Source organism: Xenopus laevis, chromosome 9_10L, assembly GCF_017654675.1.
Source record: "Xenopus laevis strain J_2021 chromosome 9_10L, Xenopus_laevis_v10.1, whole genome shotgun sequence".
Classification (NCBI taxonomy): Eukaryota; Metazoa; Chordata; class Amphibia; order Anura; family Pipidae; genus Xenopus; species Xenopus laevis.
The window spans coordinates 509,961-575,212 of NC_054387.1; the positions used below are offsets into that span (position 1 = coordinate 509,961).

At 40.3% G+C, this 65,252-nt stretch overlaps 2 protein-coding genes across 4 annotated transcripts; both read left to right on the forward strand.

Moving 5' to 3' along the window:
- Nucleotides 1–20,193: 20,193 nt before the first annotated feature.
- Nucleotides 20,194–37,070, forward strand: stat5b.L (signal transducer and activator of transcription 5B L homeolog; the record flags this gene model as incomplete). The annotated part of the gene is given in 18 exon segments (NM_001090421.1): nt 20,194–20,335; nt 20,420–20,576; nt 21,172–21,261; nt 22,004–22,178; nt 24,648–24,778; nt 25,846–25,997; nt 26,294–26,449; nt 27,005–27,184; nt 28,347–28,434; nt 29,638–29,760; nt 30,688–30,780; nt 31,408–31,614; nt 32,261–32,355; nt 33,482–33,612; nt 33,745–33,909; nt 33,998–34,046; nt 36,003–36,101; nt 36,739–37,070. Coding segments are annotated over 18 exon segments (2,346 nt in total). The 3' UTR covers nt 36,866–37,070.
- Nucleotides 37,071–42,351: 5,281 nt separating this feature from the next.
- On the forward strand, nt 42,352–54,757 carry ghdc.L (GH3 domain containing L homeolog). 3 transcript variants are annotated; one of them, XR_005964087.1, is made up of 10 exons: nt 42,352–42,981; nt 44,763–45,040; nt 45,889–46,085; nt 46,173–46,776; nt 47,248–47,437; nt 47,611–47,682; nt 47,868–48,001; nt 49,066–49,154; nt 50,367–50,734; nt 53,131–53,261. XR_005964087.1 is itself a non-coding variant. In XM_018234677.2 (9 exons), the coding sequence occupies exons 2-9, from the start codon at nt 44,764–44,766 to the stop codon at nt 53,350–53,352; spliced, it is 1,785 nt and encodes a 594-aa protein (XP_018090166.1). In that variant the 5' UTR covers nt 42,365–42,981; nt 44,763; the 3' UTR covers nt 53,353–54,757. The 3 variants fall into 3 exon arrangements, 2 of the variants coding, with proteins under 2 accessions (XP_018090166.1, XP_018090167.1); XM_018234677.2 differs by lacking the exon at nt 50,367–50,734 and having other exon boundaries at nt 42,365–42,981; nt 53,131–54,757; XM_018234678.2 differs by lacking the exons at nt 42,352–42,981; nt 50,367–50,734 and adding an exon at nt 43,273–44,133 and having other exon boundaries at nt 53,131–54,757.
- The last annotated feature ends 10,495 nt before the right edge of the window (nt 54,758–65,252 follow it).

Sequence of the window (65,252 nt, forward strand, 5' to 3'; positions counted from 1 at the left end):
TCACCGAATGTAACAGCGAATAAATGTATCTATCAATGTATCAGTGAATGATGGATTCAACCGAACCCCCGAATACTTCACGAAGGATTCGTCCAAATACCGAACCGAATCCTAATTTGCATATGCAAATTAGGGGTGGGAAGGGGAAAACATTTCTTACTTCCTTGTTTTGTGACAAAAAGTCATGCAATTTCACTCTCTGCCCCTAATTTGCATATGCAGTGAAAAACAATTTCCAAGGTATACCTTCGGTTTTTTTTTTTTTTTAATTTTGCATAAATCCCTTTAGAATCAGAGAGTGACTTTTCTTTGAATGAAAGAAAGATATTAGAAGCAGCTTGTAGTTCTCCTGAAGCTTGTATAGACCCGTGGCAATCGTCTGTGGCTAGTGATATACTTCTATATATGAATGTGGGCTGTACATTATTTCATAGACTAGCAGCAAGTCAGTGGTGTAGTCTTTATCAATAAGGATCCATCTAGATGGTTTGGCTTTTACTTTGTCATGCTTCCTCTATCCCACCCCCTTCACAAACAGCTTCCTATGTGGCTTTATTTGTCTCACTTTCAATACAGCGTGTCTTGTATGACTCTCAGTATGTTGGGACATGTATCAGACACACATAGTACAGCTGGCCATACACACTCACATCTGCCCCTTCCACCTTCTCTAACAGCCTCTCTGATAGATATCTGGCCAGTCTATCTCATTGGATCAGCCTCATCTGGACCAGATTGTAGGTAACCTTCTAGTGTATGGCCACATTAAGTCTGTTCAAATTAATCCTTTCCATTGGTCCTTTTCATGAACCGTGTGATTTTGCCTTCCAAGACCATTTTGTACAGCTATGGGATCCGTTATTCGGAAACCCATTATCCACAAAGTTACAAATCACGGAAAGACCGTCTCCCGTAGACGCCATTATAATTAAATAATTCAGATTTTTAAAAATAATGTCATTTTTCTGTGTAATAATAAAACAGTCGCTTGTACTTGATCCCAACTAAGATATAATTAATCCTTATTGGAGGCAAAACCAGCCTATTGGCTTTATTTCATGTTTATATGATTTTCTAGTAGATATGAATGAGTATGAAGATCCAAATTAGGGAAAGATCTGTTATCTGGAAAACCCCAGGTCCCGAGCATTCTGGATAACAGGTCCCATACCTGTATATAAAATAAACACATCTCATTGTCTGAAGCATTGTATTGTGGAATTGGTGCCTTTTTGTGTTCAGTTGCCCGTCTCTGCGTGCTGCCCTCACTAAATTTAAACTACGGCTATGGGATCCGTTACCCAGAATCACGTTATACAGAAAGCTCCGAATTATGGAAAAGCTGACTCCAATTTATCTAAATAGCCCAAATTTTTCTGTGTAATAAAACAGTAGCTCGTACTTGCTCCATACTAAAGGTGGCCATACATGATAAGATATTATCAATCCTTACTGGAAACAAACCCAACCTATTGTGTTTATTTAGTGTTTAAATCATTTTCTAGTAGACTTAAGGTATGAAGAGCCAAATTACAGAAAGATCCATTATCCAGAAAACCCCATATCCCGAGTATTCTGGATAACAGGTCCCATACCTGTATATGCCACTAATCGAATCTTATTCCTGGTGCTGTCTGTTGTTGTATCCCCCATTTATATTTCCTCGCTCACACATGACTGTTCCTTGTATTCAAGTTAAAGGGAGCCCCACTTGTATCCTATCACTGAGCCCATTGAAACTCACCTGCTGTATAATAGTGCGTTTTATATTCTCAATTATTATTATTATCCTTTATATGTTGTCGGGATTTGCAGAGATGAAAACCTGTCACTACGGCGGCAGAGCTTACAGTCTGTTATCCTAGTCATCCCAGGACCAGCTTCATTAGGCACCAATTAACCTGTAGGTTTTTAGAATGTGCACTCCTTGTAAGTCAGCAGTGGGAAAGGTTAATAGGGTGAGAGCAGAAAGAGTTAAAATGAGTAAAGCGTTAACACACAGGCTCACCATCTTTTCTGAACTGTAACTTTAAAGACAAACACTTGCAACAATGTAGCAGAAGTCCATCCTCTTCCAGCTCTGTAAATCAACTGACCTCCGCTTTATTGTTTCGGGAATTAGAAAGGTAAACATACAATGACACTCTATGTGTGTATATATATATTTTATTTTCATTATGCAGAAAGTTAGTTTTTGGGTGGAGGTCCCCCCCCTGCTTTTATATTAAAAATATAACCAATTTGTCTCCACAAACCTATGTTAGCGCAGGCAAGCAATTTAAGTCTTTGGCCAGAGGCTGAAAGTGACACTGCAATAGTATATACATTATATACCATGAACTGCATCAAGTCGTAGGAAGTGCTATGTATCATGTGTGTGTGTATGATTTGCCATGTAGGTGATTCCTCCCAATCAATTGCACTGTCATCATTGTAACCAGCCGCTGTGTTTAAAGCAATAGCAGGAGTCTGCCAGGTATTCCCTGCACTTGTCACACTTGGCACATGCCCAGTACAGAACTATGAAACTTCTCTGAATAACTCAATTAAATTTCTGAAAAGAAAACAAGGCCTCTCCCATTTGTGGGTGATCACTGACTGCCGGGAACCCCAGGCAAATCTTCTATTTCCATGGCTATTTGGCCACCAGGGGCCCCTGTTTTCCCGTAGTCGGTGGAATACGGTCAGTTATTTACAACCTTCCATTATTTATATAACACCAACAACTTACGCATCACTTGATGGGAATTGTTCATCATTTGCTGCCCCAGTGGAGCTTTCAGTGTAATTTTCCTATCACATTAACCCAGCACGTAATCCCTAGGGCCGATTTCATCAGGAGCCAATTACTTCTATCCATTGCAATCAGTATGGAGGCCTCGAGCTGATAAGGCCGAGTCATTCTAAGCATGTCTACAAATTCAAAACTTAATATAAGCCACTTTAGGGTTCCTCTATCATGGGCACCAGTGTGCCACCTTGTTGAAAGGGGTGGTTCACCCTAAAGTGATTGTTTACCATGTTCTAGACACTGATCCCCAACCAGTAGCTTGTGAGCAACAAGTTGCTCCCCAACCCCTTGGATGTTGCTCTCAATTGCCCCAAAGCAGATGCTTATTTTTAAATTCCAGGCTTGGAAGAAAATTTTTATTGCAGAAAAACTAAGTATAGTGCCAAGTAGAGTCTCCTGTAGGCTGCCAGTCCAAATAGGGGCTGCCAAATAGCCAATCACAGCCCTTATTTGCACCCCTAGGGACTTTTTCATGTTTGTCTTGCTCCCCAACTCTTTTTTTATTTGAATGTGGCTCACGGGTAAACAATGTTGGGGACCCCTGTTCTAGAGAATATCCTGTTCTTAGCAACTTTGCAATTTGTCATTTTCTTGTGCATCTTTCCAACTGTTAGATGGGGGGGGGGCCTGTGGCACGGCACTGGTTTGAGCATTAATGTAGAATGTAATATATATAGTGAATAAAGTACCCTATATTGTAAAATATAAGGATATGACCATAAACAATTTTATACAAGTCATGGAACTCCAAGGTTACTTCTAATATCCTCATATTTTCCAACAAGGGGTACTTTATTTATTATAATACACAAGGTTTAGTGAGTCATGTGACAAAAATTACATCACTACTCACCGTTTTTAACTTATGACATAACTAGTCTCCGTTTATAGGATATAATTTACAAGATATTCATGGCTTTTGTGTATTATACCCATTTATACCCATTATACAATGGCTTATGCTTATTATAACAGTTTAATCATTGGGGAAGACGGTACTGTTTTGTGGGTTTTGGTAGGGTTTTTTTTATGTTAAACAATTTTTCCTGTAAACTGTTAGACGTGTTTTTTTTTATTAAAGACAAAATTATTTTCTCGTTTTCACTGTTTTGTGCGTATGAAGAGTGCAAATTCCACCTCATAACATAACTTGGCTTTCAGTTTGAAAGTAGACTTCTTACTCATCCCCAAACACAGGACGGGGCTCTGCCCTAAATTGAATTCAATTACAGTTGGAGTATCTGACAAACATGCAGCATATCATGAAATGTAGGTAAATTAAATGACATTTATATATATATATATATATATATATATATATATATATATAATATATATATATATATATATATATATATATATATACATTTCACACCACATGCTAGACATGGAACAGAGACCAGTGCAGTGTGTTGTTAGATCCGTACCTTAAATATTTCCTGAGCATGAAACCCAGACCGGCACTTATGATGGAAGATTATTGCTTCTGATCTCTTGGGGCAATGGATGGCCGATGGCATTTTTGGTAAGCAGCACTTGTGCCAAATCATTTCCAGTTGATAGTGGCGGGTTTAGGACAACTAACATTGATAACAGTTGTGTGTGTGTAGCCAGTAGAGGATACTTTGAGTGTTGCTACTAGTAGTATGGCCAATGGCCTACATGTTCTATACCCTAAGATGTGGCCGTGCAGATATTGATTATATTGGGCTGCTTGGCCATTTTTAACCTTGCTCCCTAGCTATCACTGCATGTGTAAACTTTTACAAAGTACCCTCTCACAATCCCATTGGGTCTGCCCAGTTGTAAAAAAAGAAAAGAATAACCCTTCCTAGTTGAACTAGTTATATAGTTATAGAGTACTCTCCCAAGCTCCTGCTGCCTCACTAGTATCACATGTTGCACAGGTGTTATCTCTAACCTTCACGTCTCTATGAACATCAATAGGACTATGTCCATATTACCAAACAGACTCAGCAATATGTTGCAAAAAGTGCTCCTAACCCAGGGTATTTATTGCAATTGGCAGTCTGACATTGTACAAGTTCCCTCACTTGTGTTCGTTACGCTGGGCTTTGGGTTGCCCAATCCTTCAACAGGCTGGGGCAAAGTTATTCCAGCCTATGGCACCACCCAGCTCAACTATCAGCTCAACTATCACTCTAACTGGAAGGTTCTTGCTGAGGCGTGGCACCTACCCCACACTAAAAGGTTGGCTGATACAAATCATAACTTAAAGACAATGATCAACTACTTCAAGAAAGGAAAACTGAAGGATTTGGAATGTTCTTCTTAGTCTTAAATGTTGTTGGGTATTTGAGGGTGGAGGCAAGAAGGCCGAATGGGTTCAGCAAGACAGAGTGGGGAAGAAATTCCTAAAGCAAGAATGTAGGCTGTTAGGTGGATAGGATTTCTACCAAACACTGTCTAGCAGATCCAAATCAAGCACATGCCACATTTTATGTCTTAAGCACTTGATGAAGGGGCTTGTCCCCGAAACGTTTGCTGAGATCTCACCATAAATAAAAGAAAAAGCCAAAATGTTTTTGCAGAAGCATTGAAGTGAGTGTGCCTTTGTTCCTATTTTTGTTTGCACATTTTATGTCTTACTATCCAGCGATGAAATAGTAGTTGTGTATTCATTTGTTCTTTGCCTAGTGGTGCCCATGCTTTGGATCATGACTGTATATGCTGTGTTGTTCAACAAGACGACGGCTTTATGAAGATGTTTCTCATATCCGTAGCTAAGGGGGCACAAGCGAGTATTTGAGATCAGATTGCACCTGAAAGTCTGTTGTGTTGAGGGTTGGGATGCAACAACGATGTCTTTCACACAAGATCTTGGACCTCCGTGGCCTGAATGCTGAAGATGGCTGCAGTGTACGAGCTGAAGTCCAAACAAACACATGTTCAACCTTTTTAAAAACCTGACTGAGCGCAGTTTGTGCCGGTTATTCTGCATAAAATACCATATATACCAATTAAATAAATCTTTTCCTACTTTGAGTCCATAACGTCCCAAGATGTGCCTAATGCAGCCCTTACTAATTAAGGCTGCAATGAATGTCCTTTTTGGAAGCAAAACAAAATAGATAGAGGCAGTTGGAGGTGCGTGTGTCAGCAAGAAGCTGTTGAGGGGAGCGTTTGTAGGAACGCAGATCAGCAGATGTCAGAAGAGCTTTTTGCTGATGTGATTTCAAAAATCAGATTAGTGATTGTGAAACCTGCCGTTTACTTCTGGTGTGAGAAAATAAGAACAAGAACAAGGGTATGTGCAGTGACCTGACAATTGCAGCGTTGCTCTATAATGACACATAATGACCTTCTCTATGTACATTTACACAGTATATAAAGGCAAGCAGTAGTTCAGGGATGGGTAACTCACTGTGTCCCAACGACTTGCACATTTGTATCCCTTTCACTGCCATATTGACTTAAAACAGTGGTTCTGAGACTTTTTTACTCAGGGCACATTTGGATGATAATAAGATGACACCAAAACTTTTACCCCAAATTCAAACGTAATGGACCTTTTTGTGAGACTCAGTAGTGAGTAGGAGGGCAAATAGGTCTTCTCCAGAACTCTCATCCTAATGAGCCTGAACCCTACAGTTTGGGAACAGCCTATTTTTTACAGTAGTGGTTACATAATCTCTATATAATTGTCTGTCAGTGCCAGTGCATAAAATAGCCTCATGCTTAGAAAATAGTTTGTTGAAGTTGATTATTATAAGGCAGCACTTCATTCATCTCTAGCAACTCACTTCTTTTATGTCGATTCCTTAAGTTCAGTAAACCGAACACACTGGAAAATGATGATCCTAATCAAGTTCTAAACTTATTACAAGCACCCAGCTATAAATTTCAGTTTTATTAAGCTCACATTGGGTATATTTTGTTGTGACTGGATCATCTAAGTGCTAATTCAGTGGTGTGGTGGCTTTTGAGAGCAGTAATTTGTGGTGTTCAATGTCTGGTTATCCCGGCCAGGAAGGTTTGCCTTGTAACCCTTTCTCATTACGGTTGCAATTTGTCTGTGTTTGGCTTGGATACCCCCTGCTGAACTGTACAAAAGTGCTATACTGTACTTCTTATGCACCACTGGTACAAGGAGATTCATGGGTAATTGGATCCATTATGGCAGTGCTCTTCAAGAAAGTACCCTGGGCATTGTGGTGTTTATGGAAGAAGTGCACTGGTCTGGACCACAATGTAAGTCATTTGACTCACTTTGGAGTAGGGATGCACTGAACCCACTTTGTGAAATATTTGGCCGAATACTGAACCAAATCTGAACCCTAATTAGCATATGCAAACTAGGTTGTTTTGTGACAAAAAGTCACATGATTTTCAGGATTCTGCTGAAAATCCTGCTGAAATAGGCCGAATCCTGGCCAAATACCAAACCGAATCCTGGATTCTGTGTATCCCTACTTTGGAGTGTCCAAAAAATTAGCGTCTCCCCCCCCCCAAACAGGGAAACTGAAGCTACTCTATGTACGGTCCTTAAAAAGTAGATATTTCAATGCAACCCCTTCCTTCTCTCTTTGTTGTGACTGTTTTGTTGAAGAAGTTCATTGTGCAGGGGATTATTTGTGCACTGGTAGTCATCCAACCTCTCTAATGGCCAAGAGAAAACTGTCTAAAAGTATGTGTTTTCAGGTAATAATCACCCTTTAAGCTCCTGAACAAGCTTTTACAGGCAATTTTTATATATGTGGCAGTTGACACTGAAGATTTTGAAACTGCCTGACATGACCCTGTGAGCCTTTGCCCTTATTGGCCATAGTTCATGCGTGCCCAGCAAATGGCACGTCCAGTTGATATATATATATGTTATGCTCTTGTATCTAAGGAACATAAAAAGAGAAATGCTAGTGTTGTTACTCACTATATGGTTTGTGGCATATGAATGAAGCTTGACCCATTTGTGGAACAAGTTTTTGCCATTGATAAGACAGCAAGTAATGCTTAAACACTAAAGAGATAGGCAGCCGACATTTATATGTGACACTTTGCTGTTTGATCAATTCAACCACAGACGAGGGGCTGGCAGAGGAGAGTTGTTTGCATCCTACTGATATGTAAATGTTTAGCAGCAAATTCACCATGTTCTCTCATATATTCTGTTTTACGTTTTTTATGTCCGTTTCAGAGTGCATCAGAAAGTCTTTTAGTGTGTTGATTTATAAATACATGATTAATAATAATAATGCCTGTGATTTTACCATGGGATTTGTGTTTTTTCCCTTTTGTTCTGCACATTTTACCAAAAAAAATCTCGGAAAACATAAGATAAAAATGACGCCACCTAAAACCTGGTGTCATGGCTGACACACATGGCGACTACTAGAACGCCATCCTGCCCTTCGTATTTTCTGTGTTAAAAGCCTCTTAACAGTATGTTGACCCCAGGAAATCATTTTTTTAGAAAGTGAATATTCTGAAAAAGCCATGATGGATAAATATATCTTTCAACTCTAAAGTAACTACATTTGGTAATGAAATTTTAAAGTGTAACAGGTTCTTCTCTGTCATGCACTCTGTTGTACAAAGACATCATTAATATGGTAGAGCCATGGCTTACAAAATGCAAAGGGTTCCCTACCACACCGTCAAATGCAAATTTGCTGTTATTTTTCCAACTCTAAGCCATGGAATACAATATAAATGTTGAGCTGGACAATCCTACTTGGAGTTTATGTAAAAAAAAAACCAGGTGCAATGTTTGCTGAACTTCTAGTATCCCATACTAACCATGCGTCAGTAACTGGTTTGTTGGTTTGAAAGTTGACATTTAGGTGGTTGCTGTGGTTTACTTAGACCCGGACCAAACCTTGCATCTTGTATTCCATTCCCACTTTATTGGTGTGAATGAATGAGTCACAGAAACTGTTGGGTTTAAGGTCCCAACAGCAGACCAGTATATTCTAGAAGCTGTCGGCTTTTAGAACTTGGGACATTATTGCCCAAGCCCTTTCATTGTGAATTCTGTCCACGAGTTAGGGATATTGGTTGCTTCTTTATGTTGCATTCTGTAGGGTTCAAAATAATATCCAAACATAGTTAGGACCTCTGGCATAAGTAGGGGACCACAGGCTTGGCTACAAAACTACAAGTGTCCACTTCACTCTAAGTGCAGTGACTCAAACTGGGGGTGCGGGTAGTTAGTAGTTATGCCACTGGTTAGGACTTTGGATTGTGTAGTAAGGGAAGGGGTTCCACTAATACTATATTGAGCTCTATCCACTATAAAAATGATGAGAATGGATTTATTCCATGGTCATGATCAGTTTCCATATAGATAATAAGGGAATAATAAGGGAATAATGGCACAGAAGGATAGAGGATAAAGGAAACAGTTGGAGAGAATTATGGTTAGAAGTATATCTAAATGAATGTAAATGACCCCTATTTTGTTTTTATGTAATGTACCTGAATTGAGGATTGTGCCATTTGGAGGGGTTGGGATTTCTACATTCGTACATTACATTTGTGAATAGAAGAAAGAAATCCCATAGGTTGGATAAGAAAGTGGTTGCTTTGCTGAGTGGACATAGAGATGATTTTCTCAATCAAATAATAGAGTGTAATGTGTGCGTGTTCTCCTCCTGATCTGTAAACTTGGGAAGTGTGCTTGGTGAACTCTTATCTCCTCTAATTAAATGTCCTCTCTCTCCCCACGCAGACTTGGTTCCTAATTAAGAACCAAATTGTTCCCTCCCCCTCCATTCATCGGAACATCGTCTCATAATAACCCTTAGCCCCTGGCTGGTTTTCTGGCTCACGAGTCTAATCCTTAAATCCATGGATTAATTTAGGGTTTATCATTCAGACACTGACTCTAATTTCTCCTATCAGTGTTTATCCCTGCGGCTGTTTACCAAGACACACCAAGCAGATTAGGCACATCATTAAATGTCCCAGCTGCACATGTATGACACTGTTTCCCGTGTTTTCCTGCCATGTGTCTATATGTGGATTCTTTTCTAAACAGTTGATTGTGCAACTTTGCCTGTTGGACATTGTTTCATTGAAATCTATTCTGTTTCATGTGACCCCTGCAAGGGCAGTTATGTGTTGGTTCACACTTTGTCAGTTATGAATATAGTTACAGGTAAGAGATCTGTTATCCAGAATACATGGGACCTGGGGTCTTCTTGATATGGGGTCTTTAGGCAATTTAGATTTCCATACTGTGGCCATAGACATTAACAATTTTTAACCAATTTTCATGGGATCCGACAAATCAGTCAAATTATCGTGAAGTTCGTGGGGCACAGAACGATCATGCATCTAAAGGTGGCCATACATGGATAGATCCGCTCGTTTGGCAATGTCGACAAACGAGCGGATCTCCCTCCGATATGCCCACCTTGAGGTGGGCAATATCGGGCAGATCCGATCGTGGGCCCTAGGGCCCAACGATCGGATCCTAGCATTCGCAAACGGGCGGTCGGATCGCGGGACCGCATCAACGAACAGATGCGCCCCGCGATCCGACGGGATTTTTAATCCCATCCGATCGAGATCTGGCCGAAATCTCGATCAGGGAAGCCCGTCGGGGGCCCCCATACAGGGGCCAATAAACTGCCGACTTGGTCTGTCGGCAGCTTTTATCGGCCCGTGTATGGCCACCTTAACAATTTTTGTCCGACATCGGTCAGCAAAACCGATTGGTCAGGTTAGAAAATTTAGATTAATCCATTGCCCAATTGTTTGCAGGGCCAAGCAGGTTCCGAGCTTTAAGAAATCATACATTTAAACCATCCTTTCTTATCCTACGATAACTAAGATCTTTTAAAAAACATCAACGTCCACCTTTAGTCTACTAAAATATCATTTAAACATTAAGATGGTTTTACCTCCATTAAGGATTAATTATATCTTAGGAAAGATCCAGTACACGGTACTGTTGTATTATGACAGAGAAAAAGAAAATAATTTTAAGAATTAGAATTATTTGTTTGAAATGAAGTCTATGAGAGATGGCCTTCCCCTGATTCGTAGCTTTCTGGGTAACAGACTTCCGGATGACAGATCCTATACGGGTGCATTCATCTTTAATGGATAAGGATGAGGAAGACTGTTTAGAGCTAGTGGATATTTGCACGGTTACTGTTTAGCTTGAAGGTTCTGCAGTGGAAAAGCCTCTTCTATTCAATAAAACATGAACTTGAACATGAGTGTTGGGTGTGTGGCCTTTGTTGCAGAGTAAATCCTGTCTTTTCCCGTGTCTGAGAGATACTTACAGTTGAGATGTTCCAGCACAAGCTGTCTATCATTTGTCATGGTATTGGGGGAACATTTCTTCTTCCCTCTGGGCATGTCATATAATCCTAACAGCTGTCTGCCTTGGGTGCAAAATGAGTGGTTTTATTAAAAAAAGAATAAAAAATGACAAGGATTATGGGCTGATTGGAATGGAGGCAAATCCAGAATTGTCGCTAATCTTTAATCTAGATATGTTGGTTATGCTAATAATACATACAAAGACGAATAATACATGTTATGTGCAACCTGACATGTGCTCTTATGTATTTGTTAATTCTCATATATAAATGAAACCACCCAACTCAGGAGTGCCCACACTTAACGAATGCAAGGTCTGCTTTTGGTGATGGTGTCCCATTATGCTCTTGTTAAGCATTCTGTTCCATGACAAATATTGCTTAAATATTGTATTGAATTATGAGAGTAGTTTTCTATATTCAAGAAACAACTATTTCTTATGTAACCTTAACAGAATAAATATCCGAATGAAAAGAATGAAACAGGAGGGTAATTTAGTCAAGCTCTTGAGATCTACTGATCACCAGCTAAAGGTCTACTAGTAGATTTGGACACCCCTGCCCTATATAGAGAATTCTTCTTCCTTAGGATGAGCACACTCTAAAATTCTATAACATTGACAGGGTGTGGAGCTTTTTCTTCGTACAACCTTGAATAATATATAATTCTACATGTTGTGCAGAAATGCATTCATAATTTAGCTGTTGGGGGCCTGGCAGTACCACTGACCATTACATCTTGAGCTAGTCCCCAAACGATTCCATCAGACCTCACTTCTGGCTATGTTTACATTCAGATTTGGACAGCGGAGGCTTTAGATACTGGTGCTTTTGTTCACTTAAAGGCAACCAATATATCCTTTCTTTCATTTCCGTTATGTTTTCTATCAGTGTAACTCTTGAGGATCCCAAAGTGATGAGTTCAAATTATAAAGACCCTGCCTTGTTTTGTGTAGGCAACCCTGATTTAATTTAATCAGTATATTCTCTGACCTTTTAAATTCAAGCTCTCCTTGCAAGCCATTACTTTGCTCTCAGCTTGGCTTATAATAATGTTACAGACCTAGGAAAACATTAATGTATCAACCATTCAGCCACAGTTCAGGAACATCTAGGACACCAAATCCAAAATTTACCATAAGTGGCCTTCTGGCTGGGCCCCCTGCTACTGCTCCATGGGTTTGGAACCACTATTGTACTTGCCCTGTGCTTTTTCTTATCAAAATAGTAACACTTTGGGGCAGATTTATCAAGGGTTGAATAGTTAATTCGAATTCTAATTTTTGAGTTTCAAAATTCACACATTCAAATCCCCCTATTCGAATGTAAATTTGAATGTGAAATTTATCACAACTCGACAATGGAAAGAGTCTTAATATTCCCCACCTAAAACCTTCGAGTTCATGTACAAGTCAATGGCAGAGATCCGTTGAGCCATTTGGAGATGTAAATAAAAAAATAAAAAATGAATTTTTATAGGGAGAAAAATTTGATTTGTACGAATCAAATACGATTCGAATTTTCAGGGTTGTAACTATTCGATCGAATATTAGCCATCCTAATTTTTTCTTAAATAACCTCCCACTCGAATTGTGAGTATATTCAGGTTTAAAAAAAAAATCACAGAAATTGGAAATTTGTCCTTTGATAAATGGGCCTCTTTGCGTTCCATTGAAAGATATATTTGCTTTCTGATATTAAGTATTAAGTCTTGTCCTGTCTCTTTTCCAGTGCTCCTACTTAAGCACCTTCCTTTCAGGACAATAAAAGTAACAGAGTGTGCCTCTCGTTAGGCTTTTCTGGATAGGAGAGATTGTTTGTAAGCCGTGAAAGTGCCACAGATGGCATGTCTTCTGATACTGGAGGTTTATCCCACTTTTATCCTTGCTAATGATCCACTGGCAGACAAAGCACTAACCTTCTCTCCATGGGGTCCCGTTTCTCTCTTTCAGTAAGATTACAGAGTAATTGTTTGTGCCCCCATCTGTCAGAGGGCCAACAAAATTGTTTCTCTGTATAGAAGGGCGATAGATTGACGAGAAGCTCTACCAATCCCAGAGATAATGCTGCAAAAGGCACTTCCAAAAAGCTCTTAGGTTAGGCTTATGGTAAAATTGTGATCATTTGATCTTTGGCCTCCTTTTATGAAGTCTTGATATCGTACAGCAGGTGGGTAAAGGGCTGATTCTGCAACCCTACATCTCTTATCTCTGTTTCATTCTAGGCTTGTGTTCACTCACTCATAGATTTCTTGATTACTGGGAAGTTGTGTTGCCCACACTTTTGTTTGAACCAAAACTGCTCTTGGCCTCCATTATACCAATAGTTTTGAAATATTTCTCTACCTTTTTTGAATCAAATTAAGCTATGTAATACAAATATTTTTGAATTATTTCAGTACCCTTTTTGAACTGAATTAAGCTTTGTAATACAAATATTTTTGAATTATTTCTGTACCTTTTTTGAATTAAATTAAGCTCTGTAATACAAACATGTTTGAATTATTTCTGTACCCTTTTTGATCTGAATTAGATTCTGTAATACAAATATTTTTGAATTATTTCTGTACCTTTTTTTAATTGAATTAAGCTCTGTAGTACAAATATATTTGTACTCTTTTTAAACTAAATTAGGCTCTGTAATACAAATATTTTTTAATTATTCTGTACCTTTTTTGAATGAAATTGAGCTCTGTAATACAAATATTTTTTAATTATTTCTGTACCCTTTTTGAACTGAATTAAGCTCTCTAATCCAAATATTTTTAAATTATTTCTGTAACTTTTTTAAATTGAATTAAACTCTGTATTCAAATATTTTTTAATTATTTCTGTACCCATTTTGAATTCAATCAGGCTCTGTAAAACAAATATTTTTGAAGTATTTCTGTACTTTTTTTTAAATTAAATTAAGCTCTAATAAAATTGTTTTTAATTATTTCTGTACCCTTTTTAAATGAATTAAGCTCTGTATACAAATGTTTTTTAATTTTTTATGTACATTTTTTTTTATTGAACTTGAAGCTGGGACAGTATACCATATTTAAGAATAGGTTTGCATTACTTTCTAAGTTTTGAACTGGACAGCCCCTGAAGAAATGGTTCAAAACCAGACAGGTGGCAACCTTAAATATGATTGTCAGGGATAGGAACCTATTGGAGGTAATTTCAGGGCGGTCCTTGTTTCTGCAACACCTTGACCATGTTCTTGGCTATACCTGCAAAGTAATTCTCCTACCGCACACCTGTAGTTCACCAATCCTGCAGTTGGTGGTGCGTTCCTTCCGTTGACCCGGCCCGGTCCCTTAGCAACCAATGTTGGCTATACCTGCACAGTATAGAAATCTGAACTGAAACCTCTGTAACTATGCTCATATTTATCTCACCTTTATTAATGTTAATTTAGGATCTCGCTGTTAAAGATTGACTTGTCAAATTGGCTTGTTTTGGACAAGAGATGCACGAGGCATGAGGGACTACAGAGTGAAAGTTGCAAGCAAAAGGGAAAACTTTTGGGGTGACAGAAGCCTGTATGGTCTCAAGTGATTTCCTGAAAGATTGATTGTGAGCTTATTGGATCACATCATTGAATATTGGTTTAGAGTTTTTGTTCAGAAATTGTCCCGTTTCCCTATTCTTGCATGATTGAGCAGGTTTGGTTGGGTGGCAGGTCAACATTCAAGTAGGATCCTTTGCAAAGTAATCATGTCCATTTATGACATCACAGGACCAGAATTGGGCCAGGTGTGGGTCATAGAAGGAGACTTCAGGTTAGGAAGCTGCAAGTTAGAGTTAGCCCTAGTGTTACACCTAGTTGGTGTATATTCCCATGCAACGGTCCTTATCTTTATATTGACCCCTTTTATTCATCCCAGTTTCACTTAGCTATGTGAGCACAGCACTTATATGTCTATAGACTGCAGACCAGCCACGAAGAAGTGATTCCAAAGAGCTAAAGAAATACTTTACTACTGATGATGAGCTGGTGTGTTTTAAAAACATTTTTCTCTAAGATGTGGGGATCATTTAGGACCCTCAGCAAATTTTCTAACGAAACCTTTCTCATACTAAATAAGTCAGATGCAGCCAAGGAATATATTGTTTTAGGTGCTGGACAAAGAGATAAATTGTCACTTGATGCTATTGCCGGCCCTTTAAATGTGCAGCTTTGGCAGCTTTTGTTTGTTTTTGCCCCCGGGGTGGGTGGAGAGCCATGCAGAGAAGGTAAGAGAGTTGTGGTGAGGATGTGCTGGGAGGTAGAATTGAGGGGGGCTGACGGTCTATGGGAGGAAATCTCCTTCCATTTACTGTAAGTCTCAGCTTTCTCACCTACACATGGATTGGGTTTCCTCTAAATGAGGCCTGTGGTTTACCGATAAAACAAAACAGTTTCTTCTTACTTTTGTTTCTTTGCCAGTTCTCATCCTCCTCCTTTCTGTTATTGTTGTTGTTTTCTTTTTTCCTTCCTCTGTCTCCCCCTTTATTAAGTTCTTCTGCTCTATTGCCCTGTCTCTGTCTCCTCTTGTCCTCTTGCTCCACTTCACACAAGCCTTCATGTTTTTCTTTAACATAATCCTCCTCCTCCTCCTCCTCACAGCCATTCTCACATGCTTTAAATACACAAACATACTTTTCATGATAATGAACCTGCAGGGGTCCAATTAAGGTCAATGCAAAAGTGTCTATTCTGGGAGCTTCGTCTCCATCTCGGCAGGTGATGACAAAAAGCTTACGTTTGCTCCCCATTAACATCAATAACAATTGCCTGGACTCACCCGGAAACTCTGACTGCTCAGTTGCGACAGTTGCAGAGACAGTTAGTGGCTTTTGGTGTCATTTATGGGAAGAAGTAGCCTACAAGCCATGGTTATTGCCTTAAAACATGCAGATTATGTACAAGGCAACATGTCGCATGTTCTGTTTATGGCAATAGGAAGGTTCCCACACCAGGGACAGAGTGATTTGTATGTGTAATAGCAATCAACACCTTTATTTCTCATGCCAGTGCAATTAGCTGTGCAATTAGCTGTGCAACAGGGGCATCATTGGCACCTACCCTAGATGGGACCATAAAACAAGTAGTCTGCTCTTCTGCCCTGCTGCCTTCCTCTCAGTATTTCCTTTCCCTACCCAAATCTAATTTGTCCTGCCTCAATCACATTGTCTAAATGACCAATCACACCTGCTGACATGCAGTCAGGTTTTTCCCTACTTCCACTTAAGCCGCTGTCTAATTTGGGATATCAGTCTGCAGAATGATGGTCCTCCTGACATCCAGGTGAATGCACACACCTCTTTAGAACTGGATACTTCATGCACTCTTGTACGGTTATTAGCTTTAGTATAATGTTATGTACTGTTCTGCTTTGTACAGATGCCCCCAGGATTGACATGGTTAATTGGTTGAGTATTGCTGTTTTGTGTAAAGGAGACATACTGGTTTGTCTAGCCCTAATGCAACCTCAGGGAAGGGCATTGGCAATGCAACTGTAGTCTACTCTTTGCCAACTCACTATGAAGGCTCACTACCATGCTGCCATTCAGATCACATGTTTTTTTTACAATTTGCCTTTACAGTTAAAGCTGTTGAAAATAAAAATGTAACCTGTCACCTCACGGTAATTAGGAACATTCTATATATTGTCGGTTAAAAATGTGATGCGGTTTCTAAAATCATCAAGTATTTCTTCACTGTTCCCCTCTGAGTAATCCAATAGAGTCAGACTTTCTGATGGACAGTTAGCTCTTATGGGATAAGACAACCTTTAAAAAAAAAAAACAAACGTAAAATTGACTGTCAATGAGATATACCTTTAGAAGGGAAGTGTTCTGATGTTGCTTTGCTTGGGACAGAGATAGAAGCCTCAGAAGACCTTTTTCATCTCTTTCCTGAGCAGAGCAACATTAGAACACTTCTCTCTTTTTTTTTTTTTCTTTCTCTTGTCCTCTGTTTTCTCTTAGGTTGCCCAGTGTTGGAGCAGCTACTTGGTATTCATGTGACCTACTCTACCCAAGTACTGATGTACAGTATATACCAAAGACCTGTTAGCTTGGGTATAATAAAACCCACAGTAGAAGGAATGTTGTGTTTGGCTGCTACCAAGCTACACTTAGCTTTCTCATTAGTATCCACAGGGTTTAGCTATTTGTACAGCAATAGGCAGCGTGACAATGAGGAGGTTAAGAGTTTAGAACAGCTGGAGGACAAAATGTATTTTTGGGTGTGAGACATGATGGCAAGTAAAGAGGGATAGGAGAGAAAGGCATTCTTGGAAGGAAGAGGGATCTGAGGGACAAATCATGGAGGGTAGAAGGAAGGCTGGGGAAAGTTTATAGGGGACGGACACTTAACATGTCTGTAGCAATAAAGTCCCAGAATTGATCTTCTGCTAGCATAACATGGAAGAGCAGCACAGGTCATTTTATGGCTCGCTCTTGCTCATTGGTATTTTTAGAATTGGACTCCTCACTTAAATGACTGAAGTGTTAAGTGTGCCTTATAATGCCAACATCTCTGCTGTGCCACCAGTCCTGTACTATCACTGCTTCTTCACTTGGGACCTGCTTACATTGAAGGGAACTGGAAATTAATATTTCTGACTTAAAAGTGAGCCGGCAATGCAGTAAAGCTTCAGAGAAAGCAAATGTAGATTATATAGGAGGAGTAGATGAAAGAGGCACCTTATTCTTCTACTTAATAGGCCTCTTCTGGAATTTGTACAGAAAGATATTCCCATCACACAAAGTGTCCACAGAAGGGCAACACAGATAACTTGTGGTCTGCCAGGCAAAGTGGATCATGGAAGCCTGTGTGTCCTTGAAGGGATACTGTCATGGGAAAACATGTTTGTTTCAAAACGCATACGTTAATAGTGCTGCTCCAGCAGAATTCTCAAAAGAGCAAACAGATTTTTTTTATATTTAATTTTGAAATCTGACATTGGGCTAGACATCAGTTTCCCTGGTGCCCCCAGTCATGTGATAAACTTCAGTCACTCTTTACTGCTGTACTGCAAGTTGGACTGATATCACCCCCATCCGTGCCCTCCAGCAACAACAGAACAATGGTAGGTAACCAGATAGCAGCAACCTAACACAAGATAACAGCTGCCTGGTAGATCAGTAGTAAAATCCAGGTCCCACTGAGACACATTCAGTTACATTGAGTAGGAGAAACAACAACCTGCCAGAAAGCAGTTCCATCCTAAAGTGCTGGCTCTTTCTGAAATCACATGACCAGGCAAAATGAGCTGAGATGCACCTACACACCAATATTACAACTAAATACACTTGCTGCTTCAGGAATGACATTTTATATTGTACAGTGAATAGAAACGACATGATAAAAATCATGACAGAATCCCTTTAATCTGTACAGTGTAGAAGTACAGGGAAGGGATAGGGTTGAAATCATATATCAAGGGAATTGAATGAGTTTAGCAGGGAGACAAACACAGAAATACTAAGTGCCTTCCAGTTCATGCGCTGGGGTCATAGTATAGGAATTCCGATATATATGGGATAAATATAAAGCCATTTAAAGGACTTCAGATCTATTTTCTGCTATTAATGTGCCCTCTAGATGGATCTACGGGTTCTGCTCTGCCATTATATGTGATGCCGCTATGCTGTAATGTCAAATTCTGCTTATAAATAAATCATGTGATTTGTACTCCTTATCATTGGATTCATATAGGCCCAGCAGAGAGAGACCTTTATCTTTTGTGTGTCTTTGTATTCATAGAGCGCTTGTAATGAGGTATAAATACATTTCTACTCACATCAGCCCTTTATTGTAATACTCCAAACACTGCAAACACTCTTGCAACATTCCCTCTAGCAATAACAACTAACTCCCATTGCATTTTCTCAAAATCAGAGCGTGTATAAAGGTTGTGTGCTCTGACTTATCAGGGGGCAATGACCTGACTTACTGTAGCCTGGCTGCAAACCGGACGGAGGATGGAAATTCCCTTTTTTAAGAAAAGAAAATGTAAAGTAAACCAATAAGTGGGTTGTTACAGTCATTTCACATAATTGCCTTGCTGGACCCTGCGTGCATGTGTAATGTAGTAGAAACAGGGGGAAAGCTCCCAATGCAAAAGTGAGAGTGGGAATTGTGCTATTCCAACTATGTCACACCATTAAAGTATTGCTTTACATATATATACAGGTATGGCACCTGTTATCCAGAATGCTCAGGAATTTGGATCTTCATACCTTAAGTCTACTAGAAAATCATATAAACATGAAATAAACCCTAATAGGCTGGTTTTGCCTCCAATAAGGATTAATTATATCTTCGTTGGGATCAAGGACAAGAGACTGTTTTATTATTACACAGAAAAATAAATCAATTTAAAAATTGGGATTATTTGGTTAAAAGGCCTGTCTGTAATTCTGTAATCCGGAGCTTTCTGGATAACCGTTTTCCGGATAACAGATCCCATGCCGATATTAAGCAATGCACTGGCACTTGGGAAATATTTGATGAAGCAGTTGTATAATTTCTTGATGTTGGACAACACATGACATTTGAATAACCCATGGTTGAGCAACATACATCCCTTTAAACGATGGGAGTTGCCTTCACCTGAACTGGAACATGAGCAGCCAGTTGGGCAAGTGTATTAAAGCAAAGCAGGAAAGACCCGGTGCTAACCAAGATACGTTTTTACTTCAGGGTGTAAGGAGGTACTTGATAAACCCAAATACTGTTTGGGCCGTGCATAGAGAGTAACTACTATTAGTTGCAATTATCAAAAACTTTAAAATCATGGAAAATTGAGAGTTGATGCAAATTGCTATGTTTGAGTTTACGGAACAAAATGGAAAGTTAAAACAATGTTGTTTGAGAATAAGGCCAAAGAGAATATTGAAAGAAAAAACTGGTTTATGGGCATAGAGCCATCTCCCCATGGAAGAAGTGTGGGGGGGGGTATATACTTCTTGTTGTCACATGTTGTGCAATGAACTTTCTAACAAAAATATTGTGTTTGTGGCAGCAGAAGATAGTAACAAGGAATATTACTAGTACATTTTTCTCTTCCTGGACTACATTATCCTCATTGGAATGCACCCGTCTCTTATCAGTCTCCTCTATTCATCTGTGCAGGTAGTGATACCATGGCTGTTTGGATCCAGGCCCAGCAGCTTCAGGGAGATGCCCTGCGCCAGATGCAGGCGCTCTATGGACAACACTTCCCCATAGAGGTGCGACATTACCTGTCTCAGTGGATAGAGGCACAAACATGGTATGTATATTGCACAAACAGGACAAGGATAACCCAAAGTAACCCCAAACACTGACTTTATCATTTGTTCAATGTCGTTGCTAGGGACTCGGTGGATCCTGAAAACCCTCAGGACAATCTGAAGGCCACACAGCTGCTAGAAGGTCTGGTGCAAGAGCTGCAGAAGAAAGCGGAGCACCAAGTGGGAGAAGACGGCTTCTTGTTGAAGATTAAACTTGGCCATTATGCTACACAGTTCAAGGTGGGCTTTTGCCTACACGAAAATGCAGGAGATATTCAAATATTCAGTGTATAAACAAATTCCACTAATGACATTTGTACACCGTAGTGCTGTAGTACCCCATACCCTATAGCAGTGATCCCCAACCAGTAGCTCATGAGCATCATGTTCCTCACCAACCCCTTGGATGTTGCTCCCAGTGGCCTCAAAGCAAGAGCTTATTTTTCAATTCCAGGCTTGGAGGCAAGTTTTGGTTGAATAAAAACCAGGTGTACTGCCAAACAGAGTCTCCTGTAGGCTGCCAGTCCACATAAGGGCTACCAATAGCCAATCACAGCCCTTATTTGACATCCCCATGGACTTTTTCATGCTTGTGTTGCTCCCCAACTCTTTTTTACACTTAAATGTGGCTCACGAGTAAAAAGGGTTGGGGACCCCTGCCCTATAGTAAGACCCTTTATTAGGAAACCTGGGCAAGAGCCTTGTGTGTCAAGCAGATATTTTTATAGAAAGGCATTTTCCCGAGCAGGTTTTGACTTTACAGAAGAAACAGGTTATGTAAGATTGTTTGAGGGTTACACCGAGGGATAACGTGTGCTCTCCTCCTCCTCCACAGAACACTTATGAACGGTGTCCCATGGAACTGGTCCGATGTATCAGACACATCTTGTATCATGAGCAGAGACTCGTCCGGGAAGCAAGCAATGTAAGGCACTGGGGATAGGTGTGATTTTATAGACTACTAGATTTCAGAGACTACATTGTTACTGCTGGTGTGACAATATTGTGTGTTCCAACAACAATGTTCACCTTCACACAAGTTTTTTACAATTTGTTCCCATCATTTTAATCATATTTGTAGTATTATTTTGGTATTGATACCACCAGATAACTTGCTGTGAAATGACAGCACAGGAACATTTTTTTAATATGTGATTTTACATTTCATTGATCTGATATGGTTGAGTGTCTGTATTATACTAAAAGTGATACTGTCGTGTTTTTGAAAATGTGTTTTTGTCAACATGCATTAGTTAATAGTGCTGCTCCAGCAGAATTCTGCACTCAAATCCATTTTTCAAAAGAGCAAACTGATTTTTTCATATTTAATTTTAAAATCTGACATGGGGCTAGACATATTGTCAGTTTCCCAGCTGCCCTCAGTCATGTGACTTGTGTTCTGATAAACTTCAGTCACTCTTTACTGCTGTACGGCAAGTTGGAGCGATATCAGGCTTATCTGCCTGTGTATGGGGCCCTCTGATGGGTCTCCCTACCAAAATCTGGCCATAAATCTGGCAGATATGGATCGGTTGATTGTTGATGCATGGCCAGCTTTGATCCTGTGTTCTAAAATTATCATTAATAGTGAAATTAAACAATAGTTTGTTGCACAGTTTCCTACAAGCATCATAGCATATGTGTGTATGTGTTTTTTTTTTCTACAGTCCAGTTCTCCAGTGGGTGGCCTTGTGGATACCATGTCCCAGAAGCACCTTCAGATCAACCAGACATTCGAAGAGCTCAGAGTTATTACTCAGGAGACAGAGAATGGACTAAAGAAACTACAACAGACACAGGAGTACTTCATTATCCAATACCAGGAGAGTTTAAGGATTCAAGGTTAGGCAACAAAATTGTTATCACACTTGGTCACTAGTTGAAATTTTAGGCATAAAGGTATTTGTATTCCATTCAGTTTCCTTATCATAGTAACATAGTAAGTTTGGTTGAAAAAAGACCCACCACAGATGTCAAACTTACAGGCCTATAATTGCCAGGCTGAGATTGTTATCCCTTTTTAAATATCTATAATCTTTAGGTATCATACCAGATGAAAGCGAATCTGAGAAAATCAGAAATCGGGGCCGGTCTAATATTGAACAAAGCTCTCTTAGAACCCGGGGGGTGTATGCCATCTGGCCCTAATGCCTTGTTTACATTAATTTGTATTAAAGCTTTATGAATCATATTCTGTGTCAGCCACTGACTAGATTGAGCTGAGCCATTAGTGCAGCTATAAAGTGAGCCTGGGAACTCCGACTCCTCTATTGTATACACTGAAGAAAAGAACTGATTTAACACATTTGCCTTTTCTGTATCTGTTACAACCAGACTGGTACCATTATTTAATGGAGCAACACTCTCAACCTGCATCCTTTTACTATTAATAGACTTGCTTTATCACTGAAATTCATACAGATGCCACTTCTCTGCACTGCCCCCAGCAGATGATAAAATGTAGGGACATGTTGACTGCCACCATTCTTTCCCTTGCACAAATGCATGGAAAATTAAAGTATTGTCATTTTACAGTTTTGTTTTGTGTAGTATAAACCAAAACAGTAGGACTTTTTACCTTCCACATACTGTAGAAAATACTGCTGTCAACTTTCTACCAGCCCCATAGATTTGACATTTCTGGGTTGATCTGTGCTAACGGCTCTGTATGAGAATCATTAATAGCAATTAGTTTGAAAGCTGTTGTTTGTTTTGACTCAGATCCTGTTCAGTCTGTTGCCATTAATGACCCTAGAAACACAGAGCAACTTATCACTGTCAATTGCAAAAAGCCTGTGGCTTCAAATTGATCCTATTCATCAATCCCATTTTCTGACTTTTACATGCACTCCTATGAGCTTAAGTAGTTGGTCAGGGATAATAGCTTTCATCTCAGTCACTTACACTCATCCCTGGTCTGGCCAGTCCTACACTCACACTCACCCCTGGTCTGGCCAGTCCTACACTCACACTCACCCTTGGTCTGGCCAGTCCTACACTCACCCCTGGTCTGGCCAGTCCTACACTCACACTCACCCCTGGTCTGGCCAGTCCTACACTCACACTCACCCTTGGTCTGGCCAGTCCTACACTCACCCCTGGTCTGGCCAGTCCTACACTCACACTCACCCCTGGTCTGGCCAGTCCTACACTCACTCACCCCTGGTCTGGCCAGTCCTACACTCACACTCACCCTTGGTCTGGCCAGTCCTACACTCACCCCTGGTCTGGCCAGTCCTACACTCACACTCACCCTTGGTCTGGCCAGTCCTACACTCACCCCTGGTCTGGCCAGTCCTACACTCACACTCACCCTTGGTCTGGCCAGTCCTACACTCACACTCATCCCTGGTCTGGCCAGACCAACACTCACACTCACCCCTGGTCAGGCCAGTCCTTCACTCACTTTCATCTGATTCATTCTACTGCTTTATTATGATTCTCTACAGGGGTTGTTTCGGAATGTTAAAGAGGAAATGATCACGTTTTAGCTATTAAGCTCATTTATTTACATGTATTATTTTAATCTGTTTTTCACTGTCTTTGTACTTTTTCAATACATTTCCAACCTTTGCTGCTGTAGTCATTAGCACCCTAAATTCATCACTTAGTAACAAGATGATTCTTCACCCTCTGTGGTTTGCTTTCTCTTTAGTGACTGAACCACAAGTCTTTACTTTTTTTTTCTCTGCGTATAATTACTGTCATTTTGGGCGCAATTATGAAGCGAATGGCGAGAAAGTAGTTATTATGTGACCTTAATTGCACATCTTAGTTTGGTCAACAAATCACTCAAAGTACACAAAGCCAGCATGAACTGCATCCGAAATTCCTTTCAATTGCATGTATTTTTTAACCTCTGCAACGTGTCTAAACCCTTTGCTCACATGTGCCTCTGTATATTACTCTTTAAAGGGATCCTGTCATCGGAAAACATGTTTTTTTCAAAACGCATCAGTTAATAGTTCTACCCCAGCAGAATTCTGCACTGAAATCCATTTCTCAAAAGAGCAAACAGATTTTTTTATATTCAATTTTGAAATCTAACATGGGGCTAGACATTTTGTCAATTTCCCAGCTGCCCCTGATCATGTGACTTGTGCCTGCACTTTAGGAGAGAAATTTTGGAATTTTTTTTTTTTCCCCATGACCCTTTCCCTTCAAGGTTTTGATATATCCCTACTGGAGAGTTTTAAGCAGTAGACAGAACAACTTTTTAATTTTAAATTATTATATTCATTGTACCTGCCATGTCCCAAGCAATGTTTTTCTTTGTTTACCCTTATTTATTGTATTTTTTTCAACCCATAGCTCAGTTCACCCAGCTGTCCCAGCTCACCCCTCAGGAGAGGATGCCCCGAGAGGCCACCTTGCAACAGAGGCAATCATCTTTGGAAGCCTGGCTACAGAGAGAAGCCCAGACACTGCAGCAATACAGACTGGTAAGTCCACTGTTTCCTTTTTTTAGATATATAGAAAATATATATTCCATTCGCTGTGAAATTCATCCATAAATCTTAGTGCTGAAAAGTATGAGGACACCTAGTTCCCAACAATACTGGGGGAAAAGATCAGTGAATTTTTGCATGCATGCCATGTGCACATTAGCTCCTGGTTCATATCCATGATTGTTAAAGGGATACTGTCATGGGAAAAAATGTTTTTTTCAAAATGAATCAGTTAATAGTGCTGGTCCAGCAGAATTCTGCACTGAAATCCATTTCTCAAAAGAGCAAACAGATTTTTTTATATTCAGTTTTGAAATCTGACATGGGGCTAGACATATTGTCAATTTCCCAGCTGCCCCAAGTCATGTGACTTGTGCTCTGATAAACTTCAATCACTCTTTACTGCTGTACTGCAAGTTGGACTGATAGCAACCCCCTCCCTTTTTCCCCCCAGCAGCCAAACAAAAGAACAATGGGAAGGTAACCAGATAGCAGCTCCCTAACACAAGATAACAGCTGCCTGGTAGATCTAAGAACAGCACTCAATAGTAAAAACCCATGTCCCACTGAGACACATTCAGTTACATTGAGAAGGAAAAACAGCAGCCTGCCAGAAAGCATTTCTCTCCTAAAGTGCAGGCACAAGTCACATGACTGGGGGCAGCTGGGAAATTGACAAAATGTCTAGCCCCATGTCAGATTTCAAAATTGAATATAAAAAAAAATCTGTTTGTTCTTTTGAGAAATGGATTTCAGTGCAGAATTCTGCTGGACCAGCGCTATTAACTGGTGCGTTTTGAAAAATTTTGTTTTTATTTGAGACTTGGGAATTGGATTTTAGTTGGTTCTGTATTTGATGTTTTTGTAAATTATTCTTTGCTTCAAACTAGTTAACGCGTCTGAAGGCCAGGTGTTCTGTTTATTCTTTCAACAAAAAAGAATTGTAATTGAGGAAGGAAAGAATGTGAAGTCAACATTTACAATAATGTCATTTTCCTGGTCTCTGATGTTTTAGATTTTTTTCTTGCTTGTGAACTTATATGTTGCTTTTTTTTAACCAGGATTTATCAGAAAAACACCAGAAAACTCTCCAACTCTTGCGGAAACAGCAGACAATCATCCTGGATGATGAGCTCATTCAGTGGAAAAGGAGACAGCAGCTTGCAGGGAATGGTGGACCTCCAGAGGGGAGCTTAGACTTGTTGCAGACATGGTATGTGCTGAGGATTCTGCCTTTGCCCACATGTATCTCCAGATCATCGGAGAGGATTAAATGGAATTATCTGATGGTTTTATAAACGGGCATGTGTAATGTTATTAAATATAAGCAAGGGTCCTTCGTGTCCATCTGTAGGCTTCTACAGTGACCTACCTCCATGGAACAAGCTGCTAAGAGTAAATGTAAAGAGTTATTACTGTTTAAAGTTTGGATGCCCCTTATTTGTCATGACATTTTGAGTCAGGGTGAGTGAAGTAACCCTTTCACACCATATCTTTATTCTTATGCAGGTGTGAAAAGCTTGCGGAGATCATCTGGCAGAATCGGCAGCAAATCAGACGAGCTGAGCACCTTTGTCAGCAGTTGCCCATCCCTGGGCCAGTGGAGGAGCTCCTCTCTGAACTTAACGCCACAATTACTGATATCATTTCTGCTCTAGTTACCAGGTAATTGAGCACTCCTTGGAAAAAAATTGTTAATTCATGACGCTTTGTGTGTGTATATATTTGCTAGTGTTTCAAGTAGTTGCGACAATTCAATTGCTTGGTTTCCCTGACATTCACTGCAAGTATAGAACAACCTATAAAGTCATATCTAATGAGCTTTGATTCCAGCTAGAGTCATGCTGACATCATGATCTGACATCATGTTTGGTTTCAGGGCTGAAGGAACTCTATGGCAGATGCCGCCAATACATTTCCATGTTCATGATTCACAGTGACAGTGTCTTATTTGTGAGACAGGATTGCCTAGGTTTATACTGCTGGATGTTTTTGTTGTCAAGCAGAAATATCTCGGCTAGTATAAATATCGAGGATTCCAACAGGTCTAGAGAATACACACATTCTGTCCATCCTACTGCAGCATTTTCAACTGATGTGTTGGTTGTAAAAATGATGATTTAACATAATGGTCAAAAGCATAACCATGTTTTTGTCTACATACAATCCCCTATTAACTCCACTGAACCTGACTTCATTATTGTGTGCTCTTCATTGCAGTACGTTTATCATAGAGAAGCAGCCTCCGCAGGTCCTCAAGACACAGACCAAATTTGCTGCCACAGTTCGGCTCCTCGTAGGGGGCAAATTGAATGTTCACATGAACCCACCGCAGGTGAAGGCTACCATCATTAGTGAGCTGCAAGCCAAAGCACTTTTGAAGAATGAGAACACTCGCAAGTAACTGTCATAACAGCATGTAATGTCTGTGTGTCTTGTTTTCGCTGCACTATAATAGGTCTACTCCATTCCAATTAACATGATAATGGCTGAATACACATTCAGCAAGCGTTCAGGGGCTGTCTTCTCCTGTTCAGTTAAATTCAGTTAAAAATCAAATTAATAAAACACTTAAGATTAGAAAAATCCCTTTGAGGCAGATTTATCAAAGGTCAAATTGGCTTGACTGAAGGAAATTTGTTTATTTTCCTAGTTTCTTTTCACATTTATCAAAGGCTGTTTATGTTCCAGTGATGGTTTGACCAATGATCAGGTCGCTTAATGAATCAGCCCATGTAATGCTTTTAACAACTGTTTGACTGCCTCAAAGTGTTGCTAACCTATAAATCCTGTGGGACACAACGAGGAGTTTAATCAGTTCATTGATTTGAAGTTCATATACAGTACACATTCATTTAAATTAGCACCAATTAAAATATTTGTTTGAACTGTGGTATATGTCTATGAAGCAGGTGCAATGATTATTTTTCCTCTAAGAGGACTGATTATGCAGCCCATACAAAAACCCATAAAAAAAGGGCTATTGCATACTTGCAACCAATCAAACATAATATTAAGCAGTAAAGCATAAGTAAATGTTTATGCACACTCAAAAGTGTGTGTGCCTTCCTAAGCTCCTATATGAACATTGAAATATATTTTAATGATATCACTGGTGTTGATGGCATAATATTTTTTTTTCTTCAATTTAAATGTTGCATCAATAAATATGTATGTATGTAAATATAAAATATATATATATATATATATATATATATATATATATATATATATATATATATATATATATATATATATAATACACAAAATCTATGAATATCCTGTAAATTATATCCTTATACACGGTGAGTTTTGATGTCATTTCTGTCACATGACTCACTGAAATGTGTGTGTTATAATAAATAAAGTACCCCCCCCCGTTGCAAAATATGAGGATATTAGATGTTACCTCGGAGTTCCATGACCTGTATAAATACACTCGGCGTGTGTGTGTGTGTGTGTGTGTGTGTGTCTATATAATCTCCCATTTCATACTGAACAATTGAACTGCTCTTGTAATGTTCTCTAAACACCTCCTAATATATGTTTTGTTTTGTTATAGCGAGAGCAGTGGAGAGATCCTAAACAATTGCTGCGTGATGGAATATCATCAGGCCACGGGCACTCTCAGCGCTCACTTCAGGAACATGGTGAGTGCCGAGCATGTCTGGCATCGGGATTAATTAGCAATTAACTTTGATGTAGACAATCACACACAAATACACATTTGTAGATTGCCAGTAGTGGAGTGCTGAATTTATTAGCTATGTGTTATTTAATGGCTGTGACACAGTAACTGTGAGATGAGCATTCTCATTGATATTGCTGAGTAATATATATTTGGCAAGCTAACCTTTTGAAAAGGCTTGGCAATCAGAAGCCCATGTGAGCTTCTCATGAGTAATGTAGGTCAGCATTCCAAGGATCCCTTTAGTTTCTCACCTTTTTTTATAGCTTGGATACCTGACCTGTCATTAGTTTGACTGCCAGAAAATGACTAAGCTTACAGAGTTTTTACTTTTTGTCCTGGATTTCTGTAAATCCACAGAACATACCGAAAGTGGGTCCCTTAGTCGATGTTTATTTTCTAAAACATCTATCTTGAAGTCACAGGGCCCAATAGAAAAATCTTTTTAGGGCCCCTACTCACCAGAAAATGTGGTTAAACCTTGGACTCGACTCTTTTGCCTGGACTGTTATATCACCCATCTACGGATTAATCCACTTCTACTGATATTTGGATTCCCAGAAATTATGCACAATTGACTGGTCACAGGGCCACAAGGTTTAATATCCAGTGCTGTAGCCAAAAACACATTTGTTCAGTAAAGGGAATAGAAGACTCTCTTTTTAAATGCTAGCAGCACAAGCAGCAAAAAGGGAACATAATAAGCTGCCTGGCAACCACTTTATTGTGAGGCTTTTAGAGAAAGCACAAGGGCTTCCCTTCCAATTAGATGGCAGGAGGTTATATCTTACAACTTTAGAAAGTATTTCTACTGTAAAAGCTATAGTGGTGCCTAGAAAAGGCTGATTCTGCAGGAAAGAGATTTCAAGGTAGGCCTGGATGATGTTTAAATAGAAGACATACTAGTGTTCTGTTGCAGTTATTGTCCAATTGAGATACTGCCGACCTTGTCCATGCCCTCTCATTTTAATGGAAGGGTGAGAGAAGGGTTAGCAAGAACAGCAGGTGTAGCACACAAAAAAGCAATTTCCTCATTTATGTGACGAAAAGTCACATTATTTTAAGGATCACACTGAAAAAGGCCACTATATATAGGGTATATTAGTAGAAATCATACTGGTTGCTCTGGCAAAATTTGTAATTGTGTTTTCTCCAAAAAATGAAGTCCTTGAAGAGGATCAAGCGCTCAGACAGAAGAGGAGCAGAGTCTGTCACGGAGGAGAAATTCACCATCCTATTTGAGTCTCAGTTTAGCGTAGGAGGAAATGAGTTGGTTTTCCAGGTCAAGGTAAAAAATTAGTTTTTCTTTGTTTTACTTTCTTATTTCTGTATTATTATTTTCCTGTTGTCTCCTTTAGGCAGCGGGACATGTGCCATGGGGTAGGCTTGAACTGAAGTGGATCTGCAGGGTACGGCTCACTGTGCTCAGTGATAAAGTCAGTCTGACCCTTTTTCTGCAACGGAAGTATCAGATTTACCCTTGTGGCTCTGTCCTTACTCTCCAGGGTTGTGTTCAATTCCTTGGTCCTTACTTTTATACACACATAAATACATTAGGGCTAGGTTAAACATTTTATCCTTTTATGTTGCTTTTGTATTAACATATCTTACACATTGGAGGCAACATAATTGGTTTAAGTAGGCAGTTAATTGCACAGTAATGTAGACACTGGGCTATTTCACACTTGTCATTGCCGTTTCAAGAGGTGGTGATTTGAATGCCGGTAATTTGCAGTGGGTCACTTCTCAAGGTGACATCTCTGGGAAATGCACAGGTACTGGCACATTGTAATTACTCCTCTTGATGCATCTCAATGTTTCAGTGGATCAGTAAAGTAGTGGTGATCAGAACCTGGGGTGTAAATACAGAGGAAGCAGGGACCCAGGAGGTATAGGGGGCCCCATGAAAATCCAAATAATGAGCAATTTCAATATCTATTGGTAAAACAGGACAAACTCTGGATATGTTTGGGGCCCTAAAATTAATTTGCTCTGGGGCCCAATAACATCTTGTTACACCACTGATCAGAACGTCTAATTGGCACTGAGCTTTATTATGAGGCAACGTTATCATTATCCATGAAATAACACTCTCACGCCAGTGTTTTAAAGCACCGCATTTCCAAAATCGAGTGATTCCATCCATAGCTGTGGCGGGGAAATATATTATTCAGTGACTGTGTGTTTATAATGAACCATTTTCTTCATTTTGCAGACATTGTCCCTCCCTGTTGTAGTCATTGTTCATGGCAGTCAGGACAATAATGCCACAGCCACCGTTCTGTGGGACAATGCCTTTGCAGAGCCAGTAAGTACTTTTTTTTTTGTGCACTTTTTAAGAAAAAATGGGAGTCTATGTATTTGTAAATACATTTATTAACCTAATGCTTCTCTACCAAGTGTTTTGACAGCAAACAAGACATAACGGTTGCACTGTGTATACTGGGACACTAGAAGATTAAATGGGGATAATGTAATAATAATAAAAAGGCCCAATCTCCATAATCCATAGCAACCAATCAGATGATTGTTTTCCAACAGATGATCAGTATGTGCTGGAATAGCTACTCATTTTTTACTGTTGGTTATTAGACCTGTTTTATTTTACATTACAGCATAACTCTTCTGGGATCCAGTCCTATAAACAGATTATTATTATTGTTATTAACATATATTTTTAGAGCGCCAACATATTGCACAGGCCGTAACCTCTAACCCGCCTTGGGAATCTCCCCTCACTTCACCCTGTGGGTGATTTAAGGCAAACTATTTTTGTTCTGTTCTTGCCTTTAAATATCATGTGTACACAGATGATATACAAATGTACTTATCCTTGTTTGTATACAGTAATCCCACTAATCCACAGCTCTCTATGCCCTCGTCAGAATCTGTAGAGTCTGGCAAATGCTTTATATCATGTCTTTCCACAATACAGGGTCGAGTACCATTTGTAGTCCCAGACAAGGTTGTGTGGCCTCAGCTGTGTGATGCTCTGAACATGAAATTTAAGGCCGAGGTCCAGAGTAACCGTGGACTGAACGATGAAAACCTGGTGTTCTTGGCACAGAAACTGTTCAATAGCAACCTCAGCCATAAGGAGGAATATAGCAACATGACTGTGTCCTGGGCCCAGTTCAACAGGGTAAGATACTTTGTACAAAATATAGAGGGCACCACTGCTCTGAATAATAACCCCTTTCATATATTTGAACCTTTTATAATGGGTAAAGTAAAGGTTAAATAAACACATTTGGCACCTCCACAGTGGGTGCAGTGTAGTAAATTTGGGGAGTTACACGTAACTATACTAGTGGACCCCAGGGTTACGTGGATAACTGGATCCAATATGTCAGTGTAGTGAAGAAAGAATTTTTATAGAAGATCTGCAGCAGCCCAAGTCAATAGGTAGTTTGAGATTTGATATTGCCACGCCTGGGGTTTCAATCTTTTAGTTTCCCCTCTAGTATTCTATTAAAGGTTAGTTATTACAGACACCCAAGTTCCACCGTAATAAGGCTGTGTTTCAAGGGTTAGTGACACAGTCAACATTTATATATTCCACAGCTATAGGATAAATGTGGAAAGGGTCACTATGACTTTAATGTGGGTGTACTCTGGTTTATATGGTTAATATTATTTTATTCTGAATAGTGCACACACTGTATCTATTTGTGAACAAGCTGAGCTGACCATGCAGAGGTCGGCGACTTCCAAATTAGCCAGACCATCTTTATGAATCCAGCGCTTCTTCTGAATCACTTGTGCACTTTTACACTTTGTGTTCTTAGGAGAATCTTCCAGGATGGAATTACACCTTCTGGCAGTGGTTTGATGGTGTCATGGAGGTTCTAAAGAAACATCTCAAGCCACATTGGAATGATGGGTAAATATAAGAAAAACACTTTTGTTGCAAATTTAACCCCCCCCCCCCCATTCTCCTCCTACTGCCTGGAATCAACACTCATTTGCTTTCTCTGCATTTATTGGGATTCATTTATCATGTGTTATTTCACTTCCAACCCTGACATGTATATAGGGTTGCCACCTTTTCCTGAAAAAAGTACCGCCCTTCCTATATATTTATAATTTTTCCCTATTATTAACAGTGGGATCGACCATCATTTTTACCGGCCAGGCTGGTAAAACAGCAGCCAGGTGGCAACCCTAAGTGCATATAAATTTCCCATGTATGTCTTGGCTTTAGCCAATCATTTAGCGCTAGCTGCCCAGCAGTGCTGTGTAAATCAAAGGAATATTGCCCATCATATTTGCCAGCTCCCTGATATAAACCAGTTCAGACACATAATTAATCAGCAGTAAATTAAGACGAATGCTGTAGACTTGATTAGAATTAATTCATCTAAATGAAATGGCCAGATTTGCCACAAAGAACACACCAGGATTATCTGGTTTTGAAGTCTTGAGCTGACAAACCCTACTTGTGCGCTATATGGATGAGCTTTTCCTTATTATTGATGTGAATGTTAATATTTGAAAGCTCTTAGTTTCACTAATAATAACTAGATGCAAACTTTGCTCTGGTTCTACCTGTAAATATTCAAGTTCAGTTAGTCTGCACCCCATATAGTCATGCGCCAGTCACTTATTGCTTTAGATTTTATTGCTCCCTACAGTGTAACATTAATGCCCCCCAGAGTATAACATTAATGGTGCATAGCTGCAAATTGAAGCTGGATTAGAAACCAGTAGCAACCAGATGCTGAATTTCACAGAGACCTGTGAGTGGTGATTAGTAGCTGTGAGTGGTGCAAGGTTTGCGCCCCCTGCAAGTGATCAGCCTTGAGCCCTTTAGTGATAATAATTCCAACCCTGATTATTTTGTTGTCCATTTGCATGAATATGTCTTTCTGTGAGCTTGATCTTTGATTAAATCAGCAGTGAAATGATACTTAAATACCAAAGTGCAAGTTGAAATGTGAAATAGATACAGTAAATGTCAATTAAAAGGCAAAATGGAAATGTCCCCTTTATTTGCACCATGTATGCAGGGCTATCCTGGGATTCGTCAATAAGCAGCAGGCACATGATATGCTGGTGAACAAGAGGGATGGGACTTTCCTGTTGCGCTTTAGCGACTCCGAAATTGGCGGCATCACAATAGCCTGGAAATTTGAATTGCGTAAGTCGACATCTTAACTGGTATTTTTTTATTCTTAATATTGTTGCACTGTTCAGATTTTTACCTTTATATGAGGAAATGAAGTTGATTCTGTGACCACCTTCATTGTGACCAGATTTTCTCTCTTCCCAGCGGACAGAGCATTATGGAATCTGATGCCATTTACCGCCCGGGATTTCTCTGTGCGTTCCTTGGCAGATCGACTTGGGGACCTCAATTACCTTATCTATGTGTATCCCGATAGGCCCAAGGATGAGGTCTTCTCAAAATATTACACCCCAGTTCTGTGTAACCCCTGTAAGTCTGCCTTTATGAACTACTGCATTATGTTCACTTGATTGGTTGTTGCCATCTGATGTTTAACCCACAATCTCTCTTTCTGCAGCAAAAACAGACGGCTATGTAAAACCACAAATCAAGCAAGTCGTTCCAGAGTAAGCCTTATATGTTATCTATGTGCCTATTATTGAGTTTCAAATCAAATTCTTGCACAGGACATGATGGGGGGAATTCACAAAAGTGTCGGTAAAATAAATAACCCAGAAGTGGCGGTCGACAAATTTGTAAAATGTCGTACGAACGGCAAATTCACAAAGGCAGATGTTACCGTCTCTGAATGTCTCGTAAGTCTGTCAATTTTCTAAAATCTCGTATATCTTTTCATCGCACAAACAACATTTACCAAGAATTTTCAAAAGACAATTTGACTGACATTTTCATTTTGGAGAGCCTAAAGTGTCTGAAAAATTGTCGGTAAAAAAAATGAGTTTACGAGCAATTCATAAAAACCACGCCCACTTTTAACGACACTAATTCAAAAGTGTCGTACATGTCGGAAAATTGGCGGAGAAATGCTCTGTGAATTTGTCGGCTGTTGCTACGACACTTTCTACGACATTTTAAAGACATTTTTTCGTTCCCGACACTTTTGTGAATTCCCCCCATTGTCTTTAAGTTAAACTGTGGGGTTTCCTTTGGGGAAACATAGCGGGTTGGACTTATTAGGGAAGGAAACTTGGTTACAGTATCAAGCTCCTATGAACAAAATCAAGTCATATTGGGAGTTAAATACATAAAACAATAGGGGGTGAAATGTTTAAGAGCAGGAAGGAAGCTGATGGGTGCCACAGGTAATAATTTGGGCATAACCATATCCATCTTAGTTGTAGCTCACGGATAATACTAGAAGCTTTTGTTGCACGTTCCACATGAAATATACTACAGGGAGTCCTTGGGGGGAATTCACAAAAGTGTCGGTAAAATAAATAACCCAGAAGTGGCGGTCCACAAATTTGTAAAATGTCGTACGAACGGCAAATTCACAAAGGCGGATGTTACCGTCTCTGAATGTCTCGTAAGTCTGTCAATTTTCTAAAATGTCGTATATCTTTTCATCGCACAAACAACATTTACCAAGACTTTTCAAAAGACAATTTGACCGACATTTTCATTTTGGAGAGCCTAAAGTGTCTGAAAAATTGTCGGTAAAAAAAATGAGTTTACGAGCAATTCTTAAAAATGTCTGGAAAAGTGGCGCCGAAAAAACCACGCCCACTTTTAACGACACTAATTCAAAAGTGTCGTACATGTCGGAAAATTGGCGGAGAAATGCTCTGTTAATTTGTCGGCTGTTGCTACGACACTTTCTACGACATTTTAAAGACATTTTTTCGTTCCCGACACTTTTGTGAATTCCCCCCCTTGAGTTACATAAACCCGACTTACATACAACTCACACTTACAGTCAGGGGCTGTTACAGTAACATACTATAGTTTGCTTGACTTTTATTCATATTTAGCTTTAATAAACCACCTGCCCTCCTACTGCGGAGCACAGAAAGGTAAAAAAAAAATACTATGTTAAAACAGACATCTGTCGATGTCGCCAAACGAGCGGATCTCTCCCCCATATGCCCACCTTGAGGTGGGCGATATCGGGCTGATCCGATCGTGGGCCCTAGGGCCCAACGATTGGATCATAATGAAGGGTAACGGCCAGTCGGATCGTGGGACTGCATCAATGAAGAGATGCGGCCGCGATCCAACAGGATTTTTAGTCCTGTCAAATCGACATCTTCCCGACTTTCGGCCAGATATCAATCGGGGAAGCCCGTCGGAGGGCCCCAGAAGCTGCCGACTCGATCTGTCGGCAGCTTTTATCGGCCTGTAAATGGCCACCTTAAATTGCATTTAATAAGTAAATGTTTATGTTTCGACTTACATACAAATTCAACTTAAGAACAAACCTACAGACCATATCTGGTACGTAACCCCGGGGACTGCCTGTATATGGAATATTCCAATTATTTTCTTCATCGTTTGTGTATTGCGGCCAATGTGTCCAGCAGTAAAAAAAATCACCTTTCTGCTTTGTGGTTGTTTGTGTGCAGGTTTGTTGCAAATGATGTGATGCCGCCGAGCACTTATATGGATCAGGCTCCATCCCCTGCCGTGTGCAGCCAGTCACACTATAATCTCTACCAACAGAAGTGAGTATCTGCATCTGATGCTAAATTATCCTTTGTGCAACTAACAGTGAGAGTCGTGAATCCATTCTTAAATCCAAAGCCATGCTTCTATCTAATCCAGTGAATAAGGTCACATGTTCAAGGAGGTTAGAAGAATTTAGCAATGAACTGTACTCCATTACAAAATATCTATGGTTAAACAGGCAATTTAAACTACTCCATGTTTGGTCCCCATAAAATAATGAAATTACCACTGCACAGATTATTTCCCTGCACAATTGACTCCTGTTATCAAATCAGACACAACAAAGGATGAAGGGAGGAGGTTGTATACTGGTAATCTACTTATTAAGCAAATGGACCAAGCATGGAGGAGCTTCATATATTCCCTTTAAACTGACCCCTGCGACACAGAACAACAGGGGGCTTTACACTGTAAATACTGTCGTTTCATTTGCAATATAATGGATTTAAAGGGCCAAAAAACGAGATATTCTTTCTCCCTGGATATATAAATATATAAACTTAAACATTTGAGTAAAACCCACCACTTGATTGATAAAGGGTTACCATCGATGGCCTTCATTCCTTTCCACTATGTTGCTCCAGTACGTATCAGATTTTGTTGTGACATTTCACTGTCCTCATTCTCCTGCAGCCCGGATTCTGTGCTGGACCCAGATGGAGACTTGGATCTGGATGACATGGACGTGGCTCGGCATGTGGAAGAATTGCTCCGGAGGCCCATGGACAACAGTCAATGGATCCCTCACGCACAGTCCTGACATGGTTTCCCACCCTTGTCATCCCACCCCCTGCCAAACCCAGTACTCAAAATGTGAATTCTTTTCACGCAAATTTGTTTTGATATTTTGTGCATGGTGAATTCTAGTTTTTTTTGTTTGTTTTTGTTTGTTTTTGGTACTATTTTCAACCCCTACAATTTCACCTTTTTTTTTGTTTTTTACCCCCATCTCCCCATAAGTGCAATCCCATTTTGTAATGGTGAATTACCTAAAAGAACCAAATAAGTTACATGTCAATCATGTTTACTTCTCAATCTTCACTTCTCAGAGCCTGAGCCGTGGTTTCAAATGGTAATAGGATAGAGAGAGAGAAAGATAATATAAGAAAACCCTATATAGGATTTAGGCAGAATTTTAAACCTATTTAAGATAAAATATATGTGATTATTTTTAACATGTTTGCTCCACGTTCCCTTGTACGAGTTCCCTTCAACATGATACTGGTCCCATTGCTTTTCCTTTTAATGTTGGCCACAAAAATGTTATTGCGTGTGCAACGCAAGTGTCAGTAAGTGTGTGTTCATAGACTGCCTCCAACTGATTGTGTTGTTCTGAGGCTAAAGATAAGTTCAAGGACAAGGCAGAGAACCTTTAAGGATGAGGGATGTCACTTGTGCTGTTTTGCCCTATGTCATTGCCTCTCCATTTATGTTGACGGCCTCATAAAAGAACAATTTTCCTTTTTTCTAAGTTGGGTCTCATTGCCTTGGATAGACTTTCAGTGCATATGGGAGAGAGCACCCAGAGATGGCACCATATCAGCAGCAGCTAGTGATTACAAATGGCTGCTTAAGAAAAATGGTAGCTCTCACTCAAATAAGTATTAATGTGAATATGCAAAGAAGAACCCCTAATTATAAATAGGGTATATTTTTCCTTTTTCAACCTTGCGTATGTTAAAGGGATGCTGTCAACTCATGTAAAGAAAAGAAAATACTCAACAATTGCTCTTATCATCTCCTGGGGAAGCAGAGTGCCCCTTGTAGTTCTGCAGGCAACTATCTGAATATGCTTCACATCTTTCCAAGGGTTAGGATACACACATATTTATCTTTCTCTGAACTCTCTCACCCTCTCTCATCAGAAAACAAGGTCATTTGTTCAGAGTTAAGCAGCTCTGAATAAACAAACCCCACCCCTCAGCTGCAGCCTTTGAGATCAGAGCAGCTTCTCATACAGCGGGCTTATCAGTGGACTGGCAATATGTTTACTCAGCTCCTCCTCTGCTTGGCAGAACCAGGAAGTGACCTAGAGAATCGTGAAACTGGTTTCATTTTCTTGTTTTTAGCCAGAAATAAAAATAGATATTTCTTCACTGAAAGAACAGGCATAAGTACGTTCAGCACACGCCCTATTCACTGGCCTCATGTTCAGTTTAACCCTTTAACCCATGATAATCAGTGGCAGTATCACATTAACATTGCTAATAAGCATCAGCTTAGTCCCAAAAACAAATGTGCTGTATTACCCCCCCCCCACACACACAAAACCAACTGGTTTAAATGCAGCTGAGAATATAGTATTAACAGCCTTTGTGCAGTTGCAGATGTACCCAAAGACAAATTCCTTGGCTACAACATGACAGTGCTCCAAACAACTCAGAAATAGAAGCTATTTGAATAGAATGAGCCATAAATGCAGCACATTGAGTGATGAGCAGACGAGAGAGAGAACTGGGAGCTGACAGCAAATAATATGGACATTTAATCAGAAAGTAAGGTGTGTATGAGTCCTACATTTACATATATTTTTATACACTTCTACCTGTCCTCCTTCTTTGACTTTGGAACTTTTACAGCACAAAAGACTTCATATTTTTCAAAACACAGAAATCCGTATGCATTTATTTTCTTGCCTTATACGCGTGTATTTCTGCTGCCGCTGTAGAAGATTCATGACAACAACTAAGATATTTCACTCGGGCTCATGACCTTGATTTAGGGAGTAGCTGGTGCCTTTGCACTGGTTTCTGGAACTCGGAATCTCATCTAGGTCCCCGTTTTAGAAGTACAAGTTCTGCAGTGGGGATGGAAGACTTAACGGTCCATAGTCAGTAGTTTCATACGGGCCCCTATCAGATATTGAGACGCTGGATCTATAGACAATGTATTGCCTCTGACGCTGTACTTGTCAAATGGAGAACTGGATGAGCTTCACAATCCATGGACACTGGGAGAACTCGAAGCAGCCAGGTTTCATGACAACACTATTAGGACAAAATTGCATGTATTCGCATGTTTTGTGTATTTCAGAATGACACCTTGAATAAACCCTTTCCAGGCCATTCTGTATCCTACAGTTAAATGTCTGCAAAATATGGAGAAAAGGGGAACATTAATGAATCCGTTTATTCTTGTTGTAGAGCAGTGATCCCCAACCAGTAGCTCGTGAGTAACATGTTGCTCCCCAACCCATTGGATGTTGCTCTCAGTGACCTCAAAGCAGGAGCTTATTTTTGAATTCCAGACTTGGAAGCAAGTTTTGGTTGTATAAAAACCAGGTGTACTGCCAAACAGAACCTCAATGTAGGTTGACAATCCACATAGAGGCTACCAAGTGGCCAATCAGAGCCCTTATTTGGCACCCCAAGAACATTCTTCATGCTAGTGTTGCTCCCCAGCTCCTTTTTCTTCTGAATGTTGCTCATGGATTTGAAAGGTTGGGGATCCCTGTTGTAGAGTTTTGGCCTGTCGTTACTGGCTATCCCGTCCTTATCTATATTGTGTAATGTATTTTGTTTAAAGGGCTGTGCAGGGTAGAATATGTTCATATCCTTATTATGACTAGTATGCGATGAATTGCTCCCTATAAGAGTCCATGTTATTTCCAAGTTGATATGCAGATATATTCTTTATTGAAGTAAGAATTCAATCATTGGCAGTCAGGATTTACAGAACGAATTCCCCCAGCCATCACTCCATTTAGTGGGGTGTTCTATTGGGAGATAATGATCTATAGGAGAGGTAGCCCCACTGTAGATTATTTTCACATTGGGTTTTTATGGTTTCCTTTTTATTTTCCATATCTTTAAGCGAACATGCACCTTTTTAGAGAAATAGCACACAGTATTTAGCTTTTTAGCTGAGCCAAAACTACCATGGGAAAATGCGGCACTCCATTTGATAAAGAACTACAGCTCTCTGCATCCAAAGAGAGGATGATGCCTGTAGTCTCAGCACAACTGAATTGATGTCTCAGCAATTGGCACCCAGTGAAAGAGAACTGAAAAATAAGCCTGGCACCAGAGTTTTTATCCCGTGTCGGATTCTCTGTAATTCCCCTGGCACTTTTATTTCTTGCTTCTAGATTTATTATTCCTTTACGGTTTTTATTCCTGTATAGAAAATTTTAAATATAAATATATAGAAGGTAAAATAATAATTGAGAAAAAAAAAAAAAGTGAAACTCAGCACTCAGGACACAGATATAAATATGTACATATAACTATCTTTTTAAATACATCCGTATCCGATACAGTGTGTTTGTGAATGTTGGGTTTGTAGCAGAGGGGAGTGCTGGAAAGCCAAGCCCTGATCTTAACACAAGAAAGTTACTCTGAATGCTCCACAGACGCCAATGGGTTAACACGACTCCATAGTTCCGTGTGCCTTACCACAAGCAGGGATTCCCAGAACTCGACCTTAGAAGTGACCTTCCATAAGGGGATTTTTTGTTGTTGTAGTATTTTGGGTTCTACACGTTACCAATATGGCCAACGATAGGTCCTTTCCAAGGAGGGTTTCCCGTTTCTGAAGGCAAAACAAACCCCCAGCACAATACTGTCCGACTACATAGAAATCCACGTTCCCTGCTTTACCAGCTGCAGTTTATATGAAGATATGCTTTTCATATATCCTTAACTCTTTCTTGTGAGTCAGTGGCATAGGAGACCCTAGCTTCCAGCAGGGTACATACCCTATTCTCTCCACTCATTTTCCTTTGGTTCAAATCTCATTGTAGTATTCCGACAATTCTGTTTTATGAAAAACGCTCAGTTACGGGCCCCTTTTTATTGTCTTTTACCCTCCCCACCATATCGTTCATTTACCCTCTTTTACTGAATAGACTAAACAACGATGGTGTGTTTTGTGCATCTGTGACTTTTATTTTGGAAATAAAATGTATTTTCCATTAGAAAAAAAGATGTTTGGTTGTTTTAGTGGTTACCCCTTATGCCTTTCCTTACGTTTAAGAAACCCCCTTGATTCTAATGCTGCTTTTCTTCTCATATATGATGACATATACACATTTACATCTTCAGAAAATAATACGACTTGTTTCATATAGTTTCAGAGTCATTGTAGAAAAATGACATTCAAAATATGATGTTCAACGCTAGCAAAACCATACGGACTGCTAGTCGTTTTATAGGGAAATTCTTTACACATTGAAAAAGCCTAGTGAGGAGCTTTTTGTGTTCTACTGTAGCAACAACACTTGTGTATTGTCTGATCTCAATGAGACAATACAGGCTGGCCAGGCATGGCTATAAAGAAATAAGTCATTCCTAACTAAGGAAGAAGATTGATTCTTAAAGACAGACTGGGGCTAAATGGTAAGCGACTGGAATAACTGGGGGCAACTTGGCACTTTCCACTGATTTTAACGTTCCTTCTACTTTAACCTGAAATGAAGGTGAAGGAGCAATGTTTGCCTTGTTAATAATCTGCACCTGGTAGATCCCAATGAAGCCTTGAACGTGCCTTTTCAATTAATAACATTTAAGTATTTAAAGCAATTTGGAGATGGCGCAAGCAAACAGAACGATATTACTCTGCTGCTTAAATGGTTCCTCTGCCCAAAAACTGATATTTTCAGGGTCAAGTGGGAAAAAATGAATACTCAGCAAGTTTTAAAATGTTGGTCAATGATGAGGTTGGTTTCTCCTCACTGGGGGTTGATGAACATTCTGATCTGCCCCACAATGATGCAAACAAAGAAATCAACCAGGAACATAATTGATGTCTTGCCATTTCTCTCCAAAACAAGCAGTATCATGATCCATTCATGTAACTGTATATTACTGGGCCCCACAGCAAGTTACTTTTCAGGCCCCCAAAATGTCTAGAAGTTGACTTGTTTTACCAATATTTCTTGAAATTGTATATGAATTAGGGCCTCATGGGGCCCCTATACCTCCTGGGCCCCCTGCACCCGCAGGATCTGCTTCCTCTGTACTTACTAGGCTTGCCCCCCTGGCTGGTATTTTACTGGCCTGGCCCCTAAAAATAATGGTTGATCCCAATGTTATTAATAGGGAATAAAGATAAATATAGGAAGGTCAGTGATCCCAATGTTATTAATAGGGAATAAAGATAAATATATAGGAAGGTGAGTATTTTTTCCCAGAAAAGGAGGCAATCCTATGTACTTAGGCCCCTGCCATCATCTCTGTGGAGAGAATTTGTGGGTTTGAAGAGTTCATGGACAAGATGGAAGAGACATGTGCTGGGAAAGGCCAGAAGATGGCGGCAGAGGTAAGTGTTTTATATCAGGGTTCCCTTGTGCCAATGTGTAATACAGGAGGAGTGTCTCAGTGGGTACAATGGAGTTGTAAGGAGCAGGTATGAGGAGAGAATGTTGATGTAGGTGCCAATGTAATGTAACTGAGGCCTAGGAGTTGTCTGGAGCATGAGATGAGGAGGAGACTCAGGAGAGACATTGTAGACTTGTGGCTCAGGCAGAGAAAAGAAAAAGTACTTTTTATGAGCAGCACATCTCTGTATTTCTTCTAGTTCTGCTGCTCCCTCGTTGGACTGTGTGAGAAGAAGTCACCTCTCTGTCCCAGTAACACTGACTGAAAACAAATGTTCACACGATGATTCCTGAATTGAACTAAGGCAAATGTTTATGTTTTATTTAAACAATAATTGCTAAAATCATATAAAGCACAAAGCAATGAGCGCTCATTAGAAAGAGTTTAGGAAAGTGCAGCAATTGGGGGATGTTGTTGTGTTTTGCCAGAAACCAATATGTCCGCCTGAGGTACTTAGTTGCTTCCGGGAAGCCGAGGCTGCCTCAGCCAATGAGCGCGGGTACAGAGGAGGGGTCGACCGAGCTCCGAACTGATTTGTGTGTCGCAGAAAGAGTGTCAGGTAAGTTGTGCAGTGGGACAACGAGAGAGACGCGCACACCTGACATTTGCTCATGAGCCGCGTGAGAAACCACTGCACTTCCGGGTTCCTCTGTCTCCACCATAAAGTCGCATAGCAACCTCCCTGCTCTACACACCAACTACTTCCCTGTCCCTCTCGTATTATACACAACTCTGTCCCACAGCAACGCGACAATTCTCATCCCTCCAATTTCTCCTCATTCCTCTCCTGTCACCCAAAGCTCAGGCATGAAGTAGCTTATTCGTTGTTATTAATTGTAGCTTATTAATTGTTATTAATTGTAGCTTATTAATTGTTATTAATTGTAGCTTATTAATTGTAGCTTATTAAGCTGCTCCTTATTAGTGTTGCCAGATGGCAGTTTTCCAGACAAATTGGGCTACTAATTTAAAGCCCAGGCGGGTTTTACAAGGACAAACTAAGGTAGACATTTGGGCCATTTGTATGTAAGTGACGCACTAACCCCGCCCCAGCGATACAACTCCACTGACATCATTGTGCCCTCCTCTGATGTCATCATGCCACACCCCAACATCACTGCCCCGCCTCCTTTGTTCAGGTTTAGCCCGTGGCAACTGTGACAACCCTACCCAGTAGCCCCCATCTTCTTTTCTGCCCAATCGCTGCCCATTCACTGCCCAATCGCTGCCCATTCACTGCCCAATTACTGCCCAATCACTGCCCAATTACTGTCCAAACGCTGCCCTATCACTGCCTGATCATTGCCCAATTACTGCCCAATCACCACCCATTCACTGCCCAATCACTGCCCAATCACTACCCATTCACTGCCCGATCATTGCCCAATCACTGCCCATTCGCTGTCCTATCACTGCCCAATAACTACCCATTCACTGCCCATTCGCTGCCCATTCACTACCCAATCATTGCCCATTCACTGCCCATTTGCTGCCCATTCACTGCCCAATCACTGCACACACTGTGGTCAGCTGTCCCTCTGAGCTGTATGAGACGGGCAATAAGGAAGCTGCAGAATGGTGACAAGGTTCAAGTGAAGAAATAATAAAAGAATGACATTTAAAGTGACAGAAGATTTGTTTGTGGGAGCGACACATGAAGACTTATTGATAAACACAAAACATAAACAAATGCACCTATATCTCTATACAGGTATAAATGTAAATACACCCTCCTACTTGCAGCTAAATTGCACATTTCTGAATGAGGCACAACAAAAAGATTTATTGTACAAGCCACATGGTTTTTGCTCTTTTCTAACGTTACGTAATGAGCCCCGTGATGTAACAAAGAGCCCAGGTTTAAGGGTCGGGGGGGACCAGATCATCACTTATTGTACAAATTAGCCCTACAGACTGATCGGCAAAATCCACTGACCAAAACAACTGATAAAAGAGGTAAAGCCCAAAGAGCTGACAATCTAAAACTTGATGGAGGGGATTTTCATTGCAGGCAGAAGAGTTGTATTAGGGTCAGAGCTGCAGGTCAGTGCGTTAATTCTGTATAACGGGAGCAAATAGATTGAACTGTTTGGTTAATTTGTGTATGTGTGGCCTATTAATGGGACGTTCCTATAACTCTAGGGAACTAATTATGCACCACTGCTCTTCTAATTCCCCATAACTGCCCCCAGCCCAACCCCATGTACCCCAACCCCATGTACCCCAACCCTATGTACCCCATTTAAGTGGGTGGGTAAGAGACAAAAAAGGGAAATAGTCCCGGGGCTCATGAGCTGGAGTTGAGGGATGGACTCAGTATTGTCTTTCTTGTCTCATTAGGATGCTGGCGGTCTCCCTGCTGTTTGTGACATTCTTGCTGGGGGCTTTGGGGGGCTTCCTCTTGCTTCTCCCGAAGCAGAGCAGGTGGGCACACAAGTGGTTGGTCAAATACTGGCGCTGGAGGTGCAACCGAGTCCTGTCCAGAGGGAAACATCGGCACAAGTTGGAGGAGGACACGGGAGATGCTGAGAGGATTCAGGAGAAGATTCTGCTGGGAATGTTGGAGGAGCTGCAAGAGACAGACTATGGGCAGAGACACCGCTTCAGAGACCTCACAGGTGGATGACACAGAGACAGTTGTTACTGCCTTTTTTTTCTTCCCTTAAAGGAGAAGGAAAGCTGCCAATAGATTAGCCACAATAGTGCAAGCTAGAACACCATTTGTATTCTTTAGAATGCTTTTCCATTCCTGAGTAAACAGCTTTACACCCTGTCTCTGTTTAGGATATCAGCTGCCATATTAGCTTGGTGTGACATCACTTCCTGCCTGAGTCTCTCCCTGCTCACTCATAGCTCTGGGCTCAGATTACAGCAGGGAGGGAGAGAGGAGCAAACTGAGCATGCTCAAGCCCTAGCCCTGGAGGTTTAAGCTGAAAACAGTTAGTCTGATACAGAAGCCCATGAGTACACAATAGAAGGAAAGAAATGTGCTGTTTCTTTTGACTCCGGGCAGCATTATTTTGAGGGGTTACTGGTGTATTTATATAGACTTTTCTGATAAAGCTTCCTTCTTATTATGAACTTTTCCTTCTCCTTTAAAGGACAACTAAACCAAATTAAATAATTCAAGCATTCATGTGCCTTGGGGAGGGAATTTCAGCCATTAGTAGGGCCTTTGTTATAACCCAGAGATACAGCATTCACTAGTCCAGGCAGTATTTCCATAGCAGCTAATAAGCAGCACTCAGGAAGCCATTTTTTTCTGGTTTTAAGGGGCAGGAACCGAAATACAGATGCAGCCCAGGGTCCCTATTCTGGTACCAGCACTGCTCTTTAGTATGGGCTTATTGATGCCATCCTGCATAGGTGCCTGAAATTATGGGACTGTTCAATAATTGGATTAGCCCAATATCAGGCAAATATATTAAGGTGTACTGGCCCCTTATGTTGTGCTTTTTCTCAACAGACGTCTCGTCCTTCCGGAAGCTGCAGCCATTGACTGGTTACCAGCACTACAAAGACTACATTGAGCAGATATCAGAGGGTGCAGAGAATATCCTGGTGCCAGGAAAAACACTTGCATTAGTGGCAACAGCTGGTACACGGGGGTCCCCTCGCACAGTGCCTGTCACAGAATGTAGTGCCACCGAGCGCTTCCAGCAGGTACCCCCCCACACACATGGGAGCAGTAAGGACCAAAGTCAGACCCCGTGGGACCCCACTAACAACACTTTCTTTGCATTTCTTTAGGGAACCATGGTGTGCCTGGAAGTCATTCACAGCCATTTCCCTGGGGCATTGGAGAAGGTGGCCAGGTTTTCAGTCCCACCAAGTATTTGTCATTGGAAATCTGGGATCAGCATTGGTCCATACCCATCCATAGCTTCCTATAAGTTCCTGGAGCACCTCTACACCCCAAAACTCCCTAGTGACCCCACTATGTCCTCCTACGACATGTTGTACATTCAGCTGCTCTTTGCCTTAAAGGACACAGGTCTGACTGCCCTGCAGGCCGACTTTTCTTGGCTCCTGCACAGAGTATTCTCCATCTTGGAAACAGAGTGGAAGACTCTTGTCAAGGATATTATGCAGGGGTTCATCAGTCCGGAGAGGAAGCTTCCCCAGGACATCAGAAAACAACTAGAGACTCTTCTGTTACCAGACCCCAGACGTGCTAGAGAGCTTCATACTCACTGTGAGAATGGCTTTCTGGCCATTGCTAAGAGAATATGGCCTAGGCTGCAAGTGGCCATAACAGTGTGCTCAGGCAGCAGTGAGCTGGAGGGCCGCTTTCTTCAAGATGGGCCGTGCCAGGGGGTTACGCTTTATTCTCCTTTATACTGTGCAGCAGAAGGTAACACTTTCATTTATAGGCTTTTCCCTCTTAACTGTTCTGTATAATAATGTTTCTTATTTACAGCCTTCTATATTCATTTCTCTTTGTGGTCATATCCAGCCTGTTCGCATCTATACTCAAACATTTAGGCAGAATGCAAAAGCTGGCACAGAAGGCCCCATTTTTTTGCACCATGGCCAAATGCAGTTGCCTGATTGACAGTTCTTTGCGGTTCATTCTGTATTGGGCAGCTCTCCCCATACAGAAGGGCGAGGATATGGGCAGCACATGGGGATCCTCTGGAATAACCCCAACTCTTGCCTCTTAAAGAATGCGAGCAGCACAAGGTGCACAGTACAGGTTGCACCCACCATTGTAACCTTAAGGAAGACAATTTTGTACCTCAGCACCCCAAACCTTTTCTACTTATGTTTGTTCCATCTTGTCTTTATACTCTCATTTCAGTGATTTTATACTCTTTCTCCATAGGGTTAGTTGGGGTGAACATTTCTCCAATGGCTGTGGCCCCTCGTTATGTGCTTTGCCCCCGCTCAGCATTTTTTGAATTCATCCCAGTCAGAGTAGGAATGGAAGAATCAGAAGAAACAAAATGTTTACAAGATATTTGTGTTGAGGAGGCCTATGAGCTGGTCATAACCACCAAAGATGGATTGTTCAGGTAAGTAGGCAATGAAAGGGGAGGAGGGTTGGTGAAACCTTTCCAATGACTGCAAGTGTCACTTTTAACACAACTCTATGGGCACTTTAGTTGCTGCTACTGTTGCAAAATCACAAGCAAGAGACTTTATATGTTAAGAGATTTTTTTTTCTGCTTTTTATTCTCTGTCGCAGGTACAGACTCGGGGATGTTGTACAAGTAACTGGTTTTCACAACAAAAGCCCCATCTTGGAATTTCTCTACAGGTTTGTTATTGAGCACTGAATAGATTTTGGCAAGCATTTTGTTGTTTCAAACTGAAGATCTAAAATGTACAGTCATTGTAGAAAATAAGAAACATGATACTCCAAGTATATGATATATATATCTAGGGGGGGGGGTACACTTATTTATTTAAATGCCTGAGAATGAATCCATTGGGTTTTTGTAGGAAAAGCCAGACTTTAAGTGTTCGGGGAGAGCAAATAACAGAAGATGAGTTTTATAGGATCCTATTGCGGACGGTTCGGCTTTGGCCTGGAGTTGCTCTAATCAACTACTGCTGTGCAGAGAGTGGCATTCTGGGTGAGTGACAAAATCACATTATTATTGTAAAAACATGTTTCCAGCATTGCACTGGGACGTGCCTCCATATTTATAGGGAACAAGCTCCTATAGCAGTGCCACAAACTGATCCTGAGCAGCACCACTGATCCAGAGGAACCTCCCCTGAGCTTTCAGTTCATCTGCAAAGAGTAAAAACCCTTCGTCACCCTAATGAAGACAACTTAGCAGGATCCAAACGGATGACTTCAGTAGGCTTTTCCTGCTATTCCATAGCCAACTTCATTCCATTTTTGCACTGTCAGGAAACAAACATATATCAATGAATGATTCATCCGTATGACCCAAAAAATGCATTGGTATTTGTCTCTATGTAAATACCCACCATCCCAGTGTTACCTTCTTGTGTGGGGATGTTTTACTCATTTATTATGTCATTTTTGGGGGACAGACCATTGGAATTGCACCATGTCAACTACACTCCCTTAGATAAGTCAACTCACTCTATTTTCAACCTCCTCTACCCCCTCCTATCAACCTGTCACTCACAGTAACAGCCCAATCTAGTTGTCAGACAAAATACCGTCATGTAGAGATGGTGTAAAAATGAGCCTCAATCATGAAGATGTTGACAATTCGGTAAACGTAGCCCTATAACTGTTTCATGATTGATGTGATCGATCCACTTAGTAAAATATTCTCCAGTTTCGAGGTGTAACAATAGGCAGATTATAAGCAGAAATGAGCAGTTTAGTAAAGGTGGCCCTGTATGCTTAGAATTCATGTCCCTGTATCCCAGAACTATTCATCTCTATTATCTGAGAGAGGGGAGGAATGTGTTCTCCTATCCTTGTTTATCATGTTCTGCTCCTCTATCAGTGAAGCTGTTTTCTCCTGAGACTTGTGCTGTAGGAGACAACTAGGGTTAAAGAAAATATTTAATTGGTGCAGAGGTGTATGTACATTACACAATATTGGTAGTGTATACAAAAATCATTATTTTCCTGAAAGTCACGGTAAAAAAACAGTGTACTTTGCTGAGGATGGGTAGCAACACAGCTCATGTGAAATGTTTTTCCCTACAGGGCAATATTCTGGAGGATCAGACCCTCATTATGAAGTTTTCATTGCAGTGAAGGGGGTCAGAGACCTGTCAGAAGAACAGAGATATAAGGTAGGAACATGCAACACATTCATTTATATTTTATTTTCTGTGAAAATCGAGGTTAAAGGGATACTGTCATGGGCAAAAAACTTTTTTTCAAAATGAATGAGTTAATAGCGCTGCTCCAGCAGAATTCTGCACTGAAATCCATTTCTCAAAAGAGCAAACAGATTTTTTTATATTCAATTTTGAAATCTGACATGGGGCTAGACATTTTGTCAATTTCCCAGCTGCCCCAGTCATGTGACTTGTGCCTGCACTTTAGGAGAGAAATGCTTTCTGGCAGGCTGTTGTTTTTCCTTCTTAATGTAACTGAATGTGTCTCAGTGGGACATGGGTTTTTACTATTGAGTGTTGTTCTTAGATCTACCAGGCAGCTGTTATCTTGTGTTAGGGAGCTGTTATCTGGTTACCTTCCCATTGTTCTGTTGTTTGGCTGCTGGGGGGGAAAAGGGAGGGGGTGATATCAGTCCAACTTGCAGTACAGCAGTAAAGAGTGATTGAAGTTTATCAGAGCACAAGTCACATGACTTGGGGCAGCTGGGAAATTGACAATATGTCTAGCCCCATGTCAGATTTCAAAACTGAATATAAAAAAATCTGTTTGCTCTTTTGAGAAATGGATTTCGGTGCAGAATTCTGCTGGAACAGCACTATTAACGGATTCATTTTGAAAAAAATGTTTTTTACCATGACAGTATCCCTTTAAAGTGGTGAAATTTGGTAAAAAAAATGCAATGTGGGGAATTGACCACTAGATGGCAGTGCAAGAATACGCCTGACCGAAGCCTTTTAATAACTAGTCATGTTGTTACTGGTCATTCATTTGTCAGAAAAGTTAATGGTGAATTTCTTTTCACTTTTACTTATTGCTTTCTCCTTGTAGCAATATCGGTTTGCCATTACTAATACATGAGAGAAGGGACTTTAAAACCTGCCTAGATATGCTTAATATGTTTATTGGCCCTGTCAAATCACATGACAAATCAAAGCCATAGAAATTTGCTTAGCAGGGTGGATTGTATTTACCTTAAAGAATAGATTACATTATTGGGCAACATTTTTATAACAGGAACAGTAAAAGAGTATTTACGTGGGTGTTTGTCTTTCATTACCTTTACTTTAGATCCAAAGACAGGTCTTTGTGGTTGTGTATGGTTTGTCTGAGATTAGCAACATTGGGCAATATTAATGATAATAACTTTATATATATATATATAGAGAGAGAGAAGCTGCATACATGGGATCAGAATGAGATACGCAGCAACATGTCATTGTGTTGAAAGTGGAATGCGGCTGGGGGTGCTGAGAGTTCATTAGCAAGTGGATAATTGATGGGCTGACAATCCCGGGAGTTTCCTCAGGCAGAGAATGTCAAAAACATAGAGAAGTAGCCGATTTGTACTTTACATTCCAAGTGTCCTGGCAAGCAGTTGCAGAGGTGCCTTCCCCAGGTAAGGAGAGCAGAGGTAAAGAGCTGCCCACCTGTCTGGTCACCTATCATGGCTCTGACTTGGTGATCCCTGAGATGTTATCACTGCTCCGAGGAACATTATAGAGGAATCTTAATAACCACCTCTGTTGGAACGGTAATAAGAAGCAAATCCTTCTCTATAGCACATTAACAAAATGTATTATTTTCACATCGATTCACCACCAACAATTTTTATAAACATTTTGTAAAAAATAAAATGTAAAAATGAATGACAGGTATTGGACTTCTTATCTAGTGTCATGCTATCTAGTAGGCTCCAAAATTGGGATAGTTACATAGTTAAATCGGGTTGAAAAAAAGACAAAAGTCCTTGAAGTTCAACCCCTCCAAATGAAAACCCAGCAACCCCAGGGATGCCGCTTCCTAATCCAACAGAATTTGCTCCAAAACCAAAATCTATCTGTATTTGACAGTTGCTTATGAGCACTGAAATTGTAACATATACTCCTGCATCCTGATCAATCCTTTTCCGCAAGCCTTGGGTTCTGAGGGTTCTGGATAAAGGGTTCCATACCTGTATTTTACACCTATGGGGAAGGCAATTAAAAAAAGTCATCATTTATGATTTGAAAACTATACGTTTTGCCCCTTTAAAGGAAAACTATACCCCCAAAATGAATACTTGAGTAACAGTTTATTTACACGAAGCAGGGTTTTACATAGCAGCTGTTTTTATTCAATATATTTTTATAGAGACCTACATTGTTTGAGGGGTATAGTTTTCCTTTAATGTCTGTATAAAAGGCAGCTCTGCGCACGCACACACGTATGTAGCATCAGGCAGCCCAGCCATTTGGAAGTCATTTTCACAATTTAAAATAGGTTTGACGAAGGAAAAAGGATCAAGTGTCAAAGCTTAGTCACAGTCTGCCTCGGCAATGGAGAAATAGATATTCAGACGAGCGCAGGTTTGTACTCAATACAAATCTTATTAGCAGGAGACTTCCCATTGTATTATTTAATACACAAACACTTGCACTTTGCTCTCACAAGCAAATATTCTAACCATGAATTGCTTCTTTCTGCTCTATTATATTCTATTTATTCTTTAGTTAGGGAACAGTTGTTTCCAGTTTATATATATTTATAATGACAAAATGTTGGCTCCTTGTGCCTGGTTACTCGTGCTCAAGCCTAACCTCTAAATACAATACAAATCCCCCTGGCATTTAATGAGGGGGTCACTCATCAGTATCCTGAAATGTATTTGAATCAAGAAGAGGAGACAGGGTTAAATAATGTAACTAAAGGGAGAGAATGGGAGAAAACATCAGTAAGAGGCCAAGGAAAAAGATTGCAGACAAAATAAAACAATTAAACACAGAAAAGAAAAAAACGTATTTTCTTTAAAAACTCTCCCTTTAACAAATTTGCCCATTTCAACCGTTAACTTGGACACAAGCAATGACACAAAATGGCCACTTGTCTGTGTCTCCTCCTTTGTCGCACTGTCTCTTTTCTACTCCATTCTCTTTCTCCTGAGGTCACAAAAAAAAGTAGAAAAGTAGAACATCAACCCTCTGCAAAGTGCCATTTCTTCTCCCTCTCTCTCTCTGCTCCCTCTATAAATGGAGTGTCACCTCACTTCTATATTCAATGGCCCCCCCCCCTCTGTGAAACAGTCTCCCCTCTTCTGCCTCTAGCACTTTCCTCAGCTTTGTCAGTTGGTGTTGGCCTTTTCTTTAACTACCACCTTCCATATGTACAATAAAGTATCAGCTCTTCTTCCTTTGCCATTGGTTTGATTCATGAGAAGAATCTTTGAGCCCTACAGTGAACAGATGTATTGAAAGCACAGGTTACACCATTTATAACAATAGCGAGTGTTAAACACAAACAAAACTCTTTTAAATTGGTGGGTTTCTAATAGGGGGGAATTCACAACGAAAAAATGTCTTGGAAGTGTCGTAGCAACAGCCGACATATTCACAGAGCATTTCTCCGCCAATTTTCCGACATGTACGACACTTTTGAATTAGTGTCGTTAAAAGTGGGCGTGGTTTTATCTGCGCCACTTTTCCTGACATTTTTATGAATTACTCGTAAACTATTTTTTTTTTTACCAACAATTTTACAGACACTTTAGGCTCTCCAAAATGAAAATGTCGGTCAAATTGTCTTTTGAAAAGTCTTTGTAAATGTCGTTTGTACGATGAAAAGGTATACGAGATTTTAGAAAATTGTCGGACTTACGAGACATTCAGAGACGGTAACATCCGCCTTTGTGAATTTGCCGTTCGTACGACATTTTACAAATTTGTCGACCGCCACTTCTGGGGTTAATTATTATACCGACACTTTTGTGAATTCCCCCCATAGTGTTGAACAAGAAACTGGAGGTCCCACTGGTTGAGATGACGGAGCAGATAGTGATGTATTAGAGTTCAGAAAGGCTGACTATCCTGGAATAACTGTTATATGTACTTATTCCATCTCTCTTGTCTTTTATAATCCATTGATCATCTTTATTGATTCTTTTCTCTTGTACAGTTGGATCAGGTTCTTCAGGAGCATTTCCCTCTCTACAAGAGCTTTCGATTTAAAGGCAGCATTGGACCGGTCCGTGTTTACCTGACAAGTCCCAAGTCTTTCGCTAATCTTCTGGAGCTTTGTTCCTCCCTCTCTGGAGCTCCCCTCCATGCGATACAACCCCCAAGAACTCTAAGATACAGGGAGTTGGCTGAGAGTATCAGGAAACAGGTCATATCCTGACCTTTCCAACACCAAAGAGAATGACGCAGAACTGCCGGTGATTTGCAAATTGTCGCTGATCAATTCAAACGGCGTCGTTGCAGTTTGGCCAGTCTGTCCTTCACATATAAATGTGATATCTGATGCTTCACTTGTACAAATAATGACTAAAGCTAAACATGCGGAATCTGCAGATTCTAGGGCTCATTTCTCTAGGGTAGCACATCGATATTTTTACATCAAGATCGGCCATTAACCAATAAATCGCATGAAAGCGCTGGATTAAGTCAAAATATATCTAATATGGCATCACGGCACCTGCAGAGCAAAGGTAAAATGTCTCGTCACTGCTAGCGCTTGTCAGATCATTCAAATTCATAATGATATATGGGGAAATAATTCTTGGTCCTGTAACCATTAGCGACCAGACAGCTGCAAACTTCATCCTATTATAAAGGTATTGAATTGCTTGTTATGGTTTGTAATATTTGTATGAGAGCTGACACTGTACAGTCCCTGTATGGAGAGAGAGAGAGATAGGATTTGTGCTGAAGTCACTTAACTCCATTACACAACCTAAGCAAAGGGGGTCCCCCTATAAATAGATGTAGTATGAGACCTAACTCAATCTCAATAATGAAGTTATTAATTCACAACCCATATAGAATTTTTCATTGAATAGATTTAGAATGTGTCTCCTTTCAGTGAAACGAAACTCATTTTTGCAATTGTTCCCCTTTAAATACATATAAATAGTTCATAGTGAAGATGTAGCGTGATGTATCCCAATGGTGCAGTGAATTGTCAGCACTGACATAGAGCCTGTGGATCAACTGAATGAAGCAAACAGAAGCGGTTTTGCCATTTCCAAAAATTCTTTCTTCAACTTACTCCCTTTTCCAGACATCAGTGACAATTCTCAAATACTCGGAGTCTAAATTGCCTGAACTATTGGGATGTTGTTCCAGGCGCGGCACCTATAGAAGGCTGACTTCATTTAGTCCAAGATCAGCCGGGATATGTCCTTGATAGTGAAAAACGCTTTCCTCTTATAGCACAGGTATCCAGAAACCCATTACGCAGAAAGCTCCGAATTACTGAAAGATAGTCTCCCATAGACTCCATTAATCAAATAAACCACATTTTTAAAACGATTTCCTGTTTCTGTCTTGTAATAAAACCCAGCCTATGTTTATATGATTTTCTAGTAGATTTAAGGTATGAAGATCCAAATTACGGTAAGATCCATTATCTGGAAACCCCCAGTTCTTGAGCATTCTGGATAACCGGTCCCATACCTGTATTATCTCTCTTTAATTATATTACCTGTCTTTAACTTGATTTTGGACACTACTTGCACTTCATCGTTGACAAATTGTATTAACCTTTTCACATTTTACAATAAAACTGACACGTTTTCAAGAGACTTTTTGTCAATTGCAAAATGCTAATTAACGATCTGTCTGCATCCTGCAATTAGCTATGGTTTTACCCACAATGCAGCATTCCTATATAATGGCAATTGCTGGCCCATTGCTACTTGTATTGTGTTTTGTCAATAAGCTGCACATTTCATTGGGGTGGTGTGGGTGTATCACAAACAGTTGTGTGTCATGCAGCTACACAGCCTATAGATACAATCTATAGACACAACCTATACATACAGCCTATATATATATATATATATATATATATATATATATATATATATATATATATATATATATAGATAGCTAGATAGATAGATACAACCTATAGATACAACCTATACATACAGCCTATAGATATAGATACAACCTATAGACACAACCTATACATACAGCCTATAGATACAACCTATAGACACAACCTATAGACACAACCTATACATACAGCTTATAGATACAACCTATAGACACAACCTATACATACAGCCTATAGCTATAGATACAACCTATAGACACAACCTATACATACAGCCTATAGACACAACCTATACATACAGCCTATAGATATAGATACAACCTATAGACACAACCTATACATACAGCCTATAGATATAGATACAACCTATAGACACAACCTATACATACAGCCTATAGATATAAATACAGCCTATATATATATATATATAGATACAACCTATAGACACAACCTATACATACAGCCTATAGATATAGATACAACCTTTAGACACAACCTATACATACAGCCTATAGATACAGTCTGTAGGTTCCAAATCTACTTATTAGGACTCATTTATGTTCACACAAGTGTTTCTGCGACGCCGTTTTGCCTCCACCGTTACCCTCATATGTCACTGTTGAGATAAATAAATATATATATATATTTGTGGAGAGCTGCTGTGGGTTTAGCTGTAATCCATTGCTCTTTAATATTCACAGCAGCAAGACAAGCCTGAGAGATGTAGGAAGTAGAGCAATTTGTTATTATCTGGGGATAAAATGCATCTTCATTCAAGCAGAATATCTCTACGTCTGTTCCAAAATGGAGCTCATGAGAAGCACAACTAGACCAGGAGTAGGAGAGGAACATCTCTTTGTACAGATTTACTCAAATAAGTGTTTGACTGCCAGTGGAAGAATCCATAGGGAATCCAATTTGTTCCCCTTATTTGCACTTGGTGCCAATGGATTCTCAAATCTCAGTATATATTCAATCTCTCAACAGGAGTTTAAGGGAGAACTCATTATGCATATATTGTATGGCTATGGGACCTGCTATTCAGAATGCATTTCAGATAAGGAGTCTTTCTGGAATTTGCTTCCTATACCTTAAAGGGGTTGTTCACCTTTAAATGAACTGCTAGTATGATGTAGAGAGGGATATTCTGAGACAATTTGCAATTGGTTTTTATTTGTGGTTTTTGACTTTTTATTCAGCAGCTCTCCAGTTTGCAATTTCGGCCATCTGGTTGCTAGGATCCAAATTCCCCTAGCAACCATGCACTGATTTAAACCAGAGACTGGAATATGAAGCCTGACGTGCAATTAAAAGTAGCCGTAACAATATTTTTGTAGCCTTTCAAAGCATTTGTTGTTTAAATAGGGTCAGTGACCCCCTTTTGAAAGCTGGAGCGAGTCAGAAGAAAAAGGCAATTAATTCAAAACCTATAAAAAAAAAAAAATGAATAATGAAGACCAATTGAAAAGTTGCTTAGAACGGACCATTCTATAACATACTAAAAGTTAAGTTGAAGGTGAACCACCCCTTTAAGTCTGATCATAATCATTTCGACAATAGGGTGGTTGTGATTAGGATGGATAGTTACCATCAAGTACAAGCTCCTGTTTTATTATTACAGAAAAAAAGGAAACGTACGGATAGCGGCTATTCCAGATAGGGGATCCCATACCTATTCTTTATACAGTAATGTAGCAGAACCATAGAAGCAGATGCTACAGAGATGATTATTATTCAGTGGATGTGAATGAAAATCACAAGCTTTATATTATGTATAAATATATATATATACTGTATATTGTCCCTAATTCAGATAACTGAGCCCAGAGCATGTGCTGGGAATGAGAAGATGGGGAGATACTATGGGAATATTCAGAGGCTCTGGTCTTGGGCTGGTGCTGAACCCCAAAATAGAAGACTTGGAGCCTAATTCTTTGTTCTGATTTCATTCTCCTTCAGACTTTTAGAAGAACAATGTGAAATGTGTTGTCGTTTCCATCTCACAACGGATTGTCCTGTGTAAGATCGGAGCCCCCCAGGGAAACGCTGGGAATTCTTTGCACTTGGCCTGGGGAAAGAGGAGAGATTTGCTGCAAAATGAAACAGCGACTGGTGCCTATCCAGGAATATTTGGCAAAGCTGCAATAACTTGGCACAAGTCTCCTCCAGCAATAGAACCATTCCTGGAAAGTGTCAGCCTTTTGTTCCAAAATGTCCAATATTCACAAGTGAGTTGCCTCTACTTGATCATTTTTATTGTATCAATCTCATGGGACACTTGATGGAACAAACGTGGGCAAAATGAGTGAATGAAGGAGACTCCCATGATTCCCAGGATGTGCCGAGGATGTGATCACTTCCTTTCCGTGAGGTCATTAAGGGGACGCGTGACACTCACAACTTTCAGTTCATTGAGGAACCGGCCCAAGTATTTGTGGCCTTTGTGCATTAACAAAACCTGCCCCTAGATAAACCCATTGATGGATCCAAATTCCACCTAAAAGCCTGGGAGAGTCTGTACATTGGTGTAAGGGTTAAACCGGGAAGTTATTGTTTTATGAACGATTTAAGGGAACAGTTGCAGCTGGTGGCTCATTAATTAGTATGTCATTATCGTTTCAGGCACCAATAAAATGCCAATGGGATCCCCTGATATGCTTTTTGGCAAATACTGTACAAGCTAAATATAAATAGCAAGAGGTGCAGGGATAATGGGGCGAGTGGCAGCAGTGAATGACGGGGGACGCAAGCTCTGGGGTTCAGCCCCCACATTTATCAGAAGCAGCTCATTGATTTTATTTTTATTCATTTATAGTCTGGGCCGGTACTGCTCTGTGCCTTTGCATCTGTCATTGTGTTTCCCAGCCCCCGCTTCACTTGATTCTCATTAACAGCATCCAGGAAATTCGACTTTAAATTCAACATATTATGTTAATTCTAGGAAATCCTTTATACCAACCTCATGTCTGTCTGTCCTACTGCACATTTAACCCTCACAGCTCTGCAGCAACAACCCCCAGTCCAGCCCCTGCAGGATTTATTCCCAGCACCACCTGCCCTCAGATCAGTCTTTTTTTTTGTTTTCTGGATGAATAGAATCCTGTGCCGAGAAGGAACCCCATTATTAGCATTGCTCATGAACCCCAATAGCCCCAGCTGGGGAATCATTGCCCCTCGTATCATACTGATATATGGCTGCCATGTTTTCTCTTTGTATCAGGAGTTGAGATCCAGCAGAACCAATAATCCCATAAGGAGCTGGGGCAGTTATATAGTGAATAAAGTACCCCCTCTTGTAAAATATAAGGATATTATAAGTTACCGAGGAGTTTCATGAACATATAAAAGTACGAAGCCGAGTGTTTTTATACAGGTCATGGAACTCCGAGGTAACTTCTAATATCCTCATATTTTGCAACTGGGGGTACTTTATTTATTATAATACACACATTTCAGTGAGTCATGTGACAGAAATGACATCAGAACTCACCGTTTATAAATGATGACATCAGAACTCACCGTTTATAAGGATATAATTTACAGGATATTCATGGCTTTTGTGTATTATAGCTGAATTCTTCTACAGGACCTCAGTGCAGGTAAGGAGACCGTCCCCACATGTTATATTTACTTTAAAAGGGGGAATAACACTAGTAAATCTGCCCCTGGGCAGTAACCCATAGCAACCAATCAATTCTTTTGCAGTGAAAGCAAACCAATCGGTTACTATGGGTTACTGCCCTTGTGCAGTTTTTGCATAGACCGACCAGTCTATGATGACTATAATTTTGGCATGATGAGTGCAAGCTTCTGGGGCATAGTAACTTGCTTGATATGATTGACAGTGACTAGATGCAGCTCAGAAGTGTGGGATCAAGTCAAACGTCTGATCATTTTACTCAAATGGTGAAAGCCACTAATTAGAGAGAAAGTGGGGTGCCCTCACAACCCAACCCCATATATACATTTAAAGGAGAAGTAAAGCTTAACTAAAGAAATAGCTAGAAATGTTGTCCATTATGTGCTTTTGTACCAGCCCAAGGCAACCGCAGCCCTTTAGCAGTAAAGATCTGTGTCTCCAAAGATGCCCCAGTAGCTCCCCATCTTCTTTTCTGCTGATTCACTGATTCACATGCTCTGTGCTGCTGTCACTTACTGAGCTTAGGGAGCCACTCACAATATACAGTACACATAGAATAGAAATGTCACAATATAAGGCTGATTAGTAATTAATACACATAATTACTACATGGCAGCAGCACAGAAACCAGTGCAATTAGCATCAGAATTGAATAATCAGCAAACCTGTAGCATCAGCTTATATTACAGCCAGGGAAGCTCATTTTCTGCTGCTGGATAATTAGTGACGAGCCCTAAGCTTAGCTTCTCAACAGCCAATCAGAGCCCACTGAGCATGTGAGTGTCACAGACACTTTCCAAGATGGTGACCCCCTGTGACAAGTTTAAAGTCCTGGATCATTGCTGCTATTGACAAGCTTAAACTTTAGCCTCGTGCAATAAGTTCACTATAGAAAATAGGACATTTTTAGCCACATTCATTTTTAGGGGTTAGTTCTCCTTTAAAGGGCCAGCTACACCAAAACAGAAAGTCTTTTATTATTGATACTTTTCCGTGCCAAGGAGAAATGGTGGTTTGTATTTACAGGTTATTAGGAGCTCCAGCAGGAGTGTAGGGACCCCATTTACATTGTATATAAGAGTTACACTGGGCCCTGACTTCTGATCATTGATTAGATAATATTGATCTGCAATTTCTGCTCAATATCTTTCATGTTACTCACAATATACTAGAGAATCAAACTGTCCCATTTCTCCTCTTCTCATTGACTCTCCGTCTATTAAACATATGACTATTGAACAGCCGCCATTGTCCCATCACTCTGACCCCTCTCTCTGTTCTGCCATAAAGCATTTCTGCAGTGTTGCAAAGTCCCCATTGCTGCCTTCTGGTTGGCTGCTGAGAATGGGCCATTACTTGATGTGATTTATTGATGTAGTGGAACATGAAGGAGAGCAGTGATATGAGATACAAGTTTCAGTGAGTCGTGTCCCACATTGACAGGAACAGATTGAGGTGATTCTCTTGTGTCTCTAGTGAAATTCTGCTCATTGATTCTCAGTCTGTAAGAATCAACTTGTTATATACACTTGTTATATACACTTTTATACACAGTTACTATATACTACAATTATACACAGTTACTATATACTACAATTATACACAGTTACTATATACTACAATTATACACAGTTACTATATACTACAATTATACACAGTTACTATATACTACAATTATACACACGGGGGGCAGCGCTTCCCCCCAACATTCACACTCCTTTCTCTTTATCCACAAAACTAACTGAACCACAACTCCCACCCCCAACTCTAAAGTCAAGAGAGTGGGACTGAGAAATTGTCAGTGGAAAATAATGTGAAGAATAATAATAATGGGGATAATAATAATAATAATAGAGATAATAATAATAGGGATAATAATGTGAATAATAATAGGGATAATAATAATAATAATGGGATAATAATAATAGGGATAATAATAATAATGGGGATAATGATAATAATAGAGATAATAAAAATGGGGATAATAATAATAGAGATAATAATAATGGGGATAATAATGTGGATGATAATAATAATAATAATAATAATAATAATGTGGATAATCATAATAATAATAATGGGGATAATAATAATAATAGGGATAATAATAATAATGTGGATAATAATAATAATAATAATAATAGGGATAATAATAATAATAATAATAGGGATAATTATAATAATGGGGATAATAATAATAATAATAGGGATAATAATAATAATAATAGGGATAATTATAATAATGGGGATAATAATGTGAATAATAATAGGGATAATAATAATAGGGATAATTATAATAATGGGATAATAATAATAATAATAGGGATAATAATAATAATAGGGATAATTATAATAATGGGGAGAATAATGTGAATAATAATGGGGATAATAATAATAGGGCTAATAACGGAGATAATAATAGCGAGGCCCCGAGTGTGGAACCTCCCACGTGTGTCAGTGACGTTGCCCCCCTGAATCTCATTGTAAAACAAGCGGCGCATTTACTTCAGCTGCAATTTACTCGCCCCCCTCAATACTGACGTCTCATAAAGGAAATGGTCTGAGGATTAAACTGAGACAATAAATGTTTTGTTACAACTGGGGGTGGAACAAACTCTTTGTCTATTGAAAGAGAAATAATCCCAATAAATGTGCCCAGGACTCTCTCTTCCCCCCCTCTTCTATTAACTCTTATGTCTCCTGCTCCATTAACTCTTACATCTCCTGCTCTCTCTATTAACTCTTACATCTCCTGCTCTCTCTATTAACTCTTACATTTCCTGCTCTCTCTATTAACTCTTACATCTCCTGCTCTCTCTATTAACTCTTACGTCTCCTGCTCTCTCTGTTAACTGTTAGATCTCCTGCTCTCTTTATTAACTCTTATATGTCCTGCTCTCTCTATTAACTCTTATAGCTCCTGCTCTCTCTGTTTACTCTTGGATGTCCTGCTCTCTCTATTAACTCATATGTGTCTCTATTAACTCTTAGATGTCCTGCTCTCTCTATTAACTCTTGTATGTCCTGCTGTCTCTATTAACTATACAACACCGAGGAACAATCATTTGAGTTTTCCCTACAGGAAAAGTGATTACCCAGTTGGATTGTATTTATTACTGGTTTTATAACTATTTATTCATAATGTATTCACTGTGTTTCCTGGCTGGCCAGTGTTTTTAGTGATTATATAATAAATTGTATTTTTTATATATTGGTTTTGCAATGCACCTTGTATTTGTTCTTTATAGTTGGGCTTGGGGCACCATTGGAGGGTGCAGGTATCAGGCAGTTGTAGCGATGGAGTTTCTGCTGGTTTGTGTTATGGAAGCGCAAGATAAGATATTTCATTTTGTCCCCAGTGTGACTTGGGTCTGTGAGTACATTCCCATGCCGATGACTAAGTGCAAGCTCAGTTGCCCGGGATCCAGCCGTGTAATGTGGTCAGTACCCGGGTCACTCACATGTTCTTCTTGCAAAGCAAATGCAGCGACTCTTTCAGTTCCACGGGAAACTCTCCTGTTGTACCACCCGCAGCCTAAAGGTGGCGCCACACAAACACTTGTATCAGATGAACTTTTGTGCGACATTCGCGACGGCAGTGGCGTAACTAGATATTACTGGGCCCCACAGCAAATTATTTTTCAGGCCCCCAAAATGTTTAGAGGTTGACTTGTTTCTCCAATATTTATTGAAATTGTATATGAATTAGGGCCTCATGGGGCCCCTATACCTCCTGGGCCCCCCTGCAGCCGCAGGGTCTGCTTCCTCTGTAGTTACGCCCCTGCGCGACGTGTTTGGCGGGAGACGAGGCGACTGATATTGGACTTGCATTTCAGCCGTCAGCCAAGTTGGAACATTTTGATTGGGCGGGGGGTATTGTTAGGGAAACAAATACGATTATTACATGTGTGGCCTCCTTATTCTTTCTTTATTCTCCCCACGAGTGGATGTGACTCCATAACAAAATGTGACTAATAATAAATATCATTTATAGCTTCGTCTCATACAAAACTCCAACCAATCACAATCGTCCTACAGACTGGGCTTGGGGTGAATACGGTGTTTTTGAGAGTTTGGGGCACAGGATTGAGCCAATATTGTCCCTACTTATAATCAGCAGAGCTGACACTTTATTGCACTTTATTGCACTTTATTGCACTGTGTGTGTCACTGCAGTTGTTTAGACACAAGTCTCTGGATTTTCCTGCACTTGATGCTCGTTCAATGGCCAATAGAATAGGGAGATGCATTTGGAACAGGCGGGTGTTAGAGCCCCAACTTGCCTTCAGGGTGAGGCCACTGATCCCAGACCCTCCTTGTCAAGTCAACGACCCCCTCCTGCCGTCTGACCCCAACGCACCCCCTTCTACCTGTGAAAGTGACATTGAGGCGCACCCCATTATCATTGCAGTTTATTATCAGTATAAATGAGATATAACAAGTCTAATAACCAGTCTAATAACCAGTCTAATAACAAGTCTAATAACCAGTCTAATAACCAGTCTAATAACCAGTCTAATAACAAGTCTAATAACCAGTCTAATAACCAGTCTAATAACAAGTCTAATAACCAGTCTAATAACCAGTCTAATAACAAGTCTAATAACCAGTCTAATAACCAGTCTAATAACAAGTCTAATAACCAGTCTAATAACCAGTCTAATAACCAGTCTAATAACCAGTCTAATAACAAGTCTAATAACCAGTCTAATAACCAGTCTAATAACAAGTCTAATAACCAGTCTAATAACAAGTCTAAGAAGCAGTTGCTGTTGTTTCCCGGGGGGATTTGACTCCTTTCCCTTGAGTTGGTGCCGGTGAGTCTGTTATTAGGGGGCAGTGAGGGGGTTAAATACAGAGATCAGTCAATTTCTGTCACTTCAACAAAGTATTTAATGAAAAGGGAAAACTTTGCAGAAATTTACTGGATTTAAGGGCAAGTTGAAATGTGTTTTTTTGCCTGTGCAGCAGCAGCAGAGACATTTCTCACATTGTTACTGAATCTCCTTTCCTCTCCCCCACAATCGCTCTACACAGGAATAATCTGCACAGGAATAAGCCCCCCGTGTTCTTGTGTCGGGGGGCCAGAGGGACTGGGACTATTGGTTGATGTGGGGGGGGGCAATTGGCAGATACGGGGGGGTGTAATGAGATGTTACTGGGCCCCACAGCAAATTCAATTTAGGCCCCAAAATATTGATAAGTCGACATGTTGTACCAGGATGGGAATGACTAATAGTGAAATAGTTTGTTAATTTGGGGTCCCCCTATAATCCTGCCCCCCCGTCTGTTTCCTCTGTAGTTACCCCCATGGGCACATTATAATAATAATAATAATAATAATAATGATAATAATAATAATAATATAATAGTAATCATTAAAGTCTGGGGGTTCTGCTGATACAGAATGGAGTGCAGATTTCAGCTCAGCAATGTGAATGGGAAGGGGGTACATGTGGGGGGGTTGCAGGCCCCTAATGAGTCAGCCCCAGTGCCCCCCAGTCCCAGGCTGTAGACTAGTTATTTATTGGGGGGCTGTTGTTGGAATTCCAGGGACTATTTCCTTCTCAGCTGTGATTTCTTGCTGAATTGCTGAATGTGCAATTTAGTTATCGGTTTGTGATTTATTTATTCACTGACATTAACCCTCTGGGACTTTGCGCCACAATTGCGCCTCTTATTAAATGAGCCTCAAACCCTGTCCTACATTATTCTTATTCTTATCTGTGACTCCTGCTGTGTGAGAGACACTGCGATGATTTCATTATAATAATAATAATAATAATAATAATAAATCTCAGGACAGAAATACGGACAGGGCAGACAGAACAGACAGCACGTGCGAGTGAGGGAGGGGGAGGAGCAAAGAGGAGTCGGGGGAGGAGCCGAGGGATGAGGAGAAGCAGCAGCCGCAGCTCCCGGGAACATCTCAGCTCAGTGCTCGTCTTTTTGCCCCACGGATCCCTCCGCCTCCAGCTCCGCTCTCTCCTCTTATCCCTCCGCCGCCAACCGCCCGGCACGTTACACCCGAGGAGCCTCCGCCAGTGACGAGTCAATTCTCCGCTCTCTCTGCAGCTCCGGCGCTTTACTGACACCTCCCTCCTCAGCCCTCATTTCTCTCCTCTGCACTGGGACCAACACAAGCCGACCCCGAGGAGCCGCCGACCCCTCAGCACGGGACCCTGCAAGTCTGACACATTTGTTCTTTCCCTCCAGCTCCACTTACCCCTCACAATTACATTTTATTCCAACGACTCCCTGCAACTCACTCCAACGACTCCCTGCAGCTCACTCCAACAACTCCCTGCAGCCCATTCCAACAACTCCCTGCAGCCCATTCCAACAACTCCCTGCAGCCCATTCCAACGACTCCCTGCAACTCACTCCAACGAATCCCTGCAGCTCACTCCAACGACTCCCTGCAGCTCACTCCAACGACTCCCTGCAGCTCACTCCAACGACTCCCTGCAGCTCACTCCAACAACTCCCTGCAGCTCACTCCAACAACTCCCTGCAGCTCACTCCAACAACTCCCTGCAACTCATTCTAACAACGACTCCCTGCAGCTCACTCTAACGACTCCCTGCAGCTCACTCCA

Coding starts and splice junctions, on each gene's coding strand:
- ghdc.L (XM_018234677.2), top strand. CDS start 44,764: ATGCTGGCGGTCTCCCTGCTGTTTGTGACATTCTTGCTGGGGGCTTTG. Junction 46,086..46,172: donor CCACCGAGCGCTTCCAGCAG/GTACCCCCCCAC, acceptor GCATTTCTTTAG/GGAACCATGGTGTGCCTGGA. Junction 47,683..47,867: donor ATCTTGGAATTTCTCTACAG/GTTTGTTATTGA, acceptor GGGTTTTTGTAG/GAAAAGCCAGACTTTAAGTG.